Source organism: Eschrichtius robustus, chromosome 5, assembly GCF_028021215.1.
Source record: "Eschrichtius robustus isolate mEscRob2 chromosome 5, mEscRob2.pri, whole genome shotgun sequence".
Taxonomy (NCBI): domain Eukaryota; kingdom Metazoa; phylum Chordata; class Mammalia; order Artiodactyla; family Eschrichtiidae; genus Eschrichtius; species Eschrichtius robustus.
In genome coordinates this window covers 141,983,021-142,052,405 of record NC_090828.1, presented here as the reverse complement: position 1 = coordinate 142,052,405, position 69,385 = coordinate 141,983,021, and positions in this window count along the sequence as shown.

The window sequence follows — 69,385 nt, the reverse complement described above, 5'->3', positions numbered from 1 at the left end:
TCTAGTGTCTCAGGGGCTGCTTGCCAAACCTTGAAGTGGCCCAGGTTCTTGCCTCCGCAGGTACGCTTGCCTAGCAAACGAGCACTTTCCCCCGAGAAAGCGGGTTCCTGCCACGCTGGAGCAGAGTTAATCCCGCAGACCTCTTTCTTCCATGGAAAGCGCAAGGCCACCCTGAGCCTCAGGGTAGTGCCTAAGTTTCCACCGGGCAAGCTCTGCGTGCCTCGGTTTCCATGAGGTCTCCACCATTGTTTTCCTTCAATGGACCGCGAGGATAGCTTTCAGGACTCCAAGCAGTCTGGCCTCCGCACCGTTTCCCATGCTACCACACGGATCCCCCCCACGTCTCCTCTCTGCCTGTTGAGCAACAAGCAGCCTTGTAGGCCCTTTGGAGCACTTCTTGCATGCAGAGCCCAAGGCGGCACACTGCTCTCTCTCTTCCTTTGGAAACCTATGGTGCCGCAGCTTGCCCAAGCTCACGAAGACTCTAGTCTGAGCCGGTTTCATGTGCTGGGTAACGTGGACACAGAGAGGAGAAGGGCCCTACCTGCACTCAGAAAAACAGTCTGCTCAGCCTTCCATCCAGGAGCTCACACCGACTGGCTCGTTGGTTTAGCAGGACGTCGATGTGAGGTCCAAGCTGAGTAAAGAGCACAATGCCTCCTTTACCCTGCAAGGCCTCGGAAAGAGGTTTTGCCAAATAGGCCTTACTCAGGCCAGCCCTCCGTCAGTTTTCTTGCCACACTTCGAAGCCTGCACGGTAAAAGCTACTTCGCGAAGTTGCCAGGGTTTCGCCATGCTCTCCCTTGGCAGCTCCACTACTGCAGGGACTCATGTTTGCTGTGAACTAGGATAGGTGGCCCTGCTTCCAAAAGCAGTCTTTTCCCCTTTGGAAATCTGGATTCTTGTAGCCTCGGAGCTGTTTGCGAAAGCCTAGGAAGGCCCAGCTTCTACTCAGTGCAGGCACGCCCGGGGAGGAAATGAGTATGTTCCCCCAGAGAAACAGGCTGCTTGCAAGTGTCGAGGGGCGCTTCTCAGGTGCCCAGTGTGTCCCGTTTGTTTCCCTTCGCAGCTCCCATCCTGCAGGTGCTTATGCTGGGTGCTAACAAGTGTAGGTGGCTCTGCCGACAACAGCAGCCTTTTCCCTTTGGAAGCTTGGATTCTAGTGTCTCAGGGGCTGCTTGCCAAATCTTGAAGTGGCCTAGGTTCTAGCCTCCGCAGGTACGCTTGCGTGGCAAACGAGCAGTTTCCCCAAGAAACCGGGTTCCTGCCACGCTGGAGGAGAGTTAATCCCGCAGACCTCGTTCCTCCTGGGAAAGCGCAAGGCCACCCTGAGCCTCTGGGTAGTGCCTAAGTATCCACCGGGCAAGCTCTGCGTGCCTCGGTTTTCATGAGGTCTCCACCGTTGTTGTGCTTCAATGGAACGCGAGGATAGCTTTCAGGACTCCAAGCACTCTGACCTCCGCACCGTTTCCCATGCTACCACACGGATCCCCCCCACATCTCCTCTCTGCCTGCTGAACAACAAGCAGCCGTGTAGGTCCTTCGGAACACTTCTTGCATGGAGAGCTCAAGGCGGCACACTGCTCTCACTTCCTTTGGAAACCTAGGTTGCCGCAGCTTGCCCCAGCTCACGACGACAGTCTGAGCCGGTCTCATGTGCTGCGGAACGTGGATTCAGTGAGGACAAGGGCTTTACATGCACTCAGAAAAACACTCTGCTCAGCCTTCCATCCAGGAGCTCACACCGACTGGCTCGTTGGTTTAGCAGGACGTCGATGTGAGGTCCAAGCTGAACAAAGAGCACAATTCCTCCTTTACCCTGCTAGGTCCCCGGAAAAGGAAGAGCCAACTAGGCTCGCTCAGGCCAGGCCTCCTTCAAGGATCTTGCCACACTGCGAAGCCTGCACAGTAAACGAAACTACACGAAGTTGCCAGGGTTTCGCGATGCTCTCCCTTGGCAGCTCCACTACTGCAGGGACTCATGTTTGCTGTGAACTAGGAAAGGTGGCCCTGCTTCCAAAAGCAGTCTTTTCCCCTTTGGAAATGTGGATTCTTGTAGCCTCGGAGCTGTTTGCGAAAGCCTAGCAAGGCCCAGCTTCTACTCACTGCAGGCACGCCCGTTGAGGAAATGAGTATGTTCCCGCAGAGAAACAGGCTGCTTGCAAGTGTCGAGGGGCGCTTCTCAGGTGCCCAGTGTGTTCCGTTTATTTCCCTTCGCAGCTCCCATCCTGCAGGTACTTATGCTGGGTGCTAACAAGGGTAGGTGGCTCTGCCGACAAAAGCAGCCTTTTCCCTTTGGAAGCTTGGATTCTAGTGTCTCAGGGGCTGCTTGCCAAACCTTGAAGTGGCCCAGGTTCTTGCCTCCGCAGGTACGCTTGCCTAGCAAACGAGCACTTTCCCCCGAGAAAGCGGGTTCCTGCCACGCTGGAGCAGAGTTAATCCCGCAGACCTCTTTCTTCCATGGAAAGCGCAAGGCCACCCTGAGCCTCAGGGTAGTGCCTAAGTTTCCACCGGGCAAGCTCTGCGTGCCTCGGTTTCCATGAGGTCTCCACCGTTGTTGTGCTTCAATGGAACGCGAGGATAGCTTTCAGGACTCCAAGCACTCTGGCCTCCGCCCCGTTTCCCATGCTACCACACGGATCCCCCCCACATCTCCTCTCTTCCTGCTGAACAACAAGCAGCCGTGTAGGTATTTCGGAACACTTGTTGCATGCAGAGCTCAAGGCGGCACACTGCTCTCACTTCCTTTGGAAACCTATGTTGCCGCAGCTTGCCCCAGCTCACGACGACAGTCTGAGCCGGTCTCATGTGCTGCGGAACGTGGATTCAGTGAGGACAAGGGCTTTACATGCACTCAGAAAAACACTCTGCTCAGCCTTCCATCCAGGAACTCACACCGACTGGCTCGTTGGTTTAGCAGGACGTCGATGTGAGGTCCAAGCTGAGCAAAGAGCACAATTCCTCCTTTACACTGCTAGGCCCACGGAAGAGGTAGAGCCAACTAGGCTCGCTCAGGCCAGGCCTCCTTCAAGGATCTTGCCACACTTCGAAGCCTGCACAGTAAAAGATACTTCGCGAAGTTGCCAGGGTTTCGCCATGCTCTCCCTTGGCAGCTCCACTACTGCAGGGACTCATGTTTGCTGTGAACTAGGATAGGTGGCTCTGCTTCCAAAAGCAGTCTTTTCCCCTTTGGAAATGTGGATTCTTGTAGCCTCGGAGCTGTTTGCGAAAGCCTAGCAAGGCCCAGCTTCTACTCACTGCAGGCACGCCCGTTGACTAAATGAGTATGTTCCCGCAGAGAAACAGGCTGCTTGCAAGTGTCGAGGGGCGCTTCTCAGGTGCCCAGTGTGTTCCGTTTATTTCCCTTCGCAGCTCCCATCCTGCAGGTACTTATGCTGGGTGCTAACAAGGGTAGGTGGCTCTGCCGACAAAAGCAGCCTTTTCCCTTTGGAAGCTTGGATTCTAGTGTCTCAGGGGCTGCTTGCCAAACCTTGAAGTGGCCCAGGTTATAGCCTCCGCAGGTACGCTTGCGTAGGAAACGAGCACTTTCCCCCGAGAAAGCGGGTTCCTGCCACGCTGGAGGAGAGTTAATCCCGCAGACCTCTTTCTTCCCCGGAAAGCGCAAGACCACCCTGAGCCTCAGGGTAGTGCCTAAGTTTCCACCGGGCAAGCTCTGCGTGCCTCGGTTTCCATGAGATCTCCACCGTTTTTGTGCTTCAATGGACCGTGAGGATAGCTTTCGGGACTCCAAGCACTCTGGCTTCCGCACCGTTTCCCATGCTACCACACGGATCACCCCACGTCTCCTCTCTGCCTGCTAAGCAACAAGCAGCCTTGTAGGCCCTTTGGAGCACTTCTTGCATGCAGAGTCCAAGGCGGCACACTGCTCTCTCTCTTCCTTTGGAAACCAAGGTTGCCGCAGCTTGTCCAAGCTGTCGAAGACTCTAGTCTGAGCCGGTTTCATGTGCTCGGTAACGTGGACACAGTGAGGAGAAGGGCCCTACCTGCACTCAGAAAAACAGTCTGCTCAGCCTTCCATCCAGGAGCTCACACCGACTGGCTCGTTGGTTTAGCAGGACGTCGATGTGAGGTCCAAGCTGAGCAAAGAGCACAATTCCTCCTTTACCCTGCTAGGCCTCGGAAAGAGTTTTTGCCAAATAGGCCTTACTCAGGCCAGCCCTCCGTCAGTGATCTTGCCACACTTCGACGCCTGCATAGTAAAAGATACTTAGCGAAGTTGCCATGGTTTCTCCATGCTCTTCCTCGGCACCTCCACTACTGCAGGGACTCATGTTTGCTGTGAACTGGGATAGGTGGCCCTGCTTCGAAAAGCAGTCTTTTCCCCTTTGCAAATGTGGATTCTTGTAGCCTCGGAGCTGTTTGCGAAAGCATAGGAAGGCCCAGCTTCTAATCACTGCAGGCACCCCCGGGGAGGAAACGAGTATGTTCCCCCAGAAAACAGGCTGCTTACAAGAGTCGAAGGGAGCTTCTCAGGTGCCCAGTGTGTCCCGTTTGTTTCCCTTCACACCTCCCATCCTGCAGGTACTTATGCTGGGTGCTAACAAGGGTAGGTGGCTCTGCCGACAAAAGCAGCCTTTTCCCTTTGGAAGCTTGGATTCTAGTGTCTCAGGGGCTGCTTGCCAAACCTTGAAGTGGCCCAGGTTCTAGCCTCCGCAGGTACGCTTGCGTAGGAAACGAGCATTTTCCCCCGAGAAACCGGGTTCCTGCCACGCTGGAGGAGAGTTAATCCCGCAGACCTCTTTCCTCCTGGGAAAGCGCAAGGCCACCCTGAGCCTCATGGTAGTGCCTAAGTTTCCATCGGGCAAGCTCTGCGTGCCTCGGTTTCCATGAGGTCTCCACCGTTGTTGTGCTTCAATGGAACGCGAGGATAGCTTTCAGGACTCCAAGCACTCTGGCCTCCGCACCGTTTCCCATGCTACCACACGGATCCCCCCCACATCTCCTCTCTGCCTGCTGAGCAACAGGCAGCCTTGTGGGCCTTTGGAGCACTTCTTGCATGCAGAGCCCAAGGCGGCACACTGCTCTCTCTCTTCCTTTGGAAACCTAGGTTGCCGCAGCTTGCCCCACCTCAAGACGACAGTCCGAGCCGGTCTCATGTGCTGGGGAACGTGGATTCAGTGAGGACAAGGGCTTTACATGCACTCAGAAAAACACTCTGCTCAGCCTTCCATCCAGGAGCTCACACCGACTGGCTCGTTGGTTTAGCAGGACGTCGATGTGAGGTCCAAGCTGAGCAAAGAGCACAATTCCTCCTTTACACTGCTAGGCCCCCGGAAGAGGTAGAGCCAACTAGGCTCGCTCAGGCCAGGCCTCCTTCAAGGATCTTGCCACACTTCGAAGCCTGCACAGTAAAAGATACTTCGCGAAGTTGCCAGGGTTTCGCCATGCTCTCCCTTGGCAGCTCCACTACTGCAGGGACTCATGTTTGCTGTGAACTAGGATAGGTGGCCCTGCTTCCAAAAGCAGTCTTTTCCCCTTTGGAAATGTGGATTCTTGTAGCCTCGGAGCTGTTTGCGAAAGCCTAGCAAGGCCCAGCTTCTACTCACTGCAGGCAGCCCCGGGGAGGAAACGAGTATGTTCCCCCAGAAAACAGGCTGCTTACAAGAGTCGAAGGGAGCTTCTCAGGTGCCCAGTGTGTCCCGTTTGTTTCCCTTCGCAGCTCCCATCCGGCAGGTGCTTATGCTGGGTGGTAACAAGGGTAGGTGGCTCTGCCGACAAAAGCAGCCTTTTCCCTTTGGAAGCTTGGATTCTAGTGTCTCAGGGGCTGCTTGCCAAACCTTGAAGTGGCCCAGGTTCTTGCCTCCGCAGGTACGCTTGCCTAGCAAACGAGCACTTTCCCCCGAGAAAGCGGGTTCCTGCCACGCTGGAGCAGAGTTAATCCCGCAGACCTCTTTCTTCCATGGAAAGCGCAAGGCCACCCTGAGCCTCAGGGTAGTGCCTAAGTTTCCACCGGGCAAGCTCTGCGTGCCTCGGTTTCCATGAGGTCTCCACCATTGTTTTCCTTCAATGGACCGCGAGGATAGCTTTCAGGACTCCAAGCAGTCTGGCCTCCGCACCGTTTCCCATGCTACCACACGGATCCCCCCCACGTCTCCTCTCTGCCTGTTGAGCAACAAGCAGCCTTGTAGGCCCTTTGGAGCACTTCTTGCATGCAGAGCCCAAGGCGGCACACTGCTCTCTCTCTTCCTTTGGAAACCTAGGGTGCCGCAGCTTGCCCAAGCTCACGAAGACTCTAGTCTGAGCCGGTTTCATGTGCTGGGTAACGTGGACACAGAGAGGAGAAGGGCCCTACCTGCACTCAGAAAAACAGTCTGCTCAGCCTTCCATCCAGGAGCTCACACCGACTGGCTCGTTGGTTTAGCAGGACGTCGATGTGAGGTCCAAGCTGAGTAAAGAGCACAATGCCTCCTTTACCCTGCAAGGCCTCGGAAAGAGGTTTTGCCAAATAGGCCTTACTCAGGCCAGCCCTCCGTCAGTTTTCCTGCCACACTTCGAAGCCTGCACGGTAAAAGCTACTTCGCGAAGTTGCCAGGGTTTCGCCATGCTCTCCCTTGGCAGCTCCACTACTGCAGGGACTCATGTTTGCTGTGAACTAGGATAGGTGGCCCTGCTTCCAAAAGCAGTCTTTTCCCCTTTGGAAATCTGGATTCTTGTAGCCTCGGAGCTGTTTGCGAAAGCCTAGGAAGGCCCAGCTTCTACTCAGTGCAGGCACGCCCGGGGAGGAAATGAGTATGTTCCCCCAGAAAACAGGCTGCTTGCAAGTGTCGAGGGGCGCTTCTCAGGTGCCCAGTGTGTCCCGTTTGTTTCCCTTCGCAGCTCCCATCCTGCAGGTGCTTATGCTGGGTGCTAACAAGTGTAGGTGGCTCTGCCGACAACAGCAGCCTTTTCCCTTTGGAAGCTTGGATTCTAGTGTCTCAGGGGCTGCTTGCCAAACCTTGAAGTGGCCCAGGTTCTAGCCTCCGCAGGTACGCTTGCGTAGGAAACGAGCATTTTCCCCCGAGAAACCGGGTTCCTGCCACGCTGGAGGAGAGTTAATCCCGCAGACCTCTTTCCTCCTGGGAAGGCGCAAGGCCACCCTGAGCCTCATGGTAGTGCCTAAGTTTCCATCGGGCAAGCTCTGCGTGCCTCGGTTTCCATGAGGTCTCCACCGTTGTTGTGCTTCAATGGAACGCGAGGATAGCTTTCAGGACTCCAAGCACTCTGACCTCCGCACCGTTTCCCATGCTACCACACGGATCCCCCCCACATCTCCTCTCTGCCTGCTGAACAACAAGCAGCCGTGTAGGTCCTTCGGAACACTTCTTGCATGCAGAGCTCAAGGCGGCACACTGCTCTCACTTCCTTTGGAAACCTAGGTTGCCGCAGCTTGCCCCAGCTCACGACGACAGTCTGAGCCGGTCTCATGTGCTGGGGAACGTGGATTCAGTGAGGACAAGGGCTTTACATGCACTCAGAAAAACACTCTGCTCAGCCTTCCATCCAGGAGCTCACACCGACTGGCTCGTTGGTTTAGCAGGACGTCGATGTGAGGTCCAAGCTGAACAAAGAGCACAATTCCTCCTTTACCCTGCTAGGTCCCCGGAAAAGGAAGAGCCAACTAGGCTCGCTCAGGCCAGGCCTCCTTCAAGGATCTTGCCACACTGCGAAGCCTGCACAGTAAACGAAACTACACGAAGTTGCCAGGGTTTCGCGATGCTCTCCCTTGGCAGCTCCACTACTGCAGGGACTCATGTTTGCTGTGAACTAGGAAAGGTGGCCCTGCTTCCAAAAGCAGTCTTTTCCCCTTTGGAAATGTGGATTCTTGTAGCCTCGGAGCTGTTTGCGAAAGCCTAGCAAGGCCCAGCTTCTACTCACTGCAGGCACGCCCGTTGAGGAAATGAGTATGTTCCCGCAGAGAAACAGGCTGCTTGCAAGTGTCGAGGGGCGCTTCTCAGGTGCCCAGTGTGTTCCGTTTATTTCCCTTCGCAGCTCCCATCCTGCAGGTACTTATGCTGGGTGCTAACAAGGGTAGGTGGCTCTGCCGACAAAAGCAGCCTTTTCCCTTTGGAAGCTTGGATTCTAGTGTCTCAGGGGCTGCTTGCCAAACCTTGAAGTGGCCCAGGTTCTTGCCTCCGCAGGTACGCTTGCCTAGCAAACGAGCACTTTCCCCCGAGAAAGCGGGTTCCTGCCACGCTGGAGCAGAGTTAATCCCGCAGACCTCTTTCTTCCATGGAAAGCGCAAGGCCACCCTGAGCCTCAGGGTAGTGCCTAAGTTTCCACCGGGCAAGCTCTGCGTGCCTCGGTTTCCATGAGGTCTCCACCGTTGTTGTGCTTCAATGGAACGCGAGGATAGCTTTCAGGACTCCAAGCACTCTGGCCTCCGCCCCGTTTCCCATGCTACCACACGGATCCCCCCCACATCTCCTCTCTTCCTGCTGAACAACAAGCAGCCGTGTAGGTATTTCGGAACACTTGTTGCATGCAGAGCTCAAGGCGGCACACTGCTCTCACTTCCTTTGGAAACCTATGTTGCCGCAGCTTGCCACAGCTCACGACGACAGTCTGAGCCGGTCTCATGTGCTGCGGAACGTGGATTCAGTGAGGACAAGGGCTTTACATGCACTCAGAAAAACACTCTGCTCAGCCTTCCATCCAGGAACTCACACCGACTGGCTCGTTGGTTTAGCAGGACGTCGATGTGAGGTCCAAGCTGAGCAAAGAGCACAATTCCTCCTTTACACTGCTAGGCCCACGGAAGAGGTAGAGCCAACTAGGCTCGCTCAGGCCAGGCCTCCTTCAAGGATCTTGCCACACTTCGAAGCCTGCACAGTAAAAGATACTTCGCGAAGTTGCCAGGGTTTCGCCATGCTCTCCCTTGGCAGCTCCACTACTGCAGGGACTCATGTTTGCTGTGAACTAGGATAGGTGGCTCTGCTTCCAAAAGCAGTCTTTTCCCCTTTGGAAATGTGGATTCTTGTAGCCTCGGAGCTGTTTGCGAAAGCCTAGCAAGGCCCAGCTTCTACTCACTGCAGGCACGCCCGTTGACTAAATGAGTATGTTCCCGCAGAGAAACAGGCTGCTTGCAAGTGTCGAGGGGCGCTTCTCAGGTGCCCAGTGTGTTCCGTTTATTTCCCTTCGCAGCTCCCATCCTGCAGGTACTTATGCTGGGTGCTAACAAGGGTAGGTGGCTCTGCCGACAAAAGCAGCCTTTTCCCTTTGGAAGCTTGGATTCTAGTGTCTCAGGGGCTGCTTGCCAAACCTTGAAGTGGCCCAGGTTATAGCCTCCGCAGGTACGCTTGCGTAGGAAACGAGCACTTTCCCCCGAGAAAGCGGGTTCCTGCCACGCTGGAGGAGAGTTAATCCCGCAGACCTCTTTCTTCCCCGGAAAGCGCAAGGCCACCCTGAGCCTCAGGGTAGTGCCTAAGTTTCCACCGGGCAAGCTCTGCGTGCCTCGGTTTCCATGAGATCTCCACCGTTTTTGTGCTTCAATGGACCGTGAGGATAGCTTTCGGGACTCCAAGCACTCTGGCTTCCGCACCGTTTCCCATGCTACCACACGGATCACCCCACGTCTCCTCTCTGCCTGCTAAGCAACAAGCAGCCTTGTAGGCCCTTTGGAGCACTTCTTGCATGCAGAGTCCAAGGCGGCACACTGCTCTCTCTCTTCCTTTGGAAACCAAGGTTGCCGCAGCTTGTCCAAGCTGTCGAAGACTCTAGTCTGAGCCGGTTTCATGTGCTCGGTAACGTGGACACAGTGAGGAGAAGGGCCCTACCTGCACTCAGAAAAACAGTCTGCTCAGCCTTCCATCCAGGAGCTCACACCGACTGGCTCGTTGGTTTAGCAGGACGTCGATGTGAGGTCCAAGCTGAGCAAAGAGCACAATTCCTCCTTTACCCTGCTAGGCCTCGGAAAGAGTTTTTGCCAAATAGGCCTTACTCAGGCCAGCCCTCCGTCAGTGATCTTGCCACACTTCGACGCCTGCATAGTAAAAGATACTTAGCGAAGTTGCCATGGTTTCTCCATGCTCTTCCTCGGCACCTCCACTACTGCAGGGACTCATGTTTGCTGTGAACTGGGATAGGTGGCCCTGCTTCGAAAAGCAGTCTTTTCCCCTTTGCAAATGTGGATTCTTGTAGCCTCGGAGCTGTTTGCGAAAGCCTAGGAAGGCCCAGCTTCTAATCACTGCAGGCACCCCCGGGGAGGAAACGAGTATGTTCCCCCAGAAAACAGGCTGCTTACAAGAGTCGAAGGGAGCTTCTCAGGTGCCCAGTGTGTCCCGTTTGTTTCCCTTCGCACCTCCCATCCTGCAGGTACTTATGCTGGGTGCTAACAAGGGTAGGTGGCTCTGCCGACAAAAGCAGCCTTTTCCCTTTGGAAGCTTGGATTCTAGTGTCTCAGGGGCTGCTTGCCAAACCTTGAAGTGGCCCAGGTTCTAGCCTCCGCAGGTACGCTTGCGTAGGAAACGAGCATTTTCCCCCGAGAAACCGGGTTCCTGCCACGCTGGAGGAGAGTTAATCCCGCAGACCTCTTTCCTCCTGGGAAGGCGCAAGGCCACCCTGAGCCTCATGGTAGTGCCTAAGTTTCCATCGGGCAAGCTCTGCGTGCCTCGGTTTCCATGAGGTCTCCACCGTTGTTGTGCTTCAATGGAACGCGAGGATAGCTTTCAGGACTCCAAGCACTCTGGCCTCCGCACCGTTTCCCATGCTACCACACGGATCCCCCCCACATCTCCTCTCTGCCTGCTGAGCAACAGGCAGCCTTGTGGGCCTTTGGAGCACTTCTTGCATGCAGAGCCCAAGGGGGCACACTGCTCTCTCTCTTCCTTTTGAAACCTAGGTTGCCGCAGCTTGCCCCACCTCAAGACGACAGTCCGAGCCGGTCTCATGTGCTGGGGAACGTGGATTCAGTGAGGACAAGGGCTTTACATGCACTCAGAAAAACACTCTGCTCAGCCTTCCATCCAGGAGCTCACACCGACTGGCTCGTTGGTTTAGCAGGACGTCGATGTGAGGTCCAAGCTGAGCAAAGAGCACAATTCCTCCTTTACACTGCTAGGCCCCCGGAAGAGGTAGAGCCAACTAGGCTCGCTCAGGCCAGGCCTCCTTCAAGGATCTTGCCACACTTCGAAGCCTGCACAGTAAAAGATACTTCGCGAAGTTGCCAGGGTTTCGCCATGCTCTCCCTTGGCAGCTCCACTACTGCAGGGACTCATGTTTGCTGTGAACTAGGATAGGTGGCCCTGCTTCCAAAAGCAGTCTTTTCCCCTTTGGAAATGTGGATTCTTGTAGCCTCGGAGCTGTTTGCGAAAGCCTAGCAAGGCCCAGCTTCTACTCACTGCAGGCAGCCCCGGGGAGGAAACGAGTATGTTCCCCCAGAAAACAGGCTGCTTACAAGAGTCGAAGGGAGCTTCTCAGGTGCCCAGTGTGTCCCGTTTGTTTCCCTTCGCAGCTCCCATCCGGCAGGTGCTTATGCTGGGTGGTAACAAGGGTAGGTGGCTCTGCCGACAAAAGCAGCCTTTTCCCTTTGGAAGCTTGGATTCTAGTGTCTCAGGGGCTGCTTGCCAAACCTTGAAGTGGCCCAGGTTCTTGCCTCCGCAGGTACGCTTGCCTAGCAAACGAGCACTTTCCCCCGAGAAAGCGGGTTCCTGCCACGCTGGAGCAGAGTTAATCCCGCAGACCTCTTTCTTCCATGGAAAGCGCAAGGCCACCCTGAGCCTCAGGGTAGTGCCTAAGTTTCCACCGGGCGTGCCTCGGTTTCCATGAGGTCTCCACCATTGTTTTCCTTCAATGGACCGCGAGGATAGCTTTCAGGACTCCAAGCAGTCTGGCCTCCGCACCGTTTCCCATGCTACCACACGGATCCCCCCCACGTCTCCTCTCTGCCTGTTGAGCAACAAGCAGCCTTGTAGGCCCTTTGGAGCACTTCTTGCATGCAGAGCCCAAGGCGGCACACTGCTCTCTCTCTTCCTTTGGAAACCTAGGGTGCCGCAGCTTGCCCAAGCTCACGAAGACTCTAGTCTGAGCCGGTTTCATGTGCTGGGTAACGTGGACACAGAGAGGAGAAGGGCCCTACCTGCACTCAGAAAAACAGTGTGCTCAGCCTTCCATCCAGGAGCTCACACCGACTGGCTCGTTGGTTTAGCAGGACGTCGATGTGAGGTCCAAGCTGAGTAAAGAGCACAATGCCTCCTTTACCCTGCAAGGCCTCGGAAAGAGGTTTTGCCAAATAGGCCTTACTCAGGCCAGCCCTCCGTCAGTTTTCTTGCCACACTTCGAAGCCTGCACGGTAAAAGCTACTTCGCGAAGTTGCCAGGGTTTCGCCATGCTCTCCCTTGGCAGCTCCACTACTGCAGGGACTCATGTTTGCTGTGAACTAGGATAGGTGGCCCTGCTTCCAAAAGCAGTCTTTTCCCCTTTGGAAATCTGGATTCTTGTAGCCTCGGAGCTGTTTGCGAAAGCCTAGGAAGGCCCAGCTTCTACTCAGTGCAGGCACGCCCGGGGAGGAAATGAGTATGTTCCCCCAGAGAAACAGGCTGCTTGCAAGTGTCGAGGGGCGCTTCTCAGGTGCCCAGTGTGTCCCGTTTGTTTCCCTTCGCAGCTCCCATCCTGCAGGTGCTTATGCTGGGTGCTAACAAGTGTAGGTGGCTCTGCCGACAACAGCAGCCTTTTCCCTTTGGAAGCTTGGATTCTAGTGTCTCAGGGGCTGCTTGCCAAATCTTGAAGTGGCCTAGGTTCTAGCCTCCGCAGGTACGCTTGCGTGGCAAACGAGCAGTTTCCCCAAGAAACCGGGTTCCTGCCACGCTGGAGGAGAGTTAATCCCGCAGACCTCATTCCTCCTGGGAAAGCGCAAGGCCACCCTGAGCCTCTGGGTAGTGCCTAAGTTTCCACCGGGCAAGCTCTGCGTGCCTCGGTTTTCATGAGGTCTCCACCGTTGTTGTGCTTCAATGGAACGCGAGGATAGCTTTCAGGACTCCAAGCACTCTGACCTCCGCACCGTTTCCCATGCTACCACACGGATCCCCCCCACATCTCCTCTCTGCCTGCTGAACAACAAGCAGCCGTGTAGGTCCTTCGGAACACTTCTTGCATGCAGAGCTCAAGGCGGCACACTGCTCTCACTTCCTTTGGAAACCTAGGTTGCCGCAGCTTGCCCCAGCTCACGACGACAGTCTGAGCCGGTCTCATGTGCTGCGGAACGTGGATTCAGTGAGGACAAGGGCTTTACATGCACTCAGAAAAACACTCTGCTCAGCCTTCCATCCAGGAGCTCACACCGACTGGCTCGTTGGTTTAGCAGGACGTCGATGTGAGGTCCAAGCTGAACAAAGAGCACAATTCCTCCTTTACCCTGCTAGGTCCCCGGAAAAGGAAGAGCCAACTAGGCTCGCTCAGGCCAGGCCTCCTTCAAGGATCTTGCCACACTGCGAAGCCTGCACAGTAAACGAAACTACACAAAGTTGCCAGGGTTTCGCGATGCTCTCCCTTGGCAGCTCCACTACTGCAGGGACTCATGTTTGCTGTGAACTAGGAAAGGTGGCCCTGCTTCCAAAAGCAGTCTTTTCCCCTTTGGAAATGTGGATTCTTGTAGCCTCGGAGCTGTTTGCGAAAGCCTAGCAAGGCCCAGCTTCTACTCACTGCAGGCACGCCCGTTGAGGAAATGAGTATGTTCCCGCAGAGAAACAGGCTGCTTGCAAGTGTCGAGGGGCGCTTCTCAGGTGCCCAGTGTGTTCCGTTTATTTCCCTTCGCAGCTCCCATCCTGCAGGTACTTATGCTGGGTGCTAACAAGGGTAGGTGGCTCTGCCGACAAAAGCAGCCTTTTCCCTTTGGAAGCTTGGATTCTAGTGTCTCAGGGGCTGCTTGCCAAACCTTGAAGTGGCCCAGGTTCTTGCCTCCGCAGGTACGCTTGCCTAGCAAACGAGCACTTTCCCCCGAGAAAGCGGGTTCCTGCCACGCTGGAGCAGAGTTAATCCCGCAGACCTCTTTCTTCCATGGAAAGCGCAAGGCCACCCTGAGCCTCAGGGTAGTGCCTAAGTTTCCACCGGGCAAGCTCTGCGTGCCTCGGTTTCCATGAGGTCTCCACCGTTGTTGTGCTTCAATGGAACGCGAGGATAGCTTTCAGGACTCCAAGCACTCTGGCCTCCGCCCCGTTTCCCATGCTACCACACGGATCCCCCCCACATCTCCTCTCTTCCTGCTGAACAACAAGCAGCCGTGTAGGTATTTCGGAACACTTGTTGCATGCAGAGCTCAAGGCGGCACACTGCTCTCACTTCCTTTGGAAACCTATGTTGCCGCAGCTTGCCCCAGCTCACGACGACAGTCTGAGCCGGTCTCATGTGCTGCGGAACGTGGATTCAGTGAGGACAAGGGCTTTACATGCACTCAGAAAAACACTCTGCTCAGCCTTCCATCCAGGAACTCACACCGACTGGCTCGTTGGTTTAGCAGGACGTCGATGTGAGGTCCAAGCTGAGCAAAGAGCACAATTCCTCCTTTACACTGCTAGGCCCACGGAAGAGGTAGAGCCAACTAGGCTCGCTCAGGCCAGGCCTCCTTCAAGGATCTTGCCACACTTCGAAGCCTGCACAGTAAAAGATACTTCGCGAAGTTGCCAGGGTTTCGCCATGCTCTCCCTTGGCAGCTCCACTACTGCAGGGACTCATGTTTGCTGTGAACTAGGATAGGTGGCTCTGCTTCCAAAAGCAGTCTTTTCCCCTTTGGAAATGTGGATTCTTGTAGCCTCGGAGCTGTTTGCGAAAGCCTAGCAAGGCCCAGCTTCTACTCACTGCAGGCACGCCCGTTGACTAAATGAGTATGTTCCCGCAGAGAAACAGGCTGCTTGCAAGTGTCGAGGGGCGCTTCTCAGGTGCCCAGTGTGTTCCGTTTATTTCCCTTCGCAGCTCCCATCCTGCAGGTACTTATGCTGGGTGCTAACAAGGGTAGGTGGCTCTGCCGACAAAAGCAGCCTTTTCCCTTTGGAAGCTTGGATTCTAGTGTCTCAGGGGCTGCTTGCCAAACCTTGAAGTGGCCCAGGTTATAGCCTCCGCAGGTACGCTTGCGTAGGAAACGAGCACTTTCCCCCGAGAAAGCGGGTTCCTGCCACGCTGGAGGAGAGTTAATCCCGCAGACCTCTTTCTTCCCCGGAAAGCGCAAGGCCACCCTGAGCCTCAGGGTAGTGCCTAAGTTTCCACCGGGCAAGCTCTGCGTGCCTCGGTTTCCATGAGGTCTCCACCGTTTTTGTGCTTCAATGGACCGTGAGGATAGCTTTCGGGACTCCAAGCACTCTGGCTTCCGCACCGTTTCCCATGCTACCACACGGATCACCCCACGTCTCCTCTCTGCCTGCTAAGCAACAAGCAGCCTTGTAGGCCCTTTGGAGCACTTCTTGCATGCAGAGTCCAAGGCGGCACACTGCTCTCTCTCTTCCTTTGGAAACCAAGGTTGCCGCAGCTTGTCCAAGCTGTCGAAGACTCTAGTCTGAGCCGGTTTCATGTGCTCGGTAACGTGGACACAGTGAGGAGAAGGGCCCTACCTGCACTCAGAAAAACTGTCTGCTCAGCCTTCCATCCAGGAGCTCACACCGACTGGCTCGTTGGTTTAGCAGGACGTCGATGTGAGGTCCAAGCTGAGCAAAGAGCACAATTCCTCCTTTACCCTGCTAGGCCTCGGAAAGAGTTTTTGCCAAATAGGCCTTACTCAGGCCAGCCCTCCGTCAGTGATCTTGCCACACTTCGACGCCTGCATAGTAAAAGATACTTAGCGAAGTTGCCATGGTTTCTCCATGCTCTTCCTCGGCACCTCCACTACTGCAGGGACTCATGTTTGCTGTGAACTGGGATAGGTGGCCCTGCTTCGAAAAGCAGTCTTTTCCCCTTTGCAAATGTGGATTCTTGTAGCCTCGGAGCTGTTTGCGAAAGCCTAGGAAGGCCCAGCTTCTAATCACTGCAGGCACCCCCGGGGAGGAAACGAGTATGTTCCCCCAGAAAACAGGCTGCTTACAAGAGTCGAAGGGAGCTTCTCAGGTGCCCAGTGTGTCCCGTTTGTTTCCCTTCGCACCTCCCATCCTGCAGGTACTTATGCTGGGTGCTAACAAGGGTAGGTGGCTCTGCCGACAAAAGCAGCCTTTTCCCTTTGGAAGCTTGGATTCTAGTGTCTCAGGGGCTGCTTGCCAAACCTTGAAGTGGCCCAGGTTCTAGCCTCCGCAGGTACGCTTGCGTAGGAAACGAGCATTTTCCCCCGAGAAACCGGGTTCCTGCCACGCTGGAGGAGAGTTAATCCCGCAGACCTCTTTCCTCCTGGGAAAGCGCAAGGCCACCCTGAGCCTCATGGTAGTGCCTAAGTTTCCATCGGGCAAGCTCTGCGTGCCTCGGTTTCCATGAGGTCTCCACCGTTGTTGTGCTTCAATGGAACGCGAGGATAGCTTTCAGGACTCCAAGCACTCTGGCCTCCGCACCGTTTCCCATGCTACCACACGGATCCCCCCCACATCTCCTCTCTGCCTGCTGAGCAACAGGCAGCCTTGTGGGCCTTTGGAGCACTTCTTGCATGCAGAGCCCAAGGCGGCACACTGCTCTCTCTCTTCCTTTTGAAACCTAGGTTGCCGCAGCTTGCCCCACCTCAAGACGACAGTCCGAGCCGGTCTCATGTGCTGGGGAACGTGGATTCAGTGAGGACAAGGGCTTTACATGCACTCAGAAAAACACTCTGCTCAGCCTTCCATCCAGGAGCTCACACCGACTGGCTCGTTGGTTTAGCAGGACGTCGATGTGAGGTCCAAGCTGAGCAAAGAGCACAATTCCTCCTTTACACTGCTAGGCCCCCGGAAGAGGTAGAGCCAACTAGGCTCGCTCAGGCCAGGCCTCCTTCAAGGATCTTGCCACACTTCGAAGCCTGCACAGTAAAAGATACTTCGCGAAGTTGCCAGGGTTTCGCCATGCTCTCCCTTGGCAGCTCCACTACTGCAGGGACTCATGTTTGCTGTGAACTAGGATAGGTGGCCCTGCTTCCAAAAGCAGTCTTTTCCCCTTTGGAAATGTGGATTCTTGTAGCCTCGGAGCTGTTTGCGAAAGCCTAGCAAGGCCCAGCTTCTACTCACTGCAGGCAGCCCCGGGGAGGAAACGAGTATGTTCCCCCAGAAAACAGGCTGCTTACAAGAGTCGAAGGGAGCTTCTCAGGTGCCCAGTGTGTCCCGTTTGTTTCCGTTCGCAGATCCCATCCGGCAGGTGCTTATGCTGGGTGGTACAAGGGTAGGTGGCTCTGCCGACAAAAGCAGCCTTTTCCCTTTGGAAGCTTGGATTCTAGTGTCTCAGGGGCTGCTTGCCAAACCTTGAAGTGGCCCAGGTTCTTGCCTCCGCAGGTACGCTTGCCTAGCAAACGAGCACTTTCCCCCGAGAAAGCGGGTTCCTGCCACGCTGGAGCAGAGTTAATCCCGCAGACCTCTTTCTTCCATGGAAAGCGCAAGGCCACCCTGAGCCTCAGGGTAGTGCCTAAGTTTCCACCGGGCAAGCTCTGCGTGCCTCGGTTTCCATGAGGTCTCCACCATTGTATTCCTTCAATGGACCGCGAGGATAGCTTTCAGGACTCCAAGCAGTCTGGCCTCCGCACCGTTTCCCATGCTACCACACGGATCCCCCACACATCTCCTCTCTGCCTTTTGAGCAACAAGCAGCCTTGTAGGCCCTTTGGAGCACTTCTTGCATGCAGAGCCCAAGGCGGCACACTGCTCTCTCTCTTCCTTTGGAAACCTAGGGTGCCGCAGCTTGCCCAAGCTCACGAAGACTCTAGTCTGAGCCGGTTTCATGTGCTGGGTAACGTGGACACAGAGAGGAGAAGGGCCCTACCTGCACTCAGGAAAACAGTCTGCTCAGCCTTCCATCCAGGAGCTCACACCGACTGGCTCGTTGGTTTAGCAGGACGTCGATGTGAGGTCCAAGCTGAACAAAGAGCACAATTCCTCCTTTACCCTGCTAGGTCCCCGGAAAAGGAAGAGCCAACTAGGCTCGCTCAGGCCAGGCCTCCTTCAAGGATCTTGCCACACTGCGAAGCCTGCACAGTAAACGATACTACACGAAGTTGCCAGGGTTTCGCGATGCTCTCCCTTGGCAGCTCCACTACTGCAGGGACTCATGTTTGCTGTGAACTAGGAAAGGTGGCCCTGCTTCCAAAAGCAGTATTTTCTCCTTTGGAAATGTGGATTCTTGTAGCCGAGGAGCTGTTTGCGACAGCCTAGGAAGGCCCAGCTTCTAATCACTGCAGGCACCCCCGAGGAGGAAACGAGTATGGTCCCCCAGAAAACAGGCTGCTTGCAAGTGTCGAGGGGCGCTTCTCAGGTGCCCAGTGTGTTCCGTTTATTTCCCTTCGCAGCTCCCATCCTGCAGGTACTTATGCTGGGTGCTAACAAGGGTAGGTGGCTCTGCCGACAAAAGCAGCCTTTTCCCTTTGGAAGCTTGGATTCTAGTGTCTCAGGGGCTGCTTGCCAAACCTTGAAGTGGCCCAGGTTCTTGCCTCCGCAGGTACGCTTGCCTAGCAAACGAGCACTTTCCCCCGAGAAAGCGGGTTCCTGCCACGCTGGAGCAGAGTTAATCCCGCAGACCTCTTTCTTCCATGGAAAGCGCAAGGCCACCCTGAGCCTCAGGGTAGTGCCTAAGTTTCCACCGGGCAAGCTCTGCGTGCCTCGGTTTCCATGAGGTCTCCACCGTTGTTGTGCTTCAATGGAACGCGAGGATAGCTTTCAGGACTCCAAGCACTCTGGCCTCCGCCCCGTTTCCCATGCTACCACACGGATCCCCCCCACATCTCCTCTCTTCCTGCTGAACAACAAGCAGCCGTGTAGGTATTTCGGAACACTTGTTGCATGCAGAGCTCAAGGCGGCACACTGCTCTCACTTCCTTTGGAAACCTATGTTGCCGCAGCTTGCCCCAGCTCACGACGACAGTCTGAGCCGGTCTCATGTGCTGCGGAACGTGGATTCAGTGAGGACAAGGGCTTTACATGCACTCAGAAAAACACTCTGCTCAGCCTTCCATCCAGGAACTCACACCGACTGGCTCGTTGGTTTAGCAGGACGTCGATGTGAGGTCCAAGCTGAGCAAAGAGCACAATTCCTCCTTTACACTGCTAGGCCCACGGAAGAGGTAGAGTCAACTAGGCTCGCTCAGGCCAGGCCTCCTTCAAGGATCTTGCCACACTTCGAAGCCTGCACAGTAAAAGATACTTCGCGAAGTTGCCAGGGTTTCGCCATGCTCTCCCTTGGCAGCTCCACTACTGCAGGGACTCATGTTTGCTGTGAACTAGGATAGGTGGCTCTGCTTCCAAAAGCAGTCTTTTCCTCTTTGGAAATGTGGATTCTTGTAGCCTCGGAGCTGTTTGCGAAAGCCTAGCAAGGCCCAGCTTCTACTCACTGCAGGCACGCCCGTTGACTAAATGAGTATGTTCCCGCAGAGAAACAGGCTGCTTGCAAGTGTCGAGGGGCGCTTCTCAGGTGCCCAGTGTGTTCCGTTTATTTCCCTTCGCAGCTCCCATCCTGCAGGTACTTATGCTGGGTGCTAACAAGGGTAGGTGGCTCTGCCGACAAAAGCAGCCTTTTCCCTTTGGAAGCTTGGATTCTAGTGTCTCAGGGGCTGCTTGCCAAACCTTGAAGTGGCCCAGGTTCTTGCCTCCGCAGGTACGCTTGCCTAGCAAACGAGCACTTTCCCCCGAGAAAGCGGGTTCCTGCCACGCTGGAGGAGAGTTAATCCCGCAGACCTCTTTCTTCCCCGGAAAGCGCAAGGCCACCCTGAGCCTCAGGGTAGTGCCTAAGTTTCCACCGGGCAAGCTCTGCGTGCCTCGGTTTCCATGAGATCTCCACCGTTTTTGTGCTTCAATGGACCGTGAGGATAGCTTTCGGGACTCCAAGCACTCTGGCTTCCGCACCATTTCCCATGCTACCACACGGATCACCCCACGTCTCCTCTCTGCCTGCTAAGCAACAAGCAGCCTTGTAGGCCCTTTGGAGCACTTCTTGCATGCAGAGTCCAAGGCGGCACACTGCTCTCTCTCTTCCTTTGGAAACCAAGGTTGCCGCAGCTTGTCCAAGCTGTCGAAGACTCTAGTCTGAGCCGGTTTCATGTGCTCGGTAACGTGGACACAGTGAGGAGAAGGGCCCTACCTGCACTCAGAAAAACAGTCTGCTCAGCCTTCCATCCAAGAGCTCACACCGACTGGCTCGTTGGTTTAGCAGGACGTCGATGTGAGGTCCAAGCTGAGCAAAGAGCACAATTCCTCCTTTACCCTGCTAGGCCTCGGAAAGAGTTTTTGCCAAATAGGCCTTACTCAGGCCAGCCCTCCGTCAGTGATCTTGCCACACTTCGACGCCTGCATAGTAAAAGATACTTAGCGAAGTTGCCATGGTTTCTCCATGCTCTTCCTCGGCACCTCCACTACTGCAGGGACTCATGTTTGCTGTGAACTGGGATAGGTGGCCCTGCTTCGAAAAGCAGTCTTTTCCCCTTTGCAAATGTGGATTCTTGTAGCCTCGGAGCTGTTTGCGAAAGCCTAGGAAGGCCCAGCTTCTAATCACTGCAGGCACCCCCGGGGAGGAAACGAGTATGTTCCCCCAGAAAACAGGCTGCTTACAAGAGTCGAAGGGAGCTTCTCAGGTGCCCAGTGTGTCCCGTTTGTTTCCCTTCGCACCTCCCATCCTGCAGGTACTTATGCTGGGTGCTAACAAGGGTAGGTGGCTCTGCCGACAAAAGCAGCCTTTTCCCTTTGGAAGCTTGGATTCTAGTGTCTCAGGGGCTGCTTGCCAAACCTTGAAGTGGCCCAGGTTCTAGCCTCCGCAGGTACGCTTGCGTAGGAAACGAGCATTTTCCCCCGAGAAACCGGGTTCCTGCCACGCTGGAGGAGAGTTAATCCCGCAGACCTCTTTCCTCCTGGGAAGGCGCAAGGCCACCCTGAGCCTCATGGTAGTGCCTAAGTTTCCATCGGGCAAGCTCTGCGTGCCTCGGTTTCCATGAGGTCTCCACCGTTGTTGTGCTTCAATGGAACGCGAGGATAGCTTTCAGGACTCCAAGCACTCTGACCTCCGCACCGTTTCCCATGCTACCACACGGATCCCCCCCACATCTCCTCTCTGCCTGCTGAACAACAAGCAGCCGTGTAGGTCCTTCGGAACACTTCTTGCATGCAGAGCTCAAGGCGGCACACTGCTCTCACTTCCTTTGGAAACCTAGGTTGCCGCAGCTTGCCCCAGCTCACGACGACAGTCTGAGCCGGTCTCATGTGCTGGGGAACGTGGATTCAGTGAGGACAAGGGCTTTACATGCACTCAGAAAAACACTCTGCTCAGCCTTCCATCCAGGAGCTCACACCGACTGGCTCGTTGGTTTAGCAGGACGTCGATGTGAGGTCCAAGCTGAACAAAGAGCACAATTCCTCCTTTACCCTGCTAGGTCCCCGGAAAAGGAAGAGCCAACTAGGCTCGCTCAGGCCAGGCCTCCTTCAAGGATCTTGCCACACTGCGAAGCCTGCACAGTAAACGAAACTACACGAAGTTGCCAGGGTTTCGCGATGCTCTCCCTTGGCAGCTCCACTACTGCAGGGACTCATGTTTGCTGTGAACTAGGAAAGGTGGCCCTGCTTCCAAAAGCAGTCTTTTCCCCTTTGGAAATGTGGATTCTTGTAGCCTCGGAGCTGTTTGCGAAAGCCTAGCAAGGCCCAGCTTCTACTCACTGCAGGCACGCCCGTTGAGGAAATGAGTATGTTCCCGCAGAGAAACAGGCTGCTTGCAAGTGTCGAGGGGCGCTTCTCAGGTGCCCAGTGTGTTCCGTTTATTTCCCTTCGCAGCTCCCATCCTGCAGGTACTTATGCTGGGTGCTAACAAGGGTAGGTGGCTCTGCCGACAAAAGCAGCCTTTTCCCTTTGGAAGCTTGGATTCTAGTGTCTCAGGGGCTGCTTGCCAAACCTTGAAGTGGCCCAGGTTCTTGCCTCCGCAGGTACGCTTGCCTAGCAAACGAGCACTTTCCCCCGAGAAAGCGGGTTCCTGCCACGCTGGAGCAGAGTTAATCCCGCAGACCTCTTTCTTCCATGGAAAGCGCAAGGCCACCCTGAGCCTCAGGGTAGTGCCTAAGTTTCCACCGGGCAAGCTCTGCGTGCCTCGGTTTCCATGAGGTCTCCACCGTTGTTGTGCTTCAATGGAACGCGAGGATAGCTTTCAGGACTCCAAGCACTCTGGCCTCCGCCCCGTTTCCCATGCTACCACACGGATCCCCCCCACATCTCCTCTCTTCCTGCTGAACAACAAGCAGCCGTGTAGGTATTTCGGAACACTTGTTGCATGCAGAGCTCAAGGCGGCACACTGCTCTCACTTCCTTTGGAAACCTATGTTGCCGCAGCTTGCCCCAGCTCACGACGACAGTCTGAGCCGGTCTCATGTGCTGCGGAACGTGGATTCAGTGAGGACAAGGGCTTTACATGCACTCAGAAAAACACTCTGCTCAGCCTTCCATCCAGGAACTCACACCGACTGGCTCGTTGGTTTAGCAGGACGTCGATGTGAGGTCCAAGCTGAGCAAAGAGCACAATTCCTCCTTTACACTGCTAGGCCCACGGAAGAGGTAGAGCCAACTAGGCTCGCTCAGGCCAGGCCTCCTTCAAGGATCTTGCCACACTTCGAAGCCTGCACAGTAAAAGATACTTCGCGAAGTTGCCAGGGTTTCGCCATGCTCTCCCTTGGCAGCTCCACTACTGCAGGGACTCATGTTTGCTGTGAACTAGGATAGGTGGCTCTGCTTCCAAAAGCAGTCTTTTCCCCTTTGGAAATGTGGATTCTTGTAGCCTCGGAGCTGTTTGCGAAAGCCTAGCAAGGCCCAGCTTCTACTCACTGCAGGCACGCCCGTTGACTAAATGAGTATGTTCCCGCAGAGAAACAGGCTGCTTGCAAGTGTCGAGGGGCGCTTCTCAGGTGCCCAGTGTGTTCCGTTTATTTCCCTTCGCAGCTCCCATCCTGCAGGTACTTATGCTGGGTGCTAACAAGGGTAGGTGGCTCTGCCGACAAAAGCAGCCTTTTCCCTTTGGAAGCTTGGATTCTAGTGTCTCAGGGGCTGCTTGCCAAACCTTGAAGTGGCCCAGGTTATAGCCTCCGCAGGTACGCTTGCGTAGGAAACGAGCACTTTCCCCCGAGAAAGCGGGTTCCTGCCACGCTGGAGGAGAGTTAATCCCGCAGACCTCTTTCTTCCCCGGAAAGCGCAAGGCCACCCTGAGCCTCAGGGTAGTGCCTAAGTTTCCACCGGGCAAGCTCTGCGTGCCTCGGTTTCCATGAGATCTCCACCGTTTTTGTGCTTCAATGGACCGTGAGGATAGCTTTCGGGACTCCAAGCACTCTGGCTTCCGCACCGTTTCCCATGCTACCACACGGATCACCCCAAGTCTCCTCTCTGCCTGCTAAGCAACAAGCAGCCTTGTAGGCCCTTTGGAGCACTTCTTGCATGCAGAGTCCAAGGCGGCACACTGCTCTCTCTCTTCCTTTGGAAACCAAGGTTGCCGCAGCTTGTCCAAGCTGTCGAAGACTCTAGTCTGAGCCGGTTTCATGTGCTCGGTAACGTGGACACAGTGAGGAGAAGGGCCCTACCTGCACTCAGAAAAACAGTCTGCTCAGCCTTCCATCCAGGAGCTCACACCGACTGGCTCGTTGGTTTAGCAGGACGTCGATGTGAGGTCCAAGCTGAGCAAAGAGCACAATTCCTCCTTTACCCTGCTAGGCCTCGGAAAGAGTTTTTGCCAAATAGGCCTTACTCAGGCCAGCCCTCCGTCAGTGATCTTGCCACACTTCGACGCCTGCATAGTAAAAGATACTTAGCGAAGTTGCCATGGTTTCTCCATGCTCTTCCTCGGCACCTCCACTACTGCAAGGACTCATGTTTGCTGTGAACTGGGATAGGTGGCCCTGCTTCGAAAAGCAGTCTTTTCCCCTTTGCAAATGTGGATTCTTGTAGCCTCGGAGCTGTTTGCGAAAGCCTAGGAAGGCCCAGCTTCTAATCACTGCAGGCACCCCCGGGGAGGAAACGAGTATGTTCCCCCAGAAAACAGGCTGCTTACAAGAGTCGAAGGGAGCTTCTCAGGTGCCCAGTGTGTCCCGTTTGTTTCCCTTCGCACCTCCCATCCTGCAGGTACTTATGCTGGGTGCTAACAAGGGTAGGTGGCTCTGCCGACAAAAGCAGCCTTTTCCCTTTGGAAGCTTGGATTCTAGTGTCTCAGGGGCTGCTTGCCAAACCTTGAAGTGGCCCAGGTTCTAGCCTCCGCAGGTACGCTTGCGTAGGAAACGAGCATTTTCCCCCGAGAAACCGGGTTCCTGCCACGCTGGAGGAGAGTTAATCCCGCAGACCTCTTTCCTCCTGGGAAAGCGCAAGGCCACCCTGAGCCTCATGGTAGTGCCTAAGTTTCCCATCGGGCAAGCTCTGCGTGCCTCGGTTTCCATGAGGTCTCCACCGTTGTTGTGCTTCAATGGAACGCGAGGATAGCTTTCAGGACTCCAAGCACTCTGGCCTCCGCACCGTTTCCCATGCTACCACACGGATCCCCCCCACATCTCCTCTCTGCCTGCTGAGCAACAGGCAGCCTTGTGGGCCTTTGGAGCACTTCTTGCATGCAGAGCCCAAGGCGGCACACTGCTCTCTCTCTTCCTTTGGAAACCTAGGTTGCCGCAGCTTGCCCCACCTCAAGACGACAGTCCGAGCCGGTCTCATGTGCTGGGGAACGTGGATTCAGTGAGGACAAGGGCTTTACATGCACTCAGAAAAACACTCTGCTCAGCCTTCCATCCAGGAGCTCACACCGACTGGCTCGTTGGTTTAGCAGGACGTCGATGTGAGGTCCAAGCTGAGCAAAGAGCACAATTCCTCCTTTACACTGCTAGGCCCCCGGAAGAGGTAGAGCCAACTAGGCTCGCTCAGGCCAGGCCTCCTTCAAGGATCTTGCCACACTTCGAAGCCTGCACAGTAAAAGATACTTCGCGAAGTTGCCAGGGTTTCGCCATGCTCTCCCTTGGCAGCTCCACTACTGCAGGGACTCATGTTTGCTGTGAACTAGGATAGGTGGCCCTGCTTCCAAAAGCAGTCTTTTCCCCTTTGGAAATGTGGATTCTTGTAGCCTCGGAGCTGTTTGCGAAAGCCTAGCAAGGCCCAGCTTCTACTCACTGCAGGCAGCCCCGGGGAGGAAACGAGTATGTTCCCCCAGAAAACAGGCTGCTTACAAGAGTCGAAGGGAGCTTCTCAGGTGCCCAGTGTGTCCCGTTTGTTTCCCTTCGCAGCTCCCATCCGGCAGGTGCTTATGCTGGGTGGTAACAAGGGTAGGTGGCTCTGCCGACAAAAGCAGCCTTTTCCCTTTGGAAGCTTGGATTCTAGTGTCTCAGGGGCTGCTTGCCAAACCTTGAAGTGGCCCAGGTTCTTGCCTCCACAGGTACGCTTGCCTAGCAAACGAGCACTTTCCCCCGAGAAAGCGGGTTCCTGCCACGCTGGAGGAGAGTTAATCCCGCAGACCTCTTTCTTCCATGGAAAGCGCAAGGCCACCCTGAGCCTCAGGGTAGTGCCTAAGTTTCCACCGGGCAAGCTCTGCGTGCCTCGGTTTCCATGAGGTCTCCACCATTGTTTTCCTTCAATGGACCGCGAGGATAGCTTTCAGGACTCCAAGCAGTCTGGCCTCCGCACCGTTTCCCATGCTACCACACGGATCCCCCCCACGTCTCCTCTCTGCCTGTTGAGCAACAAGCAGCCTTGTAGGCCCTTTGGAGCACTTCTTGCATGCAGAGCCCAAGGCGGCACACTGCTCTCTCTCTTCCTTTGGAAACCTAGGGTGCCGCAGCTTGCCCAAGCTCACGAAGACTCTAGTCTGAGCCGGTTTCATGTGCTGGGTAACGTGGACACAGAGAGGAGAAGGGCCCTACCTGCAGTCAGAAAAACAGTCTGCTCAGCCTTCCATCCAGGAGCTCACACCGACTGGCTCGTTGGTTTAGCAGGACGTCGATGTGAGGTCCAAGCTGAGTAAAGAGCACAATGCCTCCTTTACCCTGCAAGGCCTCGGAAAGAGGTTTTGCCAAATAGGCCTTACTCAGGCCAGCCCTCCGTCAGTTTTCTTGCCACACTTCGAAGCCTGCACGGTAAAAGCTACTTCGCGAAGTTGCCAGGGTTTCGCCATGCTCTCCCTTGGCAGCTCCACTACTGCAGGGACTCATGTTTGCTGTGAACTAGGATAGGTGGCCCTGCTTCCAAAAGCAGTCTTTTCCCCTTTGGAAATCTGGATTCTTGTAGCCTCGGAGCTGTTTGCGAAAGCCTAGGAAGGCCCAGCTTCTACTCAGTGCAGGCACGCCCGGGGAGGAAATGAGTATGTTCCCCCAGAAAACAGGCTGCTTGCAAGTGTCGAGGGGCGCTTCTCAGGTGCCCAGTGTGTCCCGTTTGTTTCCCTTCGCAGCTCCCATCCTGCAGGTGCTTATGCTGGGTGCTAACAAGTGTAGGTGGCTCTGCCGACAACAGCAGCCTTTTCCCTTTGGAAGCTTGGATTCTAGTGTCTCAGGGGCTGCTTGCCAAATCTTGAAGTGGCCTAGGTTCTAGCCTCCGCAGGTACGCTTGCGTGGCAAACGAGCAGTTTCCCCAAGAAACCGGGTTCCTGCCACGCTGGAGGAGAGTTAATCCCGCAGACCTCGTTCCTCCTGGGAAAGCGCAAGGCCACCCTGAGCCTCTGGGTAGTGCCTAAGTTTCCACCGGGCAAGCTCTGCGTGCCTCGGTTTTCATGAGGTCTCCACCGTTGTTGTGCTTCAATGGAACGCGAGGATAGCTTTCAGGACTCCAAGCACTCTGACCTCCGCACCGTTTCCCATGCTACCACACGGATCCCCCCCACATCTCCTCTCTGCCTGCTGAACAACAAGCAGCCGTGTAGGTCCTTCGGAACACTTCTTGCATGCAGAGCTCAAGGCGGCACACTGCTCTCACTTCCTTTGGAAACCTAGGTTGCCGCAGCTTGCCCCAGCTCACGACGACAGTCTGAGCCGGTCTCATGTGCTGGGGAACGTGGATTCAGTGAGGACAAGGGCTTTACATGCACTCAGAAAAACACTCTGCTCAGCCTTCCATCCAGGAGCTCACACCGACTGGCTCGTTGGTTTAGCAGGACGTCGATGTGAGGTCCAAGCTGAACAAAGAGCACAATTCCTCCTTTACCCTGCTAGGTCCCCGGAAAAGGAAGAGCCAACTAGGCTCGCTCAGGCCAGGCCTCCTTCAAGGATCTTGCCACACTGCGAAGCCTGCACAGTAAACGAAACTACACGAAGTTGCCAGGGTTTCGCGATGCTCTCCCTTGGCAGCTCCACTACTGCAGGGACTCATGTTTGCTGTGAACTAGGAAAGGTGGCCCTGCTTCCAAAAGCAGTCTTTTCCCCTTTGGAAATGTGGATTCTTGTAGCCTCGGAGCTGTTTGCGAAAGCCTAGCAAGGCCCAGCTTCTACTCACTGCAGGCACGCCCGTTGAGGAAATGAGTATGTTCCCGCAGAGAAACAGGCTGCTTGCAAGTGTCGAGGGGCGCTTCTCAGGTGCCCAGTGTGTTCCGTTTATTTCCCTTCGCAGCTCCCATCCTGCAGGTACTTATGCTGGGTGCTAACAAGGGTAGGTGGCTCTGCCGACAAAAGCAGCCTTTTCCCTTTGGAAGCTTGGATTCTAGTGTCTCAGGGGCTGCTTGCCAAACCTTGAAGTGGCCCAGGTTCTTGCCTCCGCAGGTACGCTTGCCTAGCAAACGAGCACTTTCCCCCGAGAAAGCGGGTTCCTGCCACGCTGGAGGAGAGTTAATCCCGCAGACCTCTTTCTTCCCCGGAAAGCGCAAGGCCACCCTGAGCCTCAGGGTAGTGCCTAAGTTTCCACCGGGCAAGCTCTGCGTGCCTCGGTTTCCATGAGATCTCCACCGTTTTTGTGCTTCAATGGACCGTGAGGATAGCTTTCGGGACTCCAAGCACTCTGGCTTCCGCACCGTTTCCCATGCTACCACACGGATCACCCCACGTCTCCTCTCTGCCTGCTAAGCAACAAGCAGCCTTGTAGGCCCTTTGGAGCACTTCTTGCATGCAGAGTCCAAGGCGGCACACTGCTCTCTCTCTTCCTTTGGAAACCAAGGTTGCCGCAGCTTGTCCAAGCTGTCGAAGACTCTAGTCTGAGCCGGTTTCATGTGCTCGGTAACGTGGACACAGTGAGGAGAAGGGCCCTACCTGCACTCAGAAAAACAGTCTGCTCAGCCTTCCATCCAGGAGCTCACACCGACTGGCTCGTTGGTTTAGCAGGACGTCGATGTGAGGTCCAAGCTGAGCAAAGAGCACAATTCCTCCTTTACCCTGCTAGGCCTCGGAAAGAGTTTTTGCCAAATAGGCCTTACTCAGGCCAGCCCTCCGTCAGTGATCTTGCCACACTTCGACGCCTGCATAGTAAAAGATACTTAGCGAAGTTGCCATGGTTTCTCCATGCTCTTCCTCGGCACCTCCACTACTGCAAGGACTCATGTTTGCTGTGAACTGGGATAGGTGGCCCTGCTTCGAAAAGCAGTCTTTTCCCCTTTGCAAATGTGGATTCTTGTAGCCTCGGAGCTGTTTGCGAAAGCCTAGGAAGGCCCAGCTTCTAATCACTGCAGGCACCCCCGGGGAGGAAACGAGTATGTTCCCCCAGAAAACAGGCTGCTTACAAGAGTCGAAGGGAGCTTCTCAGGTGCCCAGTGTGTCCCGTTTGTTTCCCTTCGCACCTCCCATCCTGCAGGTACTTATGCTGGGTGCTAACAAGGGTAGGTGGCTCTGCCGACAAAAGCAGCCTTTTCCCTTTGGAAGCTTGGATTCTAGTGTCTCAGGGGCTGCTTGCCAAACCTTGAAGTGGCCCAGGTTCTAGCCTCCGCAGGTACGCTTGCGTAGGAAACGAGCATTTTCCCCCGAGAAACCGGGTTCCTGCCACGCTGGAGGAGAGTTAATCCCGCAGACCTCTTTCCTCCTGGGAAAGCGCAAGGCCACCCTGAGCCTCATGGTAGTGCCTAAGTTTCCCATCGGGCAAGCTCTGCGTGCCTCGGTTTCCATGAGGTCTCCACCGTTGTTGTGCTTCAATGGAACGCGAGGATAGCTTTCAGGACTCCAAGCACTCTGGCCTCCGCACCGTTTCCCATGCTACCACACGGATCCCCCCCACATCTCCTCTCTGCCTGCTGAGCAACAGGCAGCCTTGTGGGCCTTTGGAGCACTTCTTGCATGCAGAGCCCAAGGCGGCACACTGCTCTCTCTCTTCCTTTGGAAACCTAGGTTGCCGCAGCTTGCCCCACCTCAAGACGACAGTCCGAGCCGGTCTCATGTGCTGGGGAACGTGGATTCAGTGAGGACAAGGGCTTTACATGCACTCAGAAAAACACTCTGCTCAGCCTTCCATCCAGGAGCTCACACCGACTGGCTCGTTGGTTTAGCAGGACGTCGATGTGAGGTCCAAGCTGAGCAAAGAGCACAATTCCTCCTTTACACTGCTAGGCCCCCGGAAGAGGTAGAGCCAACTAGGCTCGCTCAGGCCAGGCCTCCTTCAAGGATCTTGCCACACTTCGAAGCCTGCACAGTAAAAGATACTTCGCGAAGTTGCCAGGGTTTCGCCATGCTCTCCCTTGGCAGCTCCACTACTGCAGGGACTCATGTTTGCTGTGAACTAGGATAGGTGGCCCTGCTTCCAAAAGCAGTCTTTTCCCCTTTGGAAATGTGGATTCTTGTAGCCTCGGAGCTGTTTGCGAAAGCCTAGCAAGGCCCAGCTTCTACTCACTGCAGGCAGCCCCGGGGAGGAAACGAGTATGTTCCCCCAGAAAACAGGCTGCTTACAAGAGTCGAAGGGAGCTTCTCAGGTGCCCAGTGTGTCCCGTTTGTTTCCCTTCGCAGCTCCCATCCGGCAGGTGCTTATGCTGGGTGGTAACAAGGGTAGGTGGCTCTGCCGACAAAAGCAGCCTTTTCCCTTTGGAAGCTTGGATTCTAGTGTCTCAGGGGCTGCTTGCCAAACCTTGAAGTGGCCCAGGTTCTTGCCTCCACAGGTACGCTTGCCTAGCAAACGAGCACTTTCCCCCGAGAAAGCGGGTTCCTGCCACGCTGGAGGAGAGTTAATCCCGCAGACCTCTTTCTTCCATGGAAAGCGCAAGGCCACCCTGAGCCTCAGGGTAGTGCCTAAGTTTCCACCGGGCAAGCTCTGCGTGCCTCGGTTTCCATGAGGTCTCCACCATTGTTTTCCTTCAATGGACCGCGAGGATAGCTTTCAGGACTCCAAGCAGTCTGGCCTCCGCACCGTTTCCCATGCTACCACACGGATCCCCCCCACGTCTCCTCTCTGCCTGTTGAGCAACAAGCAGCCTTGTAGGCCCTTTGGAGCACTTCTTGCATGCAGAGCCCAAGGCGGCACACTGCTCTCTCTCTTCCTTTGGAAACCTAGGGTGCCGCAGCTTGCCCAAGCTCACGAAGACTCTAGTCTGAGCCGGTTTCATGTGCTGGGTAACGTGGACACAGAGAGGAGAAGGGCCCTACCTGCACTCAGAAAAACAGTCTGCTCAGCCTTCCATCCAGGAGCTCACACCGACTGGCTCGTTGGTTTAGCAGGACGTCGATGTGAGGTCCAAGCTGAGTAAAGAGCACAATGCCTCCTTTACCCTGCAAGGCCTCGGAAAGAGGTTTTGCCAAATAGGCCTTACTCAGGCCAGCCCTCCGTCAGTTTTCTTGCCACACTTCGAAGCCTGCACGGTAAAAGCTACTTCGCGAAGTTGCCAGGGTTTCGCCATGCTCTCCCTTGGCAGCTCCACTACTGCAGGGACTCATGTTTGCTGTGAACTAGGATAGGTGGCCCTGCTTCCAAAAGCAGTCTTTTCCCCTTTGGAAATCTGGATTCTTGTAGCCTCGGAGCTGTTTGCGAAAGCCTAGGAAGGCCCAGCTTCTACTCAGTGCAGGAACGCCCGGGGAGGAAATGAGTATGTTCCCCCAGAAAACAGGCTGCTTGCAAGTGTCGAGGGGCGCTTCTCAGGTGCCCAGTGTGTCCCGTTTGTTTCCCTTCGCAGCTCCCATCCTGCAGGTGCTTATGCTGGGTGCTAACAAGTGTAGGTGGCTCTGCCGACAACAGCAGCCTTTTCCCTTTGGAAGCTTGGATTCTAGTGTCTCAGGGGCTGCTTGCCAAATCTTGAAGTGGCCTAGGTTCTAGCCTCCGCAGGTACGCTTGCGTGGCAAACGAGCAGTTTCCCCAAGAAACCGGGTTCCTGCCACGCTGGAGGAGAGTTAATCCCGCAGACCTCGTTCCTCCTGGGAAAGCGCAAGGCCACCCTGAGCCTCTGGGTAGTGCCTAAGTTTCCACCGGGCAAGCTCTGCGTGCCTCGGTTTTCATGAGGTCTCCACCGTTGTTGTGCTTCAATGGAACGCGAGGATAGCTTTCAGGACTCCAAGCACTCTGACCTCCGCACCGTTTCCCATGCTACCACACGGATCCCCCCCACATCTCCTCTCTGCCTGCTGAACAACAAGCAGCCGTGTAGGTCCTTCGGAACACTTCTTGCATGCAGAGCTCAAGGCGGCACACTGCTCTCACTTCCTTTGGAAACCTAGGTTGCCGCAGCTTGCCCCAGCTCACGACGACAGTCTGAGCCGGTCTCATGTGCTGGGGAACGTGGATTCAGTGAGGACAAGGGCTTTACATGCACTCAGAAAAACACTCTGCTCAGCCTTCCATCCAGGAGCTCACACCGACTGGCTCGTTGGTTTAGCAGGACGTCGATGTGAGGTCCAAGCTGAACAAAGAGCACAATTCCTCCTTTACCCTGCTAGGTCCCCGGAAAAGGAAGAGCCAACTAGGCTCGCTCAGGCCAGGCCTCCTTCAAGGATCTTGCCACACTGCGAAGCCTGCACAGTAAACGAAACTACACGAAGTTGCCAGGGTTTCGCGATGCTCTCCCTTGGCAGCTCCACTACTGCAGGGACTCATGTTTGCTGTGAACTAGGAAAGGTGGCCCTGCTTCCAAAAGCAGTCTTTTCCCCTTTGGAAATGTGGATTCTTGTAGCCTCGGAGCTGTTTGCGAAAGCCTAGCAAGGCCCAGCTTCTACTCACTGCAGGCACGCCCGTTGAGGAAATGAGTATGTTCCCGCAGAGAAACAGGCTGCTTGCAAGTGTCGAGGGGCGCTTCTCAGGTGCCCAGTGTGTTCCGTTTATTTCCCTTCGCAGCTCCCATCCTGCAGGTACTTATGCTGGGTGCTAACAAGGGTAGGTGGCTCTGCCGACAAAAGCAGCCTTTTCCCTTTGGAAGCTTGGATTCTAGTGTCTCAGGGGCTGCTTGCCAAACCTTGAAGTGGCCCAGGTTCTTGCCTCCGCAGGTACGCTTGCCTAGCAAACGAGCACTTTCCCCCGAGAAAGCGGGTTCCTGCCACGCTGGAGCAGAGTTAATCCCGCAGACCTCTTTCTTCCATGGAAAGCGCAAGGCCACCCTGAGCCTCAGGGTAGTGCCTAAGTTTCCACCGGGCAAGCTCTGCGTGCCTCGGTTTCCATGAGGTCTCCACCGTTGTTGTGCTTCAATGGAACGCGAGGATAGCTTTCAGGACTCCAAGCACTCTGGCCTCCGCCCCGTTTCCCATGCTACCACACGGATCCCCCCCACATCTCCTCTCTTCCTGCTGAACAACAAGCAGCCGTGTAGGTATTTCGGAACACTTGTTGCATGCAGAGCTCAAGGCGGCACACTGCTCTCACTTCCTTTGGAAACCTATGTTGCCGCAGCTTGCCCCAGCTCACGACGACAGTCTGAGCCGGTCTCATGTGCTGCGGAACGTGGATTCAGTGAGGACAAGGGCTTTACATGCACTCAGAAAAACACTCTGCTCAGCCTTCCATCCAGGAACTCACACCGACTGGCTCGTTGGTTTAGCAGGACGTCGATGTGAGGTCCAAGCTGAGCAAAGAGCACAATTCCTCCTTTATACTGCTAGGCCCACGGAAGAGGTAGAGCCAACTAGGCTCGCTCAGGCCAGGCCTCCTTCAAGGATCTTGCCACACTTCGAAGCCTGCACAGTAAAAGATACTTCGCGAAGTTGCCAGGGTTTCGCCATGCTCTCCCTTGGCAGCTCCACTACTGCAGGGACTCATGTTTGCTGTGAACTAGGATAGGTGGCTCTGCTTCCAAAAGCAGTCTTTTCCCCTTTGGAAATGTGGATTCTTGTAGCCTCGGAGCTGTTTGCGAAAGCCTAGCAAGGCCCAGCTTCTACTCACTGCAGGCACGCCCGTTGACTAAATGAGTATGTTCCCGCAGAGAAACAGGCTGCTTGCAAGTGTCGAGGGGCGCTTCTCAGGTGCCCAGTGTGTTCCGTTTATTTCCCTTCGCAGCTCCCATCCTGCAGGTACTTATGCTGGGTGCTAACAAGGGTAGGTGGCTCTGCCGACAAAAGCAGCCTTTTCCCTTTGGAAGCTTGGATTCTAGTGTCTCAGGGGCTGCTTGCCAAACCTTGAAGTGGCCCAGGTTATAGCCTCCGCAGGTACGCTTGCGTAGGAAACGAGCACTTTCCCCCGAGAAAGCGGGTTCCTGCCACGCTGGAGGAGAGTTAATCCCGCAGACCTCTTTCTTCCCCGGAAAGCGCAAGGCCACCCTGAGCCTCAGGGTAGTGCCTAAGTTTCCACCGGGCAAGCTCTGCGTGCCTCGGTTTCCATGAGATCTCCACCGTTTTTGTGCTTCAATGGACCGTGAGGATAGCTTTCGGGACTCCAAGCACTCTGGCTTCCGCACCGTTTCCCATGCTACCACACGGATCACCCCACGTCTCCTCTCTGCCTGCTAAGCAACAAGCAGCCTTGTAGGCCCTTTGGAGCACTTCTTGCATGCAGAGTCCAAGGCGGCACACTGCTCTCTCTCTTCCTTTGGAAACCAAGGTTGCCGCAGCTTGTCCAAGCTGTCGAAGACTCTAGTCTGAGCCGGTTTCATGTGCTCGGTAACGTGGACACAGTGAGGAGAAGGGCCCTACCTGCACTCAGAAAAACAGTCTGCTCAGCCTTCCATCCAGGAGCTCACACCGACTGGCTCGTTGGTTTAGCAGGACGTCGATGTGAGGTCCAAGCTGAGCAAAGAGCACAATTCCTCCTTTACCCTGCTAGGCCTCGGAAAGAGTTTTTGCCAAATAGGCCTTACTCAGGCCAGCCCTCCGTCAGTGATCTTGCCACACTTCGACGCCTGCATAGTAAAAGATACTTAGCGAAGTTGCCATGGTTTCTCCATGCTCTTCCTCGGCACCTCCACTACTGCAGGGACTCATGTTTGCTGTGAACTGGGATAGGTGGCCCTGCTTCGAAAAGCAGTCTTTTCCCCTTTGCAAATGTGGATTCTTGTAGCCTCGGAGCTGTTTGCGAAAGCCTAGGAAGGCCCAGCTTCTAATCACTGCAGGCACCCCCGGGGAGGAAACGAGTATGTTCCCCCAGAAAACAGGCTGCTTACAAGAGTCGAAGGGAGCTTCTCAGGTGCCCAGTGTGTCCCGTTTGTTTCCCTTCGCACCTCCCATCCTGCAGGTACTTATGCTGGGTGCTAACAAGGGTAGGTGGCTCTGCCGACAAAAGCAGCCTTTTCCCTTTGGAAGCTTGGATTCTAGTGTCTCAGGGGCTGCTTGCCAAACCTTGAAGTGGCCCAGGTTCTAGCCTCCGCAGGTACGCTTGCGTAGGAAACGAGCATTTTCCCCCGAGAAACCGGGTTCCTGCCACGCTGGAGGAGAGTTAATCCCGCAGACCTCTTTCCTCCTGGGAAGGCGCAAGGCCACCCTGAGCCTCATGGTAGTGCCTAAGTTTCCATCGGGCAAGCTCTGCGTGCCTCGGTTTCCATGAGGTCTCCACCGTTGTTGTGCTTCAATGGAACGCGAGGATAGCTTTCAGGACTCCAAGCACTCTGGCCTCCGCACCGTTTCCCATGCTACCACACGGATCCCCCCCACATCTCCTCTCTGCCTGCTGAGCAACAGGCAGCCTTGTGGGCCTTTGGAGCACTTCTTGCATGCAGAGCCCAAGGCGGCACACTGCTCTCTCTCTTCCTTTGGAAACCTAGGTTGCCGCAGCTTGCCCCACCTCAAGACGACAGTCCGAGCCGGTCTCATGTGCTGGGGAACGTGGATTCAGTGAGGACAAGGGCTTTACATGCACTCAGAAAAACACTCTGCTCAGCCTTCCATCCAGGAGCTCACACCGACTGGCTCGTTGGTTTAGCAGGACGTCGATGTGAGGTCCAAGCTGAGCAAAGAGCACAATTCCTCCTTTACACTGCTAGGCCCCCGGAAGAGGTAGAGCCAACTAGGCTCGCTCAGGCCAGGCCTCCTTCAAGGATCTTGCCACACTTCGAAGCCTGCACAGTAAAAGATACTTCGCGAAGTTGCCAGGGTTTCGCCATGCTCTCCCTTGGCAGCTCCACTACTGCAGGGACTCATGTTTGCTGTGAACTAGGATAGGTGGCCCTGCTTCCAAAAGCAGTCTTTTCCCCTTTGGAAATGTGGATTCTTGTAGCCTCGGAGCTGTTTGCGAAAGCCTAGCAAGGCCCAGCTTCTACTCACTGCAGGCAGCCCCGGGGAGGAAACGAGTATGTTCCCCCAGAAAACAGGCTGCTTACAAGAGTCGAAGGGAGCTTCTCAGGTGCCCAGTGTGTCCCGTTTGTTTCCCTTCGCAGCTCCCATCCGGCAGGTGCTTATGCTGGGTGGTAACAAGGGTAGGTGGCTCTGCCGACAAAAGCAGCCTTTTCCCTTTGGAAGCTTGGATTCTAGTGTCTCAGGGGCTGCTTGCCAAACCTTGAAGTGGCCCAGGTTCTTGCCTCCGCAGGTACGCTTGCCTAGCAAACGAGCACTTTCCCCCGAGAAAGCGGGTTCCTGCCACGCTGGAGCAGAGTTAATCCCGCAGACCTCTTTCTTCCATGGAAAGCGCAAGGCCACCCTGAGCCTCAGGGTAGTGCCTAAGTTTCCACCGGGCAAGCTCTGCGTGCCTCGGTTTCCATGAGGTCTCCACCATTGTTTTCCTTCAATGGACCGCGAGGATAGCTTTCAGGACTCCAAGCAGTCTGGCCTCCGCACCGTTTCCCATGCTACCACACGGATCCCCCCCACGTCTCCTCTCTGCCTGTTGAGCAACAAGCAGCCTTGTAGGCCCTTTGGAGCACATCTTGCATGCAGAGCCCAAGGCGGCACACTGCTCTCTCTCTTCCTTTGGAAACCTAGGGTGCCGCAGCTTGCCCAAGCTCACGAAGACTCTAGTCTGAGCCGGTTTCATGTGCTGGGTAACGTGGACACAGAGAGGAGAAGGGCCCTACCTGCACTCAGAAAAACAGTCTGCTCAGCCTTCCATCCAGGAGCTCACACCGACTGGCTCGTTGGTTTAGCAGGACGTCGATGTGAGGTCCAAGCTGAGTAAAGAGCACAATGCCTCCTTTACCCTGCAAGGCCTCGGAAAGAGGTTTTGCCAAATAGGCCTTACTCAGGCCAGCCCTCCGTCAGTTTTCTTGCCACACTTCGAAGCCTGCACGGTAAAAGCTACTTCGCGAAGTTGCCAGGGTTTCGCCATGCTCTCCCTTGGCAGCTCCACTACTGCAGGGACTCATGTTTGCTGTGAACTAGGATAGGTGGCCCTGCTTCCAAAAGCAGTCTTTTCCCCTTTGGAAATCTGGATTCTTGTAGCCTCGGAGCTGTTTGCGAAAGCCTAGGAAGGCCCAGCTTCTACTCAGTGCAGGCACGCCCGGGGAGGAAATGAGTATGTTCCCCCAGAGAAACAGGCTGCTTGCAAGTGTCGAGGGGCGCTTCTCAGGTGCCCAGTGTGTCCCGTTTGTTTCCCTTCGCAGCTCCCATCCTGCAGGTGCTTATGCTGGGTGCTAACAAGTGTAGGTGGCTCTGCCGACAACAGCAGCCTTTTCCCTTTGGAAGCTTGGATTCTAGTGTCTCAGGGGCTGCTTGCCAAATCTTGAAGTGGCCTAGGTTCTAGCCTCCGCAGGTACGCTTGCGTGGCAAACGAGCAGTTTCCCCAAGAAACCGGGTTCCTGCCACGCTGGAGGAGAGTTAATCCCGCAGACCTCGTTCCTCCTGGGAAAGCGCAAGGCCACCCTGAGCCTCTGGGTAGTGCCTAAGTTTCCACCGGGCAAGCTCTGCGTGCCTCGGTTTTCATGAGGTCTCCACCGTTGTTGTGCTTCAATGGAACGCGAGGATAGCTTTCAGGACTCCAAGCACTCTGACCTCCGCACCGTTTCCCATGCTACCACACGGATCCCCCCCACATCTCCTCTCTGCCTGCTGAACAACAAGCAGCCGTGTAGGTCCTTCGGAACACTTCTTGCATGCAGAGCTCAAGGCGGCACACTGCTCTCACTTCCTTTGGAAACCTAGGTTGCCGCAGCTTGCCCCAGCTCACGACGACATTCTGAGCCGGTCTCATGTGCTGGGGAACGTGGATTCAGTGAGGACAAGGGCTTTACATGCACTCAGAAAAACACTCTGCTCAGCCTTCCATCCAGGAGCTCACACCGACTGGCTCGTTGGTTTAGCAGGACGTCGATGTGAGGTCCAAGCTGAACAAAGAGCACAATTCCTCCTTTACCCTGCTAGGTCCCCGGAAAAGGAAGAGCCAACTAGGCTCGCTCAGGCCAGGCCTCCTTCAAGGATCTTGCCACACTGCGAAGCCTGCACAGTAAACGAAACTACACGAAGTTGCCAGGGTTTCGCGATGCTCTCCCTTGGCAGCTCCACTACTGCAGGGACTCATGTTTGCTGTGAACTAGGAAAGGTGGCCCTGCTTCCAAAAGCAGTCTTTTCCCCTTTGGAAATGTGGATTCTTGTAGCCTCGGAGCTGTTTGCGAAAGCCTAGCAAGGCCCAGCTTCTACTCACTGCAGGCACGCCCGTTGAGGAAATGAGTATGTTCCCGCAGAGAAACAGGCTGCTTGCAAGTGTCGAGGGGCGCTTCTCAGGTGCCCAGTGTGTTCCGTTTATTTCCCTTCGCAGCTCCCATCCTGCAGGTACTTATGCTGGGTGCTAACAAGGGTAGGTGGCTCTGCCGACAAAAGCAGCCTTTTCCCTTTGGAAGCTTGGATTCTAGTGTCTCAGGGGCTGCTTGCCAAACCTTGAAGTGGCCCAGGTTCTTGCCTCCGCAGGTACGCTTGCCTAGCAAACGAGCACTTTCCCCCGAGAAAGCGGGTTCCTGCCACGCTGGAGCAGAGTTAATCCCGCAGACCTCTTTCTTCCATGGAAAGCGCAAGGCCACCCTGAGCCTCAGGGTAGTGCCTAAGTTTCCACCGGGCAAGCTCTGCGTGCCTCGGTTTCCATGAGGTCTCCACCGTTGTTGTGCTTCAATGGAACGCGAGGATAGCTTTCAGGACTCCAAGCACTCTGGCCTCCGCCCCGTTTCCCATGCTACCACACGGATCCCCCCCACATCTCCTCTCTTCCTGCTGAACAACAAGCAGCCGTGTAGGTATTTCGGAACACTTGTTGCATGCAGAGCTCAAGGCGGCACACTGCTCTCACTTCCTTTGGAAACCTATGTTGCCGCAGCTTGCCCCAGCTCACGACGACAGTCTGAGCCGGTCTCATGTGCTGCGGAACGTGGATTCAGTGAGGACAAGGGCTTTACATGCACTCAGAAAAACACTCTGCTCAGCCTTCCATCCAGGAACTCACACCGACTGGCTCGTTGGTTTAGCAGGACGTCGATGTGAGGTCCAAGCTGAGCAAAGAGCACAATTCCTCCTTTACACTGCTAGGCCCACGGAAGAGGTAGAGCCAACTAGGCTCGCTCAGGCCAGGCCTCCTTCAAGGATCTTGCCACACTTCGAAGCCTGCACAGTAAAAGATACTTCGCGAAGTTGCCAGGGTTTCGCCATGCTCTCCCTTGGCAGCTCCACTACTGCAGGGACTCATGTTTGCTGTGAACTAGGATAGGTGGCTCTGCTTCCAAAAGCAGTCTTTTCCCCTTTGGAAATGTGGATTCTTGTAGCCTCGGAGCTGTTTGCGAAAGCCTAGCAAGGCCCAGCTTCTACTCACTGCAGGCACGCCCGTTGACTAAATGAGTATGTTCCCGCAGAGAAACAGGCTGCTTGCAAGTGTCGAGGGGCGCTTCTCAGGTGCCCAGTGTGTTCCGTTTATTTCCCTTCGCAGCTCCCATCCTGCAGGTACTTATGCTGGGTGCTAACAAGGGTAGGTGGCTCTGCCGACAAAAGCAGCCTTTTCCCTTTGGAAGCTTGGATTCTAGTGTCTCAGGGGCTGCTTGCCAAACCTTGAAGTGGCCCAGGTTATAGCCTCCGCAGGTACGCTTGCGTAGGAAACGAGCACTTTCCCCCGAGAAAGCGGGTTCCTGCCACGCTGGAGGAGAGTTAATCCCGCAGACCTCTTTCTTCCCCGGAAAGCGCAAGGCCACCCTGAGCCTCAGGGTAGTGCCTAAGTTTCCACCGGGCAAGCTCTGCGTGCCTCGGTTTCCATGAGATCTCCACCGTTTTTGTGCTTCAATGGACCGTGAGGATAGCTTTCGGGACTCCAAGCACTCTGGCTTCCGCACCGTTTCCCATGCTACCACACGGATCACCCCACGTCTCCTCTCTGCCTGCTAAGCAACAAGCAGCCTTGTAGGCCCTTTGGAGCACTTCTTGCATGCAGAGTCCAAGGCGGCACACTGCTCTCTCTCTTCCTTTGGAAACCAAGGTTGCCGCAGCTTGTCCAAGCTGTCGAAGACTCTAGTCTGAGCCGGTTTCATGTGCTCGGTAACGTGGACACAGTGAGGAGAAGGGCCCTACCTGCACTCAGAAAAACAGTCTGCTCAGCCTTCCATCCAGGAGCTCACACCGACTGGCTCGTTGGTTTAGCAGGACGTCGATGTGAGGTCCAAGCTGAGCAAAGAGCACAATTCCTCCTTTACCCTGCTAGGCCTCGGAAAGAGTTTTTGCCAAATAGGCCTTACTCAGGCCAGCCCTCCGTCAGTGATCTTGCCACACTTCGACGCCTGCATAGTAAAAGATACTTAGCGAAGTTGCCATGGTTTCTCCATGCTCTTCCTCGGCACCTCCACTACTGCAGGGACTCATGTTTGCTGTGAACTGGGATAGGTGGCCCTGCTTCGAAAAGCAGTCTTTTCCCCTTTGCAAATGTGGATTCTTGTAGCCTCGGAGCTGTTTGCGAAAGCCTAGGAAGGCCCAGCTTCTAATCACTGCAGGCACCCCCGGGGAGGAAACGAGTATGTTCCCCCAGAAAACAGGCTGCTTACAAGAGTCGAAGGGAGCTTCTCAGGTGCCCAGTGTGTCCCGTTTGTTTCCCTTCGCACCTCCCATCCTGCAGGTACTTATGCTGGGTGCTAACAAGGGTAGGTGGCTCTGCCGACAAAAGCAGCCTTTTCCCTTTGGAAGCTTGGATTCTAGTGTCTCAGGGGCTGCTTGCCAAACCTTGAAGTGGCCCAGGTTCTAGCCTCCGCAGGTACGCTTGCGTAGGAAACGAGCATTTTCCCCCGAGAAACCGGGTTCCTGCCACGCTGGAGGAGAGTTAATCCCGTAGACCTCTTTCCTCCTGGGAAGGCGCAAGGCCACCCTGAGCCTCATGGTAGTGCCTAAGTTTCCATCGGGCAAGCTCTGCGTGCCTCGGTTTCCATGAGGTCTCCACCGTTGTTGTGCTTCAATGGAACGCGAGGATAGCTTTCAGGACTCCAAGCACTCTGGCCTCCGCACCGTTTCCCATGCTACCACACGGATCCCCCCCACATCTCCTCTCTGCCTGCTGAGCAACAGGCAGCCTTGTGGGCCTTTGGAGCACTTCTTGCATGCAGAGCCCAAGGGGGCACACTGCTCTCTCTCTTCCTTTGGAAACCTAGGTTGCCGCAGCTTGCCCCACCTCAAGACGACAGTCCGAGCCGGTCTCATGTGCTGGGGAACGTGGATTCAGTGAGGACAAGGGCTTTACATGCACTCAGAAAAACACTCTGCTCAGCCTTCCATCCAGGAGCTCACACCGACTGGCTCGTTGGTTTAGCAGGACGTCGATGTGAGGTCCAAGCTGAGCAAAGAGCACAATTCCTCCTTTACACTGCTAGGCCCCCGGAAGAGGTAGAGCCAACTAGGCTCGCTCAGGCCAGGCCTCCTTCAAGGATCTTGCCACACTTCGAAGCCTGCACAGTAAAAGATACTTCGCGAAGTTGCCAGGGTTTCGCCATGCTCTCCCTTGGCAGCTCCACTACTGCAGGGACTCATGTTTGCTGTGAACTAGGATAGGTGGCCCTGCTTCCAAAAGCAGTCTTTTCCCCTTTGGAAATGTGGATTCTTGTAGCCTCGGAGCTGTTTGCGAAAGCCTAGCAAGGCCCAGCTTCTACTCACTGCAGGCAGCCCCGGGGAGGAAACGAGTATGTTCCCCCAGAAAACAGGCTGCTTACAAGAGTCGAAGGGAGCTTCTCAGGTGCCCAGTGTGTCCCGTTTGTTTCCCTTCGCAGCTCCCATCCGGCAGGTGCTTATGCTGGGTGGTAACAAGGGTAGGTGGCTCTGCCGACAAAAGCAGCCTTTTCCCTTTGGAAGCTTGGATTCTAGTGTCTCAGGGGCTGCTTGCCAAACCTTGAAGTGGCCCAGGTTCTTGCCTCCGCAGGTACGCTTGCCTAGCAAACGAGCACTTTCCCCCGAGAAAGCGGGTTCCTGCCACGCTGGAGCAGAGTTAATCCCGCAGACCTCTTTCTTCCATGGAAAGCGCAAGGCCACCCTGAGCCTCAGGGTAGTGCCTAAGTTTCCACCGGGCAAGCTCTGCGTGCCTCGGTTTCCATGAGGTCTCCACCGTTGTTGTGCTTCAATGGAACGCGAGGATAGCTTTCAGGACTCCAAGCACTCTGGCCTCCGCCCCGTTTCCCATGCTACCACACGGATCCCCCCCACATCTCCTCTCTTCCTGCTGAACAACAAGCAGCCGTGTAGGTATTTCGGAACACTTGTTGCATGCAGAGCTCAAGGCGGCACACTGCTCTCACTTCCTTTGGAAACCTATGTTGCCGCAGCTTGCCCCAGCTCACGACGACAGTCTGAGCCGGTCTCATGTGCTGCGGAACGTGGATTCAGTGAGGACAAGGGCTTTACATGCACTCAGAAAAACACTCTGCTCAGCCTTCCATCCAGGAACTCACACCGACTGGCTCGTTGGTTTAGCAGGACGTCGATGTGAGGTCCAAGCTGAGCAAAGAGCACAATTCCTCCTTTACACTGCTAGGCCCACGGAAGAGGTAGAGCCAACTAGGCTCGCTCAGGCCAGGCCTCCTTCAAGGATCTTGCCACACTTCGAAGCCTGCACAGTAAAAGATACTTCGCAAAGTTGCCAGGGTTTCGCCATGCTCTCCCTTGGCAGCTCCACTACTGCAGGGACTCATGTTTGCTGTGAACTAGGATAGGTGGCTCTGCTTCCAAAAGCAGTCTTTTCCCCTTTGGAAATGTGGATTCTTGTAGCCTCGGAGCTGTTTGCGAAAGCCTAGCAAGGCCCAGCTTCTACTCACTGCAGGCACGCCCGTTGACTAAATGAGTATGTTCCCGCAGAGAAACAGGCTGCTTGCAAGTGTCGAGGGGCGCTTCTCAGGTGCCCAGTGTGTTCCGTTTATTTCCCTTCGCAGCTCCCATCCTGCAGGTACTTATGCTGGGTGCTAACAAGGGTAGGTGGCTCTGCCGACAAAAGCAGCCTTTTCCCTTTGGAAGCTTGGATTCTAGTGTCTCAGGGGCTGCTTGCCAAACCTTGAAGTGGCCCAGGTTATAGCCTCCGCAGGTACGCTTGCGTAGGAAACGAGCACTTTCCCCCGAGAAAGCGGGTTCCTGCCACGCTGGAGGAGAGTTAATCCCGCAGACCTCTTTCTTCCCCGGAAAGCGCAAGGCCACCCTGAGCCTCAGGGTAGTGCCTAAGTTTCCACCGGGCAAGCTCTGCGTGCCTCGGTTTCCATGAGATCTCCACCGTTTTTGTGCTTCAATGGACCGTGAGGATAGCTTTCGGGACTCCAAGCACTCTGGCTTCCGCACCGTTTCCCATGCTACCACACGGATCACCCCACGTCTCCTCTCTGCCTGCTAAGCAACAAGCAGCCTTGTAGGCCCTTTGGAGCACTTCTTGCATGCAGAGTCCAAGGCGGCACACTGCTCTCTCTCTTCCTTTGGAAACCAAGGTTGCCGCAGCTTGTCCAAGCTGTCGAAGACTCTAGTCTGAGCCGGTTTCATGTGCTCGGTAACGTGGACACAGTGAGGAGAAGGGCCCTACCTGCACTCAGAAAAACAGTCTGCTCAGCCTTCCATCCAGGAGCTCACACCGACTGGCTCGTTGGTTTAGCAGGACGTCGATGTGAGGTCCAAGCTGAGCAAAGAGCACAATTCCTCCTTTACCCTGCTAGGCCTCGGAAAGAGTTTTTGCCAAATAGGCCTTACTCAGGCCAGCCCTCCGTCAGTGATCTTGCCACACTTCGACGCCTGCATAGTAAAAGATACTTAGCGAAGTTGCCATGGTTTCTCCATGCTCTTCCTCGGCACCTCCACTACTGCAGGGACTCATGTTTGCTGTGAACTGGGATAGGTGGCCCTGCTTCGAAAAGCAGTCTTTTCCCCTTTGCAAATGTGGATTCTTGTAGCCTCGGAGCTGTTTGCGAAAGCCTAGGAAGGCCCAGCTTCTAATCACTGCAGGCACCCCCGGGGAGGAAACGAGTATGTTCCCCCAGAAAACAGGCTGCTTACAAGAGTCGAAGGGAGCTTCTCAGGTGCCCAGTGTGTCCCGTTTGTTTCCCTTCGCACCTCCCATCCTGCAGGTACTTATGCTGGGTGCTAACAAGGGTAGGTGGCTCTGCCGACAAAAGCAGCCTTTTCCCTTTGGAAGCTTGGATTCTAGTGTCTCAGGGGCTGCTTGCCAAACCTTGAAGTGGCCCAGGTTCTAGCCTCCGCAGGTACGCTTGCGTAGGAAACGAGCATTTTCCCCCGAGAAACCGGGTTCCTGCCACGCTGGAGGAGAGTTAATCCCGTAGACCTCTTTCCTCCTGGGAAGGCGCAAGGCCACCCTGAGCCTCATGGTAGTGCCTAAGTTTCCATCGGGCAAGCTCTGCGTGCCTCGGTTTCCATGAGGTCTCCACCGTTGTTGTGCTTCAATGGAACGCGAGGATAGCTTTCAGGACTCCAAGCACTCTGGCCTCCGCACCGTTTCCCATGCTACCACACGGATCCCCCCCACATCTCCTCTCTGCCTGCTGAGCAACAGGCAGCCTTGTGGGCCTTTGGAGCACTTCTTGCATGCAGAGCCCAAGGGGGCACACTGCTCTCTCTCTTCCTTTGGAAACCTAGGTTGCCGCAGCTTGCCCCACCTCAAGACGACAGTCCGAGCCGGTCTCATGTGCTGGGGAACGTGGATTCAGTGAGGACAAGGGCTTTACATGCACTCAGAAAAACACTCTGCTCAGCCTTCCATCCAGGAGCTCACACCGACTGGCTCGTTGGTTTAGCAGGACGTCGATGTGAGGTCCAAGCTGAGCAAAGAGCACAATTCCTCCTTTACACTGCTAGGCCCCCGGAAGAGGTAGAGCCAACTAGGCTCGCTCAGGCCAGGCCTCCTTCAAGGATCTTGCCACACTTCGAAGCCTGCACAGTAAAAGATACTTCGCGAAGTTGCCAGGGTTTCGCCATGCTCTCCCTTGGCAGCTCCACTACTGCAGGGACTCATGTTTGCTGTGAACTAGGATAGGTGGCCCTGCTTCCAAAAGCAGTCTTTTCCCCTTTGGAAATGTGGATTCTTGTAGCCTCGGAGCTGTTTGCGAAAGCCTAGCAAGGCCCAGCTTCTACTCACTGCAGGCAGCCCCGGGGAGGAAACGAGTATGTTCCCCCAGAAAACAGGCTGCTTACAAGAGTCGAAGGGAGCTTCTCAGGTGCCCAGTGTGTCCCGTTTGTTTCCCTTCGCAGCTCCCATCCGGCAGGTGCTTATGCTGGGTGGTAACAAGGGTAGGTGGCTCTGCCGACAAAAGCAGCCTTTTCCCTTTGGAAGCTTGGATTCTAGTGTCTCAGGGGCTGCTTGCCAAACCTTGAAGTGGCCCAGGTTCTTGCCTCCGCAGGTACGCTTGCCTAGCAAACGAGCACTTTCCCCCGAGAAAGCGGGTTCCTGCCACGCTGGAGCAGAGTTAATCCCGCAGACCTCTTTCTTCCATGGAAAGCGCAAGGCCACCCTGAGCCTCAGGGTAGTGCCTAAGTTTCCACCGGGCAAGCTCTGCGTGCCTCGGTTTCCATGAGGTCTCCACCGTTGTTGTGCTTCAATGGAACGCGAGGATAGCTTTCAGGACTCCAAGCACTCTGGCCTCCGCCCCGTTTCCCATGCTACCACACGGATCCCCCCCACATCTCCTCTCTTCCTGCTGAACAACAAGCAGCCGTGTAGGTATTTCGGAACACTTGTTGCATGCAGAGCTCAAGGCGGCACACTGCTCTCACTTCCTTTGGAAACCTATGTTGCCGCAGCTTGCCCCAGCTCACGACGACAGTCTGAGCCGGTCTCATGTGCTGCGGAACGTGGATTCAGTGAGGACAAGGGCTTTACATGCACTCAGAAAAACACTCTGCTCAGCCTTCCATCCAGGAACTCACACCGACTGGCTCGTTGGTTTAGCAGGACGTCGATGTGAGGTCCAAGCTGAGCAAAGAGCACAATTCCTCCTTTACACTGCTAGGCCCACGGAAGAGGTAGAGCCAACTAGGCTCGCTCAGGCCAGGCCTCCTTCAAGGATCTTGCCACACTTCGAAGCCTGCACAGTAAAAGATACTTCGCGAAGTTGCCAGGGTTTCGCCATGCTCTCCCTTGGCAGCTCCACTACTGCAGGGACTCATGTTTGCTGTGAACTAGGATAGGTGGCTCTGCTTCCAAAAGCAGTCTTTTCCCCTTTGGAAATGTGGATTCTTGTAGCCTCGGAGCTGTTTGCGAAAGCCTAGCAAGGCCCAGCTTCTACTCACTGCAGGCACGCCCGTTGACTAAATGAGTATGTTCCCGCAGAGAAACAGGCTGCTTGCAAGTGTCGAGGGGCGCTTCTCAGGTGCCCAGTGTGTTCCGTTTATTTCCCTTCGCAGCTCCCATCCTGCAGGTACTTATGCTGGGTGCTAACAAGGGTAGGTGGCTCTGCCGACAAAAGCAGCCTTTTCCCTTTGGAAGCTTGGATTCTAGTGTCTCAGGGGCTGCTTGCCAAACCTTGAAGTGGCCCAGGTTATAGCCTCCGCAGGTACGCTTGCGTAGGAAACGAGCACTTTCCCCCGAGAAAGCGGGTTCCTGCCACGCTGGAGGAGAGTTAATCCCGCAGACCTCTTTCTTCCCCGGAAAGCGCAAGGCCACCCTGAGCCTCAGGGTAGTGCCTAAGTTTCCACCGGGCAAGCTCTGCGTGCCTCGGTTTCCATGAGATCTCCACCGTTTTTGTGCTTCAATGGACCGTGAGGATAGCTTTCGGGACTCCAAGCACTCTGGCTTCCGCACCGTTTCCCATGCTACCACACGGATCACCCCACGTCTCCTCTCTGCCTGCTAAGCAACAAGCAGCCTTGTAGGCCCTTTGGAGCACTTCTTGCATGCAGAGTCCAAGGCGGCACACTGCTCTCTCTCTTCCTTTGGAAACCAAGGTTGCCGCAGCTTGTCCAAGCTGTCGAAGACTCTAGTCTGAGCCGGTTTCATGTGCTCGGTAACGTGGACACAGTGAGGAGAAGGGCCCTACCTGCACTCAGAAAAACAGTCTGCTCAGCCTTCCATCCAGGAGCTCACACCGACTGGCTCGTTGGTTTAGCAGGACGTCGATGTGAGGTCCAAGCTGAGCAAAGAGCACAATTCCTCCTTTACCCTGCTAGGCCTCGGAAAGAGTTTTTGCCAAATAGGCCTTACTCAGGCCAGCCCTCCGTCAGTGATCTTGCCACACTTCGACGCCTGCATAGTAAAAGATACTTAGCGAAGTTGCCATGGTTTCTCCATGCTCTTCCTCGGCACCTCCACTACTGCAGGGACTCATGTTTGCTGTGAACTGGGATAGGTGGCCCTGCTTCGAAAAGCAGTCTTTTCCCCTTTGCAAATGTGGATTCTTGTAGCCTCGGAGCTGTTTGCGAAAGCCTAGGAAGGCCCAGCTTCTAATCACTGCAGGCACCCCCGGGGAGGAAACGAGTATGTTCCCCCAGAAAACAGGCTGCTTACAAGAGTCGAAGGGAGCTTCTCAGGTGCCCAGTGTGTCCCGTTTGTTTCCCTTCGCACCTCCCATCCTGCAGGTACTTATGCTGGGTGCTAACAAGGGTAGGTGGCTCTGCCGACAAAAGCAGCCTTTTCCCTTTGGAAGCTTGGATTCTAGTGTCTCAGGGGCTGCTTGCCAAACCTTGAAGTGGCCCAGGTTCTAGCCTCCGCAGGTACGCTTGCGTAGGAAACGAGCATTTTCCCCCGAGAAACCGGGTTCCTGCCACGCTGGAGGAGAGTTAATCCCGTAGACCTCTTTCCTCCTGGGAAGGCGCAAGGCCACCCTGAGCCTCATGGTAGTGCCTAAGTTTCCATCGGGCAAGCTCTGCGTGCCTCGGTTTCCATGAGGTCTCCACCGTTGTTGTGCTTCAATGGAACGCGAGGATAGCTTTCAGGACTCCAAGCACTCTGGCCTCCGCACCGTTTCCCATGCTACCACACGGATCCCCCCCACATCTCCTCTCTGCCTGCTGAGCAACAGGCAGCCTTGTGGGCCTTTGGAGCACTTCTTGCATGCAGAGCCCAAGGGGGCACACTGCTCTCTCTCTTCCTTTGGAAACCTAGGTTGCCGCAGCTTGCCCCACCTCAAGACGACAGTCCGAGCCGGTCTCATGTGCTGGGGAACGTGGATTCAGTGAGGACAAGGGCTTTACATGCACTCAGAAAAACACTCTGCTCAGCCTTCCATCCAGGAGCTCACACCGACTGGCTCGTTGGTTTAGCAGGACGTCGATGTGAGGTCCAAGCTGAGCAAAGAGCACAATTCCTCCTTTACACTGCTAGGCCCCCGGAAGAGGTAGAGCCAACTAGGCTCGCTCAGGCCAGGCCTCCTTCAACGATCTTGCCACACTTCGAAGCCTGCACAGTAAAAGATACTTCGCGAAGTTGCCAGGGTTTCGCCATGCTCTCCCTTGGCAGCTCCACTACTGCAGGGACTCATGTTTGCTGTGAACTAGGATAGGTGGCCCTGCTTCCAAAAGCAGTCTTTTCCCCTTTGGAAATGTGGATTCTTGTAGCCTCGGAGCTGTTTGCGAAAGCCTAGCAAGGCCCAGCTTCTACTCACTGCAGGCAGCCCCGGGGAGGAAACGAGTATGTTCCCCCAGAAAACAGGCTGCTTACAAGAGTCGAAGGGAGCTTCTCAGGTGCCCAGTGTGTCCCGTTTGTTTCCCTTCGCAGCTCCCATCCGGCAGGTGCTTATGCTGGGTGGTAACAAGGGTAGGTGGCTCTGCCGACAAAAGCAGCCTTTTCCCTTTGGAAGCTTGGATTCTAGTGTCTCAGGGGCTGCTTGCCAAACCTTGAAGTGGCCCAGGTTCTTGCCTCCGCAGGTACGCTTGCCTAGCAAACGAGCACTTTCCCCCGAGAAAGCGGGTTCCTGCCACGCTGGAGCAGAGTTAATCCCGCAGACCTCTTTCTTCCATGGAAAGCGCAAGGCCACCCTGAGCCTCAGGGTAGTGCCTAAGTTTCCACCGGGCAAGCTCTGCGTGCCTCGGTTTCCATGAGGTCTCCACCATTGTTTTCCTTCAATGGACCGCGAGGATAGCTTTCAGGACTCCAAGCAGTCTGGCCTCCGCACCGTTTCCCATGCTACCACACGGATCCCCCCCACGTCTCCTCTCTGCCTGTTGAGCAACAAGCAGCCTTGTAGGCCCTTTGGAGCACTTCTTGCATGCAGAGCCCAAGGCGGCACACTGCTCTCTCTCTTCCTTTGGAAACCTAGGGTGCCGCAGCTTGCCCAAGCTCACGAAGACTCTAGTCTGAGCCGGTTTCATGTGCTGGGTAACGTGGACACAGAGAGGAGAAGGGCCCTACCTGCACTCAGAAAAACAGTCTGCTCAGCCTTCCATCCAGGAGCTCACACCGACTGGCTCGTTGGTTTAGCAGGACGTCGATGTGAGGTCCAAGCTGAGTAAAGAGCACAATGCCTCCTTTACCCTGCAAGGCCTCGGAAAGAGGTTTTGCCAAATAGGCCTTACTCAGGCCAGCCCTCCGTCAGTTTTCTTGCCACACTTCGAAGCCTGCACGGTAAAAGCTACTTCGCGAAGTTGCCAGGGTTTCGCCATGCTCTCCCTTGGCAGCTCCACTACTGCAGGGACTCATGTTTGCTGTGAACTAGGATAGGTGGCCCTGCTTCCAAAAGCAGTCTTTTCCCCTTTGGAAATCTGGATTCTTGTAGCCTCGGAGCTGTTTGCGAAAGCCTAGGAAGGCCCAGCTTCTACTCAGTGCAGGCACGCCCGGGGAGGAAATGAGTATGTTCCCCCAGAGAAACAGGCTGCTTGCAAGTGTCGAGGGGCGCTTCTCAGGTGCCCAGTGTGTCCCGTTTGTTTCCCTTCGCAGCTCCCATCCTGCAGGTGCTTATGCTGGGTGCTAACAAGTGTAGGTGGCTCTGCCGACAACAGCAGCCTTTTCCCTTTGGAAGCTTGGATTCTAGTGTCTCAGGGGCTGCTTGCCAAATCTTGAAGTGGCCTAGGTTCTAGCCTCCGCAGGTACGCTTGCGTGGCAAACGAGCAGTTTCCCCAAGAAACCGGGTTCCTGCCACGCTGGAGGAGAGTTAATCCCGCAGACCTCGTTCCTCCTGGGAAAGCGCAAGGCCACCCTGAGCCTCTGGGTAGTGCCTAAGTTTCCACCGGGCAAGCTCTGCGTGCCTCGGTTTTCATGAGGTCTCCACCGTTGTTGTGCTTCAATGGAACGCGAGGATAGCTTTCAGGACTCCAAGCACTCTGACCTCCGCACCGTTTCCCATGCTACCACACGGATCCCCCCCACATCTCCTCTCTGCCTGCTGAACAACAAGCAGCCGTGTAGGTCCTTCGGAACACTTCTTGCATGCAGAGCTCAAGGCGGCACACTGCTCTCACTTCCTTTGGAAACCTAGGTTGCCGCAGCTTGCCCCAGCTCACGACGACAGTCTGAGCCGGTCTCATGTGCTGCGGAACGTGGATTCAGTGAGGACAAGGGCTTTACATGCACTCAGAAAAACACTCTGCTCAGCCTTCCATCCAGGAGCTCACACCGACTGGCTCGTTGGTTTAGCAGGACGTCGATGTGAGGTCCAAGCTGAACAAAGAGCACAATTCCTCCTTTACCCTGCTAGGTCCCCGGAAAAGGAAGAGCCAACTAGGCTCGCTCAGGCCAGGCCTCCTTCAAGGATCTTGCCACACTGCGAAGCCTGCACAGTAAACGAAACTACACGAAGTTGCCAGGGTTTCGCGATGCTCTCCCTTGGCAGCTCCACTACTGCAGGGACTCATGTTTGCTGTGAACTAGGAAAGGTGGCCCTGCTTCCAAAAGCAGTCTTTTCCCCTTTGGAAATGTGGATTCTTGTAGCCTCGGAGCTGTTTGCGAAAGCCTAGCAAGGCCCAGCTTCTACTCACTGCAGGCACGCCCGTTGAGGAAATGAGTATGTTCCCGCAGAGAAACAGGCTGCTTGCAAGTGTCGAGGGGCGCTTCTCAGGTGCCCAGTGTGTTCCGTTTATTTCCCTTCGCAGCTCCCATCCTGCAGGTACTTATGCTGGGTGCTAACAAGGGTAGGTGGCTCTGCCGACAAAAGCAGCCTTTTCCCTTTGGAAGCTTGGATTCTAGTGTCTCAGGGGCTGCTTGCCAAACCTTGAAGTGGCCCAGGTTCTTGCCTCCGCAGGTACGCTTGCCTAGCAAACGAGCACTTTCCCCCGAGAAAGCGGGTTCCTGCCACGCTGGAGCAGAGTTAATCCCGCAGACCTCTTTCTTCCATGGAAAGCGCAAGGCCACCCTGAGCCTCAGGGTAGTGCCTAAGTTTCCACCGGGCAAGCTCTGCGTGCCTCGGTTTCCATGAGGTCTCCACCGTTGTTGTGCTTCAATGGAACGCGAGGATAGCTTTCAGGACTCCAAGCACTCTGGCCTCCGCCCCGTTTCCCATGCTACCACACGGATCCCCCCCACATCTCCTCTCTTCCTGCTGAACAACAAGCAGCCGTGTAGGTATTTCGGAACACTTGTTGCATGCAGAGCTCAAGGCGGCACACTGCTCTCACTTCCTTTGGAAACCTATGTTGCCGCAGCTTGCCCCAGCTCACGACGACAGTCTGAGCCGGTCTCATGTGCTGCGGAACGTGGATTCAGTGAGGACAAGGGCTTTACATGCACTCAGAAAAACACTCTGCTCAGCCTTCCATCCAGGAACTCACACCGACTGGCTCGTTGGTTTAGCAGGACGTCGATGTGAGGTCCAAGCTGAGCAAAGAGCACAATTCCTCCTTTACACTGCTAGGCCCACTTAAGAGGTAGAGCCAACTAGGCTCGCTCAGGCCAGGCCTCCTTCAAGGATCTTGCCACACTTCGAAGCCTGCACAGTAAAAGATACTTCGCGAAGTTGCCAGGGTTTCGCCATGCTCTCCCTTGGCAGCTCCACTACTGCAGGGACTCATGTTTGCTGTGAACTAGGATAGGTGGCTCTGCTTCCAAAAGCAGTCTTTTCCCCTTTGGAAATGTGGATTCTTGTAGCCTCGGAGCTGTTTGCGAAAGCCTAGCAAGGCCCAGCTTCTACTCACTGCAGGCACGCCCGTTGACTAAATGAGTATGTTCCCGCAGAGAAACAGGCTGCTTGCAAGTGTCGAGGGGCGCTTCTCAGGTGCCCAGTGTGTTCCGTTTATTTCCCTTCGCAGCTCCCATCCTGCAGGTACTTATGCTGGGTGCTAACAAGGGTAGGTGGCTCTGCCGACAAAAGCAGCCTTTTCCCTTTGGAAGCTTGGATTCTAGTGTCTCAGGGGCTGCTTGCCAAACCTTGAAGTGGCCCAGGTTATAGCCTCCGCAGGTACGCTTGCGTAGGAAACGAGCACTTTCCCCCGAGAAAGCGGGTTCCTGCCACGCTGGAGGAGAGTTAATCCCGCAGACCTCTTTCTTCCCCGGAAAGCGCAAGGCCACCCTGAGCCTCAGGGTAGTGCCTAAGTTTCCACCGGGCAAGCTCTGCGTGCCTCGGTTTCCATGAGATCTCCACCGTTTTTGTGCTTCAATGGACCGTGAGGATAGCTTTCGGGACTCCAAGCACTCTGGCTTCCGCACCGTTTCCCATGCTACCACACGGATCACCCCACGTCTCCTCTCTGCCTGCTAAGCAACAAGCAGCCTTGTAGGCCCTTTGGAGCACTTCTTGCATGCAGAGTCCAAGGCGGCACACTGCTCTCTCTCTTCCTTTGGAAACCAAGGTTGCCGCAGCTTGTCCAAGCTGTCGAAGACTCTAGTCTGAGCCGGTTTCATGTGCTCGGTAACGTGGACACAGTGAGGAGAAGGGCCCTACCTGCACTCAGAAAAACAGTCTGCTCAGCCTTCCATCCAGGAGCTCACACCGACTGGCTCGTTGGTTTAGCAGGACGTCGATGTGAGGTCCAAGCTGAGCAAAGAGCACAATTCCTCCTTTACCCTGCTAGGCCTCGGAAAGAGTTTTTGCCAAATAGGCCTTACTCAGGCCAGCCCTCCGTCAGTGATCTTGCCACACTTCGACGCCTGCATAGTAAAAGATACTTAGCGAAGTTGCCATGGTTTCTCCATGCTCTTCCTCGGCACCTCCACTACTGCAGGGACTCATGTTTGCTGTGAACTGGGATAGGTGGCCCTGCTTCGAAAAGCAGTCTTTTCCCCTTTGCAAATGTGGATTCTTGTAGCCTCGGAGCTGTTTGCGAAAGCCTAGGAAGGCCCAGCTTCTAATCACTGCAGGCACCCCCGGGGAGGAAACGAGTATGTTCCCCCAGAAAACAGGCTGCTTACAAGAGTCGAAGGGAGCTTCTCAGGTGCCCAGTGTGTCCCGTTTGTTTCCCTTCGCACCTCCCATCCTGCAGGTACTTATGCTGGGTGCTAACAAGGGTAGGTGGCTCTGCCGACAAAAGCAGCCTTTTCCCTTTGGAAGCTTGGATTCTAGTGTCTCAGGGGCTGCTTGCCAAACCTTGAAGTGGCCCAGGTTCTAGCCTCCGCAGGTACGCTTGCGTAGGAAACGAGCATTTTCCCCCGAGAAACCGGGTTCCTGCCACGCTGGAGGAGAGTTAATCCCGCAGACCTCTTTCCTCCTGGGAAGGCGCAAGGCCACCCTGAGCCTCATGGTAGTGCCTAAGTTTCCATCGGGCAAGCTCTGCGTGCCTCGGTTTCCATGAGGTCTCCACCGTTGTTGTGCTTCAATGGAACGCGAGGATAGCTTTCAGGACTCCAAGCACTCTGGCCTCCGCACCGTTTCCCATGCTACCACACGGATCCCCCCCACATCTCCTCTCTGCCTGCTGAGCAACAGGCAGCCTTGTGGGCCTTTGGAGCACTTCTTGCATGCAGAGCCCAAGGCGGCACACTGCTCTCTCTCTTCCTTTGGAAACCTAGGTTGCCGCAGCTTGCCCCACCTCAAGACGACAGTCCGAGCCGGTCTCATGTGCTGGGGAACGTGGATTCAGTGAGGACAAGGGCTTTACATGCACTCAGAAAAACACTCTGCTCAGCCTTCCATCCAGGAGCTCACACCGACTGGCTCGTTGGTTTAGCAGGACGTCGATGTGAGGTCCAAGCTGAGCAAAGAGCACAATTCCTCCTTTACACTGCTAGGCCCCCGGAAGAGGTAGAGCCAACTAGGCTCGCTCAGGCCAGGCCTCCTTCAAGGATCTTGCCACACTTCGAAGCCTGCACAGTAAAAGATACTTCGCGAAGTTGCCAGGGTTTCGCCATGCTCTCCCTTGGCAGCTCCACTACTGCAGGGACTCATGTTTGCTGTGAACTAGGATAGGTGGCCCTGCTTCCAAAAGCAGTCTTTTCCCCTTTGGAAATGTGGATTCTTGTAGCCTCGGAGCTGTTTGCGAAAGCCTAGCAAGGCCCAGCTTCTACTCACTGCAGGCAGCCCCGGGGAGGAAACGAGTATGTTCCCCCAGAAAACAGGCTGCTTACAAGAGTCGAAGGGAGCTTCTCAGGTGCCCAGTGTGTCCCGTTTGTTTCCCTTCGCAGCTCCCATCCGGCAGGTGCTTATGCTGGGTGGTACAAGGGTAGGTGGCTCTGCCGACAAAAGCAGCCTTTTCCCTTTGGAAGCTTGGATTCTAGTGTCTCAGGGGCTGCTTGCCAAACCTTGAAGTGGCCCAGGTTCTTGCCTCCGCTGGTACGCTTGCCTAGCAAACGAGCACTTTCCCCCGAGAAAGCGGGTTCCTGCCACGCTGGAGCAGAGTTAATCCCGCAGACCTCTTTCTTCCATGGAAAGCGCAAGGCCACCCTGAACCTCAGGGTAGTGCCTAAGTTTCCACCGGGCAAGCTCTGCGTGCCTCGGTTTCCATGAGGTCTCCACCATTGTTTTCCTTCAATGGACCGCGAGGATAGCTTTCAGGACTCCAAGCAGTCTGGCCTCCGCACCGTTTCCCATGCTACCACACGGATCCCCCCCACGTCTCCTCTCTGCCTGTTGAGCAACAAGCAGCCTTGTAGGCCCTTTGGAGCACTTCTTGCATGCAGAGCCCAAGGCGGCACACTGCTCTCTCTCTTCCTTTGGAAACCTAGGGTGCCGCAGCTTGCCCAAGCTCACGAAGACTCTAGTCTGAGCCGGTCTCATGTGCTGGGGAACGTGGATTCAGTGAGGACAAGGGCTTTACATGCACTCAGAAAAACACTCTGCTCAGCCTTCCATCCAGGAGCTCACACCGACTGGCTCGTTGGTTTAGCAGGACGTCGATGTGAGGTCCAAGCTGAACAAAGAGCACAATTCCTCCTTTACCCTGCTAGGTCCCCGGAAAAGGAAGAGCCAACTAGGCTCGCTCAGGCCAGGCCTCCTTCAAGGATCTTGCCACACTGCGAAGCCTGCACAGTAAACGATACTACACGAAGTTGCCAGGGTTTCGCGATGCTCTCCCTTGGCAGCTCCACTACTGCAGGGACTCATGTTTGCTGTGAACTAGGAAAGGTGGCCCTGCTTCCAAAAGCAGTCTTTTCCCCTTTGGAAATGTGGATTCTTGTAGCCTCGGAGCTGTTTGCGAAAGCCTAGCAAGGCCCAGCTTCTACTCACTGCAGGCACGCCCGTTGAGGAAATGAGTATGTTCCCGCAGAGAAACAGGCTGCTTGCAAGTGTCGAGGGGCGCTTCTCAGGTGCCCAGTGTGTTCCGTTTATTTCCCTTCGCAGCTCCCATCCTGCAGGTACTTATGCTGGGTGCTAACAAGGGTAGGTGGCTCTGCCGACAAAAGCAGCCTTTTCCCTTTGGAAGCTTGGATTCTAGTGTCTCAGGGGCTGCTTGCCAAACCTTGAAGTGGCCCAGGTTCTTGCCTCCGCAGGTACGCTTGCCTAGCAAACGAGCACTTTCCCCCGAGAAAGCGGGTTCCTGCCACGCTGGAGCAGAGTTAATCCCGCAGACCTCTTTCTTCCATGGAAAGCGCAAGGCCACCCTGAGCCTCAGGGTAGTGCCTAAGTTTCCACCGGGCAAGCTCTGCGTGCCTCGGTTTCCATGAGGTCTCCACCGTTGTTGTGCTTCAATGGAACGCGAGGATAGCTTTCAGGACTCCAAGCACTCTGGCCTCCGCCCCGTTTCCCATGCTACCACACGGATCCCCCCCACATCTCCTCTCTTCCTGCTGAACAACAAGCAGCCGTGTAGGTATTTCGGAACACTTGTTGCATGCAGAGCTCAAGGCGGCACACTGCTCTCACTTCCTTTGGAAACCTATGTTGCCGCAGCTTGCCCCAGCTCACGACGACAGTCTGAGCCGGTCTCATGTGCTGCGGAACGTGGATTCAGTGAGGACAAGGGCTTTACATGCACTCAGAAAAACACTCTGCTCAGCCTTCCATCCAGGAACTCACACCGACTGGCTCGTTGGTTTAGCAGGACGTCGATGTGAGGTCCAAGCTGAGCAAAGAGCACAATTCCTCCTTTACACTGCTAGGCCCACGGAAGAGGTAGAGCCAACTAGGCTCGCTCAGGCCAGGCCTCCTTCAAGGATCTTGCCACACTTCGAAGCCTGCACAGTAAAAGATACTTCGCGAAGTTGCCAGGGTTTCGCCATGCTCTCCCTTGGCAGCTCCACTACTGCAGGGACTCATGTTTGCTGTGAACTAGGATAGGTGGCTCTGCTTCCAAAAGCAGTCTTTTCCCCTTTGGAAATGTGGATTCTTGTAGCCTCGGAGCTGTTTGCGAAAGCCTAGCAAGGCCCAGCTTCTACTCACTGCAGGCACGCCCGTTGACTAAATGAGTATGTTCCCGCAGAGAAACAGGCTGCTTGCAAGTGTCGAGGGGCGCTTCTCAGGTGCCCAGTGTGTTCCGTTTATTTCCCTTCGCAGCTCCCATCCTGCAGGTACTTATGCTGGGTGCTAACAAGGGTAGGTGGCTCTGCCGACAAAAGCAGCCTTTTCCCTTTGGAAGCTTGGATTCTAGTGTCTCAGGGGCTGCTTGCCAAACCTTGAAGTGGCCCAGGTTATAGCCTCCGCAGGTACGCTTGCGTAGGAAACGAGCACTTTCCCCCGAGAAAGCGGGTTCCTGCCACGCTGGAGGAGAGTTAATCCCGCAGACCTCTTTCTTCCCCGGAAAGCGCAAGGCCACCCTGAGCCTCAGGGTAGTGCCTAAGTTTCCACCGGGCAAGCTCTGCGTGCCTCGGTTTCCATGAGATCTCCACCGTTTTTGTGCTTCAATGGACCGTGAGGATAGCTTTCGGGACTCCAAGCACTCTGGCTTCCGCACCGTTTCCCATGCTACCACACGGATCACCCCACGTCTCCTCTCTGCCTGCTAAGCAACAAGCAGCCTTGTAGGCCCTTTGGAGCACTTCTTGCATGCAGAGTCCAAGGCGGCACACTGCTCTCTCTCTTCCTTTGGAAACCAAGGTTGCCGCAGCTTGTCCAAGCTGTCGAAGACTCTAGTCTGAGCCGGTTTCATGTGCTCGGTAACGTGGACACAGTGAGGAGAAGGGCCCTACCTGCACTCAGAAAAACAGTCTGCTCAGCCTTCCATCCAGGAGCTCACACCGACTGGCTCGTTGGTTTAGCAGGACGTCGATGTGAGGTCCAAGCTGAGCAAAGAGCACAATTCCTCCTTTACCCTGCTAGGCCTCGGAAAGAGTTTTTGCCAAATAGGCCTTACTCAGGCCAGCCCTCCGTCAGTGATCTTGCCACACTTCGACGCCTGCATAGTAAAAGATACTTAGCGAAGTTGCCATGGTTTCTCCATGCTCTTCCTCGGCACCTCCACTACTGCAGGGACTCATGTTTGCTGTGAACTGGGATAGGTGGCCCTGCTTCGAAAAGCAGTCTTTTCCCCTTTGCAAATGTGGATTCTTGTAGCCTCGGAGCTGTTTGCGAAAGCCTAGGAAGGCCCAGCTTCTAATCACTGCAGGCACCCCCGGGGAGGAAACGAGTATGTTCCCCCAGAAAACAGGCTGCTTACAAGAGTCGAAGGGAGCTTCTCAGGTGCCCAGTGTGTCCCGTTTGTTTCCCTTCGCACCTCCCATCCTGCAGGTACTTATGCTGGGTGCTAACAAGGGTAGGTGGCTCTGCCGACAAAAGCAGCCTTTTCCCTTTGGAAGCTTGGATTCTAGTGTCTCAGGGGCTGCTTGCCAAACCTTGAAGTGGCCCAGGTTCTAGCCTCCGCAGGTACGCTTGCGTAGGAAACGAGCATTTTCCCCCGAGAAACCGGGTTCCTGCCACGCTGGAGGAGAGTTAATCCCGTAGACCTCTTTCCTCCTGGGAAGGCGCAAGGCCACCCTGAGCCTCATGGTAGTGCCTAAGTTTCCATCGGGCAAGCTCTGCGTGCCTCGGTTTCCATGAGGTCTCCACCGTTGTTGTGCTTCAATGGAACGCGAGGATAGCTTTCAGGACTCCAAGCACTCTGGCCTCCGCACCGTTTCCCATGCTACCACACGGATCCCCCCCACATCTCCTCTCTGCCTGCTGAGCAACAGGCAGCCTTGTGGGCCTTTGGAGCACTTCTTGCATGCAGAGCCCAAGGGGGCACACTGCTCTCTCTCTTCCTTTGGAAACCTAGGTTGCCGCAGCTTGCCCCACCTCAAGACGACAGTCCGAGCCGGTCTCATGTGCTGGGGAACGTGGATTCAGTGAGGACAAGGGCTTTACATGCACTCAGAAAAACACTCTGCTCAGCCTTCCATCCAGGAGCTCACACCGACTGGCTCGTTGGTTTAGCAGGACGTCGATGTGAGGTCCAAGCTGAGCAAAGAGCACAATTCCTCCTTTACACTGCTAGGCCCCCGGAAGAGGTAGAGCCAACTAGGCTCGCTCAGGCCAGGCCTCCTTCAAGGATCTTGCCACACTTCGAAGCCTGCACAGTAAAAGATACTTCGCGAAGTTGCCAGGGTTTCGCCATGCTCTCCCTTGGCAGCTCCACTACTGCAGGGACTCATGTTTGCTGTGAACTAGGATAGGTGGCCCTGCTTCCAAAAGCAGTCTTTTCCCCTTTGGAAATGTGGATTCTTGTAGCCTCGGAGCTGTTTGCGAAAGCCTAGCAAGGCCCAGCTTCTACTCACTGCAGGCAGCCCCGGGGAGGAAACGAGTATATTCCCCCAGAAAACAGGCTGCTTACAAGAGTCGAAGGGAGCTTCTCAGGTGCCCAGTGTGTCCCGTTTGTTTCCCTTCGCAGCTCCCATCCGGCAGGTGCTTATGCTGGGTGGTAACAAGGGTAGGTGGCTCTGCCGACAAAAGCAGCCTTTTCCCTTTGGAAGCTTGGATTCTAGTGTCTCAGGGGCTGCTTGCCAAACCTTGAAGTGGCCCAGGTTCTTGCCTCCGCAGGTACGCTTGCCTAGCAAACGAGCACTTTCCCCCGAGAAAGCGGGTTCCTGCCACGCTGGAGCAGAGTTAATCCCGCAGACCTCTTTCTTCCATGGAAAGCGCAAGGCCACCCTGAGCCTCAGGGTAGTGCCTAAGTTTCCACCGGGCAAGCTCTGCGTGCCTCGGTTTCCATGAGGTCTCCACCATTGTTTTCCTTCAATGGACCGCGAGGATAGCTTTCAGGACTCCAAGCAGTCTGGCCTCCGCACCGTTTCCCATGCTACCACACGGATCCCCCCCACGTCTCCTCTCTGCCTGTTGAGCAACAAGCAGCCTTGTAGGCCCTTTGGAGCACTTCTTGCATGCAGAGCCCAAGGCGGCACACTGCTCTCTCTCTTCCTTTGGAAACCTAGGGTGCCGCAGCTTGCCCAAGCTCACGAAGACTCTAGTCTGAGCCGGTTTCATGTGCTGGGTAACGTGGACACAGAGAGGAGAAGGGCCCTACCTGCACTCAGAAAAACAGTCTGCTCAGCCTTCCATCCAGGAGCTCACACCGACTGGCTCGTTGGTTTAGCAGGACGTCGATGTGAGGTCCAAGCTGAGTAAGAGCACAATGCCTCCTTTACCCTGCAAGGCCTCGGAAAGAGGTTTTGCCAAATAGGCCTTACTCAGGCCAGCCCTCCGTCAGTTTTCTTGCCACACTTCGAAGCCTGCACGGTAAAAGCTACTTCGCGAAGTTGCCAGGGTTTCGCCATGCTCTCCCTTGGCAGCTCCACTACTGCAGGGACTCATGTTTGCTGTGAACTAGGATAGGTGGCCCTGCTTCCAAAAGCAGTCTTTTCCCCTTTGGAAATCTGGATTCTTGTAGCCTCGGAGCTGTTTGCGAAAGCCTAGGAAGGCCCAGCTTCTACTCAGTGCAGGCACGCCCGGGGAGGAAATGAGTATGTTCCCCCAGAGAAACAGGCTGCTTGCAAGTGTCGAGGGGCGCTTCTCAGGTGCCCAGTGTGTCCCGTTTGTTTCCCTTCGCAGCTCCCATCCTGCAGGTGCTTATGCTGGGTGCTAACAAGTGTAGGTGGCTCTGCCGACAACAGCAGCCTTTTCCCTTTGGAAGCTTGGATTCTAGTGTCTCAGGGGCTGCTTGCCAAATCTTGAAGTGGCCTAGGTTCTAGCCTCCGCAGGTACGCTTGCGTGGCAAACGAGCAGTTTCCCCAAGAAACCGGGTTCCTGCCACGCTGGAGGAGAGTTAATCCCGCAGACCTCGTTCCTCCTGGGAAAGCGCAAGGCCACCCTGAGCCTCTGGGTAGTGCCTAAGTTTCCACCGGGCAAGCTCTGCGTGCCTCGGTTTTCATGAGGTCTCCACCGTTGTTGTGCTTCAATGGAACGCGAGGATAGCTTTCAGGACTCCAAGCACTCTGACCTCCGCACCGTTTCCCATGCTACCACACGGATCCCCCCCACATCTCCTCTCTGCCTGCTGAACAACAAGCAGCCGTGTAGGTCCTTCGGAACACTTCTTGCATGCAGAGCTCAAGGCGGCACACTGCTCTCACTTCCTTTGGAAACCTAGGTTGCCGCAGCTTGCCCCAGCTCACGACGACAGTCTGAGCCGGTCTCATGTGCTGCGGAACGTGGATTCAGTGAGGACAAGGGCTTTACATGCACTCAGAAAAACACTCTGCTCAGCCTTCCATCCAGGAGCTCACACCGACTGGCTCGTTGGTTTAGCAGGACGTCGATGTGAGGTCCAAGCTGAACAAAGAGCACAATTCCTCCTTTACCCTGCTAGGTCCCCGGAAAAGGAAGAGCCAACTAGGCTCGCTCAGGCCAGGCCTCCTTCAAGGATCTTGCCACACTGCGAAGCCTGCACAGTAAACGAAACTACACGAAGTTGCCAGGGTTTCGCGATGCTCTCCCTTGGCAGCTCCACTACTGCAGGGACTCATGTTTGCTGTGAACTAGGAAAGGTGGCCCTGCTTCCAAAAGCAGTCTTTTCCCCTTTGGAAATGTGGATTCTTGTAGCCTCGGAGCTGTTTGCGAAAGCCTAGCAAGGCCCAGCTTCTACTCACTGCAGGCACGCCCGTTGAGGAAATGAGTATGTTCCCGCAGAGAAACAGGCTGCTTGCAAGTGTCGAGGGGCGCTTCTCAGGTGCCCAGTGTGTTCCGTTTATTTCCCTTCGCAGCTCCCATCCTGCAGGTACTTATGCTGGGTGCTAACAAGGGTAGGTGGCTCTGCCGACAAAAGCAGCCTTTTCCCTTTGGAAGCTTGGATTCTAGTGTCTCAGGGGCTGCTTGCCAAACCTTGAAGTGGCCCAGGTTCTTGCCTCCGCAGGTACGCTTGCCTAGCAAACGAGCACTTTCCCCCGAGAAAGCGGGTTCCTGCCACGCTGGAGCAGAGTTAATCCCGCAGACCTCTTTCTTCCATGGAAAGCGCAAGGCCACCCTGAGCCTCAGGGTAGTGCCTAAGTTTCCACCGGGCAAGCTCTGCGTGCCTCGGTTTCCATGAGGTCTCCACCGTTGTTGTGCTTCAATGGAACGCGAGGATAGCTTTCAGGACTCCAAGCACTCTGGCCTCCGCCCCGTTTCCCATGCTACCACACGGATCCCCCCCACATCTCCTCTCTTCCTGCTGAACAACAAGCAGCCGTGTAGGTATTTCGGAACACTTGTTGCATGCAGAGCTCAAGGCGGCACACTGCTCTCACTTCCTTTGGAAACCTATGTTGCCGCAGCTTGCCCCAGCTCACGACGACAGTCTGAGCCGGTCTCATGTGCTGCGGAACGTGGATTCAGTGAGGACAAGGGCTTTACATGCACTCAGAAAAACACTCTGCTCAGCCTTCCATCCAGGAACTCACACCGACTGGCTCGTTGGTTTAGCAGGACGTCGATGTGAGGTCCAAGCTGAGCAAAGAGCACAATTCCTCCTTTACACTGCTAGGCCCACGGAAGAGGTAGAGCCAACTAGGCTCGCTCAGGCCAGGCCTCCTTCAAGGATCTTGCCACACTTCGAAGCCTGCACAGTAAAAGATACTTCGCAAAGTTGCCAGGGTTTCGCCATGCTCTCCCTTGGCAGCTCCACTACTGCAGGGACTCATGTTTGCTGTGAACTAGGATAGGTGGCTCTGCTTCCAAAAGCAGTCTTTTCCCCTTTGGAAATGTGGATTCTTGTAGCCTCGGAGCTGTTTGCGAAAGCCTAGCAAGGCCCAGCTTCTACTCACTGCAGGCACGCCCGTTGACTAAATGAGTATGTTCCCGCAGAGAAACAGGCTGCTTGCAAGTGTCGAGGGGCGCTTCTCAGGTGCCCAGTGTGTTCCGTTTATTTCCCTTCGCAGCTCCCATCCTGCAGGTACTTATGCTGGGTGCTAACAAGGGTAGGTGGCTCTGCCGACAAAAGCAGCCTTTTCCCTTTGGAAGCTTGGATTCTAGTGTCTCAGGGGCTGCTTGCCAAACCTTGAAGTGGCCCAGGTTATAGCCTCCGCAGGTACGCTTGCGTAGGAAACGAGCACTTTCCCCCGAGAAAGCGGGTTCCTGCCACGCTGGAGGAGAGTTAATCCCGCAGACCTCTTTCTTCCCCGGAAAGCGCAAGGCCACCCTGAGCCTCAGGGTAGTGCCTAAGTTTCCACCGGGCAAGCTCTGCGTGCCTCGGTTTCCATGAGATCTCCACCGTTTTTGTGCTTCAATGGACCGTGAGGATAGCTTTCGGGACTCCAAGCACTCTGGCTTCCGCACCGTTTCCCATGCTACCACACGGATCACCCCACGTCTCCTCTCTGCCTGCTAAGCAACAAGCAGCCTTGTAGGCCCTTTGGAGCACTTCTTGCATGCAGAGTCCAAGGCGGCACACTGCTCTCTCTCTTCCTTTGGAAACCAAGGTTGCCGCAGCTTGTCCAAGCTGTCGAAGACTCTAGTCTGAGCCGGTTTCATGTGCTCGGTAACGTGGACACAGTGAGGAGAAGGGCCCTACCTGCACTCAGAAAAACAGTCTGCTCAGCCTTCCATCCAGGAGCTCACACCGACTGGCTCGTTGGTTTAGCAGGACGTCGATGTGAGGTCCAAGCTGAGCAAAGAGCACAATTCCTCCTTTACCCTGCTAGGCCTCGGAAAGAGTTTTTGCCAAATAGGCCTTACTCAGGCCAGCCCTCCGTCAGTGATCTTGCCACACTTCGACGCCTGCATAGTAAAAGATACTTAGCGAAGTTGCCATGGTTTCTCCATGCTCTTCCTCGGCACCTCCACTACTGCAGGGACTCATGTTTGCTGTGAACTGGGATAGGTGGCCCTGCTTCGAAAAGCAGTCTTTTCCCCTTTGCAAATGTGGATTCTTGTAGCCTCGGAGCTGTTTGCGAAAGCCTAGGAAGGCCCAGCTTCTAATCACTGCAGGCACCCCCGGGGAGGAAACGAGTATGTTCCCCCAGAAAACAGGCTGCTTACAAGAGTCGAAGGGAGCTTCTCAGGTGCCCAGTGTGTCCCGTTTGTTTCCCTTCGCACCTCCCATCCTGCAGGTACTTATGCTGGGTGCTAACAAGGGTAGGTGGCTCTGCCGACAAAAGCAGCCTTTTCCCTTTGGAAGCTTGGATTCTAGTGTCTCAGGGGCTGCTTGCCAAACCTTGAAGTGGCCCAGGTTCTAGCCTCCGCAGGTACGCTTGCGTAGGAAACGAGCATTTTCCCCCGAGAAACCGGGTTCCTGCCACGCTGGAGGAGAGTTAATCCCGCAGACCTCTTTCCTCCTGGGAAGGCGCAAGGCCACCCTGAGCCTCATGGTAGTGCCTAAGTTTCCATCGGGCAAGCTCTGCGTGCCTCGGTTTCCATGAGGTCTCCACCGTTGTTGTGCTTCAATGGAACGCGAGGATAGCTTTCAGGACTCCAAGCACTCTGGCCTCCGCACCGTTTCCCATGCTACCACACGGATCCCCCCCACATCTCCTCTCTGCCTGCTGAGCAACAGGCAGCCTTGTGGGCCTTTGGAGCACTTCTTGCATGCAGAGCCCAAGGCGGCACACTGCTCTCTCTCTTCCTTTGGAAACCTAGGTTGCCGCAGCTTGCCCCACCTCAAGACGACAGTCCGAGCCGGTCTCATGTGCTGGGGAACGTGGATTCAGTGAGGACAAGGGCTTTACATGCACTCAGAAAAACACTCTGCTCAGCCTTCCATCCAGGAGCTCACACCGACTGGCTCGTTGGTTTAGCAGGACGTCGATGTGAGGTCCAAGCTGAGCAAAGAGCACAATTCCTCCTTTACACTGCTAGGCCCCCGGAAGAGGTAGAGCCAACTAGGCTCGCTCAGGCCAGGCCTCCTTCAAGGATCTTGCCACACTTCGAAGCCTGCACAGTAAAAGATACTTCGCGAAGTTGCCAGGGTTTCGCCATGCTCTCCCTTGGCAGCTCCACTACTGCAGGGACTCATGTTTGCTGTGAACTAGGATAGGTGGCCCTGCTTCCAAAAGCAGTCTTTTCCCCTTTGGAAATGTGGATTCTTGTAGCCTCGGAGCTGTTTGCGAAAGCCTAGCAAGGCCCAGCTTCTACTCACTGCAGGCAGCCCCGGGGAGGAAACGAGTATGTTCCCCCAGAAAACAGGCTGCTTACAAGAGTCGAAGGGAGCTTCTCAGGTGCCCAGTGTGTCCCGTTTGTTTCCCTTCGCAGCTCCCATCCGGCAGGTGCTTATGCTGGGTGGTACAAGGGTAGGTGGCTCTGCCGACAAAAGCAGCCTTTTCCCTTTGGAAGCTTGGATTCTAGTGTCTCAGGGGCTGCTTGCCAAACCTTGAAGTGGCCCAGGTTCTTGCCTCCGCTGGTACGCTTGCCTAGCAAACGAGCACTTTCCCCCGAGAAAGCGGGTTCCTGCCACGCTGGAGCAGAGTTAATCCCGCAGACCTCTTTCTTCCATGGAAAGCGCAAGGCCACCCTGAACCTCAGGGTAGTGCCTAAGTTTCCACCGGGCAAGCTCTGCGTGCCTCGGTTTCCATGAGGTCTCCACCATTGTTTTCCTTCAATGGACCGCGAGGATAGCTTTCAGGACTCCAAGCAGTCTGGCCTCCGCACCGTTTCCCATGCTACCACACGGATCCCCCCCACGTCTCCTCTCTGCCTGTTGAGCAACAAGCAGCCTTGTAGGCCCTTTGGAGCACTTCTTGCATGCAGAGCCCAAGGCGGCACACTGCTCTCTCTCTTCCTTTGGAAACCTAGGGTGCCGCAGCTTGCCCAAGCTCACGAAGACTCTAGTCTGAGCCGGTCTCATGTGCTGGGGAACGTGGATTCAGTGAGGACAAGGGCTTTACATGCACTCAGAAAAACACTCTGCTCAGCCTTCCATCCAGGAGCTCACACCGACTGGCTCGTTGGTTTAGCAGGACGTCGATGTGAGGTCCAAGCTGAACAAAGAGCACAATTCCTCCTTTACCCTGCTAGGTCCCCGGAAAAGGAAGAGCCAACTAGGCTCGCTCAGGCCAGGCCTCCTTCAAGGATCTTGCCACACTGCGAAGCCTGCACAGTAAACGATACTACACGAAGTTGCCAGGGTTTCGCGATGCTCTCCCTTGGCAGCTCCACTACTGCAGGGACTCATGTTTGCTGTGAACTAGGAAAGGTGGCCCTGCTTCCAAAAGCAGTCTTTTCCCCTTTGGAAATGTGGATTCTTGTAGCCTCGGAGCTGTTTGCGAAAGCCTAGCAAGGCCCAGCTTCTACTCACTGCAGGCACGCCCGGTGAGGAAATGAGTATGTTCCCGCAGAGAAACAGGCTGCTTGCAAGTGTCGAGGGGCGCTTCTCAGGTGCCCAGTGTGTTCCGTTTATTTCCCTTCGCAGCTCCCATCCTGCAGGTACTTATGCTGGGTGCTAACAAGGGTAGGTGGCTCTGCCGACAAAAGCAGCCTTTTCCCTTTGGAAGCTTGGATTCTAGTGTCTCAGGGGCTGCTTGCCAAACCTTGAAGTGGCCCAGGTTCTTGCCTCCGCAGGTACGCTTGCCTAGCAAACGAGCACTTTCCCCCGAGAAAGCGGGTTCCTGCCACGCTGGAGCAGAGTTAATCCCGCAGACCTCTTTCTTCCATGGAAAGCGCAAGGCCACCCTGAGCCTCAGGGTAGTGCCTAAGTTTCCACCGGGCAAGCTCTGCGTGCCTCGGTTTCCATGAGGTCTCCACCGTTGTTGTGCTTCAATGGAACGCGAGGATAGCTTTCTGGACTCCAAGCACTCTGGCCTCCGCCCCGTTTCCCATGCTACCACACGGATCCCCCCCACATCTCCTCTCTTCCTGCTGAACAACAAGCAGCCGTGTAGGTATTTCGGAACACTTGTTGCATGCAGAGCTCAAGGCGGCACACTGCTCTCACTTCCTTTGGAAACCTATGTTGCCGCAGCTTGCCCCAGCTCACGACGACAGTCTGAGCCGGTCTCATGTGCTGCGGAACGTGGATTCAGTGAGGACAAGGGCTTTACATGCACTCAGAAAAACACTCTGCTCAGCCTTCCATCCAGGAACTCACACCGACTGGCTCGTTGGTTTAGCAGGACGTCGATGTGAGGTCCAAGCTGAGCAAAGAGCACAATTCCTCCTTTACACTGCTAGGCCCACGGAAGAGGTAGAGCCAACTAGGCTCGCTCAGGCCAGGCCTCCTTCAAGGATCTTGCCACACTTCGAAGCCTGCACAGTAAAAGATACTTCGCGAAGTTGCCAGGGTTTCGCCATGCTCTCCCTTGGCAGCTCCACTACTGCAGGGACTCATGTTTGCTGTGAACTAGGATAGGTGGCTCTGCTTCCAAAAGCAGTCTTTTCCCCTTTGGAAATGTGGATTCTTGTAGCCTCGGAGCTGTTTGCGAAAGCCTAGCAAGGCCCAGCTTCTACTCACTGCAGGCACGCCCGTTGACTAAATGAGTATGTTCCCGCAGAGAAACAGGCTGCTTGCAAGTGTCGAGGGGCGCTTCTCAGGTGCCCAGTGTGTTCCGTTTATTTCCCTTCGCAGCTCCCATCCTGCAGGTACTTATGCTGGGTGCTAACAAGGGTAGGTGGCTCTGCCGACAAAAGCAGCCTTTTCCCTTTGGAAGCTTGGATTCTAGTGTCTCAGGGGCTGCTTGCCAAACCTTGAAGTGGCCCAGGTTATAGCCTCCGCAGGTACGCTTGCGTAGGAAACGAGCACTTTCCCCCGAGAAAGCGGGTTCCTGCCACGCTGGAGGAGAGTTAATCCCGCAGACCTCTTTCTTCCCCGGAAAGCGCAAGGCCACCCTGAGCCTCAGGGTAGTGCCTAAGTTTCCACCGGGCAAGCTCTGCGTGCCTCGGTTTCCATGAGATCTCCACCGTTTTTGTGCTTCAATGGACCGTGAGGATAGCTTTCGGGACTCCAAGCACTCTGGCTTCCGCACCGTTTCCCATGCTACCACACGGATCACCCCACGTCTCCTCTCTGCCTGCTAAGCAACAAGCAGCCTTGTAGGCCCTTTGGAGCACTTCTTGCATGCAGAGTCCAAGGTGGCACACTGCTCTCTCTCTTCCTTTGGAAACCAAGGTTGCCGCAGCTTGTCCAAGCTGTCGAAGACTCTAGTCTGAGCCGGTTTCATGTGCTCGGTAACGTGGACACAGTGAGGAGAAGGGCCCTACCTGCACTCAGAAAAACAGTCTGCTCAGCCTTCCATCCAGGAGCTCACACCGACTGGCTCGTTGGTTTAGCAGGACGTCGATGTGAGGTCCAAGCTGAGCAAAGAGCACAATTCCTCCTTTACCCTGCTAGGCCTCGGAAAGAGTTTTTGCCAAATAGGCCTTACTCAGGCCAGCCCTCCGTCAGTGATCTTGCCACACTTCGACGCCTGCATAGTAAAAGATACTTAGCGAAGTTGCCATGGTTTCTCCATGCTCTTCCTCGGCACCTCCACTACTGCAGGGACTCATGTTTGCTGTGAACTGGGATAGGTGGCCCTGCTTCGAAAAGCAGTCTTTTCCCCTTTGCAAATGTGGATTCTTGTAGCCTCGGAGCTGTTTGCGAAAGCCTAGGAAGGCCCAGCTTCTAATCACTGCAGGCACCCCCGGGGAGGAAACGAGTATGTTCCCCCAGAAAACAGGCTGCTTACAAGAGTCGAAGGGAGCTTCTCAGGTGCCCAGTGTGTCCCGTTTGTTTCCCTTCGCACCTCCCATCCTGCAGGTACTTATGCTGGGTGCTAACAAGGGTAGGTGGCTCTGCCGACAAAAGCAGCCTTTTCCCTTTGGAAGCTTGGATTCTAGTGTCTCAGGGGCTGCTTGCCAAACCTTGAAGTGGCCCAGGTTCTAGCCTCCGCAGGTACGCTTGCGTAGGAAACGAGCATTTTCCCCCGAGAAACCGGGTTCCTGCCACGCTGGAGGAGAGTTAATCCCGCAGACCTCTTTCCTCCTGGGAAAGCGCAAGGCCACCCTGAGCCTCATGGTAGTGCCTAAGTTTCCATCGGGCAAGCTCTGCGTGCCTCGGTTTCCATGAGGTCTCCACCGTTGTTGTGCTTCAATGGAACGCGAGGATAGCTTTCAGGACTCCAAGCACTCTGGCCTCCGCACCGTTTCCCATGCTACCACACGGATCCCCCCCACATCTCCTCTCTGCCTGCTGAGCAACAGGCAGCCTTGTGGGCCTTTGGAGCACTTCTTGCATGCAGAGCCCAAGGCGGCACACTGCTCTCTCTCTTCCTTTGGAAACCTAGGTTGCCGCAGCTTGCCCCACCTCAAGACGACAGTCCGAGCCGGTCTCATGTGCTGGGGAACGTGGATTCAGTGAGGACAAGGGCTTTACATGCACTCAGAAAAACACTCTGCTCAGCCTTCCATCCAGGAGCTCACACCGACTGGCTCGTTGGTTTAGCAGGACGTCGATGTGAGGTCCAAGCTGAGCAAAGAGCACAATTCCTCCTTTACACTGCTAGGCCCCCGGAAGAGGTAGAGCCAACTAGGCTCGCTCAGGCCAGGCCTCCTTCAAGGATCTTGCCACACTTCGAAGCCTGCACAGTAAAAGATACTTCGCGAAGTTGCCAGGGTTTCGCCATGCTCTCCCTTGGCAGCTCCACTACTGCAGGGACTCATGTTTGCTGTGAACTAGGATAGGTGGCCCTGCTTCCAAAAGCAGTCTTTTCCCCTTTGGAAATGTGGATTCTTGTAGCCTCGGAGCTGTTTGCGAAAGCCTAGCAAGGCCCAGCTTCTACTCACTGCAGGCAGCCCCGGGGAGGAAACGAGTATGTTCCCCCAGAAAACAGGCTGCTTACAAGAGTCGAAGGGAGCTTCTCAGGTGCCCAGTGTGTCCCGTTTGTTTCCCTTCGCAGCTCCCATCCGGCAGGTGCTTATGCTGGGTGGTAACAAGGGTAGGTGGCTCTGCCGACAAAAGCAGCCTTTTCCCTTTGGAAGCTTGGATTCTAGTGTCTCAGGGGCTGCTTGCCAAACCTTGAAGTGGCCCAGGTTCTTGCCTCCGCAGGTACGCTTGCCTAGCAAACGAGCACTTTCCCCCGAGAAAGCGGGTTCCTGCCACGCTGGAGCAGAGTTAATCCCGCAGACCTCTTTCTTCCATGGAAAGCGCAAGGCC